Below are 72,089 nucleotides of genomic sequence, written 5' to 3'. Positions count from 1 at the left end.
AGACCCCTTAAACGCTTTGGTGCTGGTACAATTTCTTTAGTTTCATGACATAATAGAAATTATTAATAAACTTACCGAGCGACAGCGTGTTGTCAGGCCTAATCTCACAAGCCTCAGTCGCGACGCTAGGCTGCTGAGGTTGCGCTGTCTGTGAGAATAATAAAAAAAAGAAACGATCATAAACACAAGGACATTATGCACCGTTGTATGTATTTTCTTTTCCCAAATAAATAAATAAAGATAAAATAGATAATAATAATAATAATAATAATTCATTACATTTATATAGCGCTTTTCTAAGCACTCAAAGCGCTCTACATTGTGAGGGGTGGTGTCTCCTCATCCACCACCAGTGTGCAGCATCCACCTGGATGATGCGACGGCAGCCATAGTGCGCCAGAACGCCCACCACACACCAGCTTACTGGTGGAGAGGAGACAGAGTGATGAAGCCAATCAGTGTAAGGGGATGATTAGGAGGCCATGATGGTCAGAGACCAATGGGGAAATTTGGCCAGGATGCCGAGGTCACACCCCTACTCTTTTCGAAAGACATCCTGGGATTTTTAATGACCACAGAGAGTCAGGACCTCGGTTTAACGTCTCATCCGAAAGACGGTGCTTTTTGACAGTATAGTGTCCCCGTCACTATACTGGGGCGCTAGGACCCACACAGACCGCAGGGTGAGCACCCCCTGCTGGCCTCACTAACACCTCTTCCAACAGCAACCTAGTTTTCCCAGGAGGTCTCCCATCCAGGTACTGACCAGGCTCAACCCTGCTTAGCTTCAGTGGGCAACCGGTCTTGGGCTGCAGGGTGATATGGCTGTGGCACAGATGAATCATACCGCCCGTGTTCAATGCTATAATCTCATTCACAATTGAATCACATATGAACATCATATGACCTGTTAAGCAAGGAACTCGTACCATGATCACACATTAAACAAATTCGATTTAAACAAGGAATGTTAATTAAAATAGACTTACCATCGGGAGAGCCAGACATTTTTCCCCAAAAAATGTTGTCCTGATTTAAGTCGTAGAAATAGTTTAGCTGATGAAGAAAGCGTCAGGCCTGCGTGTGTGTTTTGGAACAAGCGTTGAAGTAAAAACTGACCCGCGTAGCATTTTTGTATTGCGAACTGTAGCCGCAAAAAAGGGGTGTGTCACGTGTAGCCACACCCTCCTCAAAGGAAACAACATTGGCGTGAAATATCATAAAAACCACCCTGGTATTAAAAAAAGGGTTTTTTTTTCTATATTTTTTATATAGAGATATTAGATAGTTTCATCTGTTTTTTTAAATATCAACAGTCACATCTGTTTTATTCTTTTTATTTTCGTGTTTAGAAAAAAAAAAAGATTTAAAGCTAGTTTAAAATGAATGAGAGATTTCAACTCTTTTTTTTACACAACACACAGGATCTAAAGGGTATAAATCACACTGTATATAGTACTTAACATTAATGATTCATTTTATTCATTTCAGATAACATTAAATTATTTGCTTCTGAAGCGGGGGGGGGGGGGGGTCTAGCGTCTTTCTACATTAGTTTGGTTACCTGTTGATCTGAATAAATGTCTCTCTTTGTCTTGTTTTAACAAAAGTCTACATATTAGGCAACATCAATGTTTCTAAGGTGTTAGGATAGGAACATCCTCAGACATGACACTTTTCTTTACCCTCACCTAAAAATGTAGACATCCAGACAGCCTTCCTTATTCAGTGGTGGATGTAGACTGGCCGGTAGGAACAAATTGGTGACTAGGCATTAACATATAACATACAGATCAAACAAACATTGATCCTCTTAAAGTGGCAATACGCACCCCTTTGCCCCCCACTATTTTTCCACAATCAGGAAGAACCCAACACCTGAACCGCTGGAAGCTAGCTACAGCTCAGGAAGGAACACCATAAAAGCACCATGGCACAGTGAGAGATAAAAACATCTTAAATCCATCAAAAGTCAAATCTAACATCTGTTTTGATCTTTGATTTACACACCCTACTGTCATGCCAGTCAGGGGTGACAGGACCCTGTGACGTGACAGTCAGGGTGACGGAAAGGGTCACATAGCTATAAATCAGGTCATAAAATCTACCCATGTACACATCTGACATATGATAAGCTGTCAATCAACGCTGACAGGGATCATAATTCAGGTCATAAATCATAATTTGGACATATGGTATAGGATACTACTACTTGCATCTTCTGGTGTAGCCTCTGTACTTTTGTTCATGAAGTCTTCTGCGAACAGTAGATTGTGATACTTTCACTTCTGCCCTCTGGAGGTTGTTGCTGATGTCACGGTTGTTTTAGGGTCTTTCTTTACAGCTGTCACAATGTTTCTGTCATGAACTGCAGATGTTTTCCTTGATCTACCCGTTTGAGGTGTTTTACTTAGTAAACCAGTGGTTTCTTTCTTCCTCAGGAGATTCCAAATGGCTGTACTTGCTATTGGCAGTGTTTGTGCAATGGTTTGATTGATTTTTCATCTTCTCTCAGCTTCACAATTGCTCTTTTTTCACTCATAGACACCTCTCTGGTTTTCATGTTGGTTACACGTCTAACTAACTATAAATGCAGTCTGCACGGATCTGAAACTGAGCGCAGACATTCAGTGCTATTTATTGTTTGAATAATCAATTAATAGGACACACCAGGGCAACAAAACACACCTGTCAGTCACATGTTCCAATACTTTTGGTAACATGAAAAATAGGTGGGTTCAAACAAAAGGTGCTATCTCCTAAGTTGTGTATCAGATCCAGATGAAAATACCTGTAAATAAAAGCTGAAATGTTAATCTCTCATCTCATATTCATCTTTTGATGTCAAACCCAAATGTTTACAGTCTACAGCAAAAATAAAGGAATTGGCCTCACAGTCCCAATACTTTTGGAGGGCACTGTATATATAAAAAACATTTTCATATAAATAAAATTGTTATTATTATTACTCATAAGTGGCCTTTGTCTTCTTTAAGTAAAGTAACATAAGTAACGTGACAAGATATGAGACTTATAATAGATTATAACTATGAGAAATATAATCAGAATCAGAATTAGCTTTATTGTTTGCACATACGAGGAATTTGTTTTAGTGACAGTAGCTACACAGTGCGACAGAATGACAGTGACAGGACAGGACACAGATAATAAAAAAAAAACAGAGTTCAGAGTGATTTTGCCAGCCCTTTTGCTCACTCGTGATAAGTATAGTTCTTGGACACTGGGGAGGGTTGTACCAATGATTCACTCAGCAGTAGTCTTCTGAGGTCAGATTTGGTAGCTGAACTGAACCAAACAGTTAATGAAGTGCAGAGAACGGATTCAATGATGGCAGAGTAGAACTGTTTCAGCAGCTCCTGTGGCAGGTTGAACTTCCTCAGCTGGCGAAGGAAGTACAACCTCTGCTGGGCCTTTTTGACAATAGATTCAATGTGAATGTCCCACTTCAGGTCCTGAGAGATGGTGCTGCCCAGGAATCTGAATGACTCCACTGTTGTTACAGTGCTGTTCATGATGGTGAATGGGGGGAGTGCAGGGGGGTTTCTCCTGAAGTCCATGATCATCTCCACAGTTTTGAGTGTGTTGAGCTCCAGGTTGTTAAGACTGCACCAGACAGCCAGCTCCTTAACCTCCTGTCTGTAAGCACACTCGTCACCGTCCTGGATGAGGCCGATCAGTGTGGTGTCATCTGCAAGCTTCAGGAGCTTGACAGAGGGGTTTTTAGATGTGCAGTCATTGGTGTAGAGGGAGAAGAGCAGTGGGGAGAGAACACCGCCCTGAGGAGCTCCAGTGCTGATGGTGCGGGTGTTGGATGTGAATTTTCCCAGCCTCACTAACTGCTGCCTGTCTGTCAGGAAGCTGTTGATCCACTGACAGACAGGTGGGGACAGAGAGCTAAGTTAGTTTGGGCAGGAGGAGGTTTGGAATGATGGTGTTAAAGGCCGAGCTGAAGTACACAAACAGTCTCCTCACATAAGTCCCTGGTCTGTCCAGGTTTTGCCGTATGTAATGCAGTCCCATGTTGACTGCATCACCCACAGACCTGTTTACTCTGTAAGCATACTGCAGGGGGTCCAGTGATGTCCTTCAGATAAGCCAAAACCAGTTTTTCAAATGACTTCATGACCACAGATGTTACAGCCACATGTCTGTAGTCGTTAAGTCCTGTTATCTTGGTTTTCTTTGGGACGGGGATGATGTTGGAGCATTTGAAGCATGAGGGGACTTCACACAGCTCCAGTGATCTGTTGAAGATCTGTGTGAAGATGGGGGCCAGATGGTCAGCACAGGATTTCAGACAGGCTGGTGTCACACCGTCAGGGCCTGGTGTCTTCCTTCTCTTGTTCTTTTTGAAGACCTGGCGCACGTCAAACCTGCAGTAGAACTCATTTAGATTGTCTGCCAGTTGTTGATTCTCCACAGTGCTGGGGGATGGTGTCTTGTAATTGGTGATGTCTTTCAGACCTTTCCACACTGCAGCCGTGTCACTGGAAGAGAAATGGATCCTTAGTTTATCGGAATAATTCATAATCCATTGTAATTTAAGCGGATGGATAGTGTTCCCTGTGTGTTATAAATCATCATACTCTTAAAAGCTATAACCACAAATAAGTAACTATTATAATACATTAAAACTGTCCTTATGAATACTCATGGGATGATACAACATATTATAAAGTTATTTATAATGCATCATGCATTCATTATAATTTACATTTATTAATTTAGCTGACGCTTTTATCCAAAGCGACTTACAATTGCTATATATGTCAGAGGTCACACGCCTCTGGAGCAACTAGGGGGTTAAGTGTCTTGCTCAGGGACACATTGGTGTCTCACAGTGGATTCGAACCCGGGTCTCTCACACCAAAGGCATGTGTCTTATCCACTGCGCCATCACCACCCACTATAATGCCTTAAGAACACCCATTATAATGCCTTAAGAGCTATGGGAACGGGATGCCCACGCCACTAGACTTACAAATCCCTGCCTAGTGTGGATGGAGCACAGCTAGGGCGAGAGAAAAAAGGGCCACGAGTGGCTAAAGTGGGTGGGGCCTGCGTCCCGAAGACCAACTTCTGAGAAGTGAGTCTTGATCCCCAAGAAGAGGGGAGAGCAGAGGACTCGAGGCTATGGAATCCTGATCCACCACTTTGCATAAGCTCTCTGGCCGGAGGCCTCAGCCTCTGAAGGAAACATGTAACTAGGGGGTGTCTACCTGCTGTTTGGCCACCAAGAGGGGCGCAGTGGGTCACGTAGACCTTCAGGGTGGAGTGGGTTAACCCTCCGGATGAACAGTCCTGCACGAACTCCAGAACTGTACCAAACGGGCAGTTGGCTGGGTCGAGCTGGCGACCTCCGCACCATGAAGTGACACTTCCACTTCAGGGCATACAGTTTCCTCGTACTCTGGCGAGTAGAGGCCTTTAACTCTCTGTAGCGAGAGGAGGCCTGACGACATTCGCCAAGACAGCCGAGCTCTTAGAGCAGAGGCCTCAGCATGAAGACTTTCTAGAATGAGAGGAGGCCTACTACGCTCTGTACACTGGGCATCCTGTGAGGAGGCTCATCTACCATTCACACAACTGCTCCAGCGGAGCTCCACTGTTGAGGAAATGTGTAACTAGGGGGTGTCTACCCACTGACTGGCCACCGAGATGGGCCGGTAAAGCAGCCACGTAGACCTTCAGGGTGGAGTGGGTTAACCCTCCGGAGGAACAGGTCTGCACAAACTCCAGAACTGTACCAATCGGGCAGTTGGCTGGGTCGAGCTGCCTCCCCGGGGGAAGAAACCGCAGGGCGGGCTTTCGATCCCAGAGAGCGGCCACTGGATCTGCGAACCCCACGAGTGCAGCCGTTGCTTTTCCTCGGCGGAAGCGGGACCAGCATCGCGTGGAACGTTGGCGAAGGGTCCCTCATGAAAGAGAGCCTTCCAGGAGCGAAGTGCACGCAGCAGGAGAGGTTCGCAATGCGGGCAGTCGACTCCCTCAAGAGCCAACTCTGCGTGACTTGCTCCCAAGCAGACCACACACAGTCTGTGTGTATCCCCAGCAGTGATATAGGTTTTAGACATAATGGAGCTTATTGTGATGTGGACAAACAACACTAAATAATACTCACAACAGAGTCGTATTTGCTGAATGACAAAAAGCTGATGCTGTTCCACCGCACGTGCTTTTAAGCTTCCTGGTCGATTACGTCACCCGCCCGTGACGTCTCAGCCATCCATTGGACAGATTACACACATGGTTCAGAGCGCGGTCACGCTGGAGGCGTTCCCATAGCGTTCTCCGATACAACTCGAGTTCCTGAAGGGGAACTATATGGGTGTGTTCGACTTGAAGCGGCACTGTGCAGAATGACATCAAAGTACCGCGAGAGCGATAAGTGAACAAAAGGATCCTTAAGCTTTCGAATCACTCTCGTGATACTTTAATGTCATACACTGATCATTCTGCATAGCACCGCTTCAAGTCGAACACACCTCATGCTTCTAACCACAAGTCGAGAGCTGTAGTTCCAACCACGTAAGTTTGCGACACTGTTTGCAAATGTTCGTTTGAGCTATGGTTTCGGGAAACACTGAATTGTTGAATTATGTAGGTAATGACGGAACTGGGGACCATAGTTGGCTAACGATGCTTTTGGGAAACACACCCCTTATTGTTCTTGTAGCGCTTGCCAATAATAGCTCACACACAGTACGTGATTAGATATCTCTTTGATGTGTGTGTTTTCATCTAGAAGTATTTGCTTTTGCTTATCTGCAATATGTTGCTATGTTTCCTCAATTCAAAAATCATTGCATTTAGTTATTTCAACTTAAATTACATTAAACTGACTGAAAAATCAAGTTGATTCTCGTATACCTCAAGTGATTCTCAAAGATGCTTATACCTTCATGTAGTTGGAGTGCAACTGTATGGTAACACTTTATTTTGATGGGTCCACAACATACAACATACTATGAGAAACTTTGTAAGTATATGTTATCTTATTCTACTAACCCTAAACCTAACCTAACAGTCTACTCTGAGAGTTAGTAGGCATGTTGTTGCAAATTAATGAGAATTAGTTGACATGTAGTTGCAAAGTTACTTATAGTTAGTAGAATGTCTAAAGTGGACTATTAAAATAAAGTGTAACCCACTGTTTTAGTGATTTATGTGTTGAATGTTAAGGACAACACACACTGAATCGTTCACTTTGGTTAATTTCCTTGTCAACAAATCATTGGGCTAAAACAACGGCGAGCATTTTCTGACTAGACATTGTGAGTTTTTCACAGTGTGAAATATGTGTGAGCAACATAAAGTGCTGCTGGGATCTGAGTGTTAATATATTACTGGGACTGTCCTGCTTACTCACTGAACTTCATCCAGCATGAGAGAAGTGCTCAGCATTGGACTAGAACTTATGTCACTATGAAATCAAAACAGACTACTCTTATATTTTATTGAATATTGCAGGGTCTAAAGAAATTAGCAAATGACAATGATCTAATCAATTCTCAAATGGACAAAATAAAGTCCTCTACATTTTTATTATTATTGTTCAAGAAGCCATTGCACTCGGATATATGTTACAATAGAGGAAAAAAATTATTACAGTTGCCGTTTCATGACAACTTTAAAGCCCTACACTTTTGTGGCATTTTAAGTTCACAAAATTTTAGTTAATGAGCTTTCTTATCATTTTGACTCCTTTAAAGTGTCCATGACATGGATTTTTCTTTCTTAATGACAGCGAACCCCTATAATCTGACGAGTTTGAGTTTTCACCGTCCCTTCATTTTCGTAATTTTTCATTTCGACCTTTTTCTTTTCTCTCCTCTCTGTCTGTTATGAAGTGAGGAGCTGTTTATTGGGTGAGGCGTTCGCTAGCAGGGGCTGATGGGTCCTGCCATCAGAGCGCCACCGTCCTGTGTGTGCGAGGGCAGCAGTGGGCGTGAGTGGGAGACTGAATCAAAGGTGAGCTCCTGCTCAGGCATCCAGCGCAACTCTTTTCTCTGGCATTCGCTTCCTTCAGCTTTATGTAACAGTTTACTGGGAGCAAACACAAAGAACTGACTTAATTCTCTCTCAGACGTTGATATGTCTGAATGTAAGCATAAGCCAGCTGTCTTTTCTCTTTTAGGTGTTCGGTTATATTACTGCTTAGTGCCTGAAACCTCTTTTCTATCTTGTTGAAGGTTTGAGTCAAGCTCTCCTGCACTTACTCCATTAGCTGTTTGCCAGTAACTCAGTGTAACACCAATATTTACACTAATGGCAGGTGATTTCGAGGGACCTCGGTTACCCCTTACAGGAAGCCAAACTCCTCTCTTCTGTGATATTTTTAGCAGCGCGACTCACGTGCCTGTGGATTGATGCATATTACTCTGCTCTCGTCTTCAGTGATCTTTTGTTTCGCTTGAGATTTGGTGTGGAGGTGGAAAGACTTGATAATGTTGAGTTATGCAACTGGCATTGGAGGAGATACAAGTGCAGCTTTCCTTAAGTAAATGCAGTTCATTTTCTGTCTCATCTGTAGGGTGCTTTGGTGAATTGCCGGGTCCTCCTGGGTCATTCCTGTTATTTAGTGCCTTTTGAACTCTGTAACTATTATCTAACTAACTAACTAACTAACTATATCTTATGATTTTAAGCTCAGAACAGTCTCCAAGTAAAAGTCTGATTTGTGCTGTGCTTTAAAATGTAATTATTATAATCTTAATTCAAGTGATGAAGGATTTTGAAAGTCTGACAGTAATCAGCGTTGAGTACTACTGTAAGTATAACCCTGCCTGGTTTAAATGTTTCAAAATGATTAACAGTTGAAAACATCAATTAGACAGAGAAATAGTTACACTACTTATTACATTTTAAATCGAGTAACTTGTAATATGTAACCTATTACATTTCTAAAGTAACCTTCCCAGCACTGTGTATAGCATTGTATTATCTTATTTAATACAGACATAATTCATAGAAAGAGAGAACTGTACCCAGAGGACTGTAGATTACATAACAGCCTGTATTAGTGTCAGTGTACTAAAATGTCTTCTTAAATGCCACGTTCTGTGACATCAGTGACGCATATTTTTTTTTGTTTCCTAGAATAACACAATTCAAAATATCTCTGGTTGCTCAGGTAGTGATCTCATTGTGCGTAATTGTGTGTCAGGAAGATACTAAACGTGAGACCACATGGTTATCTATCTTTGACTCATTTAGTTGCCAAGGCAACCACATGTTCTTTATCATTTTCTGTAGTGATGTGTTGTAAAAATAGAGAAACAGGAGAGGCAACGTTGGGAATGTTGCATATTTAAAACTCGCTGGGTTCATTTTGTGGATTCCGGTGGGCTGCTTTGACTTGAAGGCTCAATAATAATTTTACAGCAACATCCATTTACTTTACCCTGAAGTCATTGCGCTTATGAGCTCTTTATCACAGACATCAGGTATTCAGATCTGTATACAGATGTATAATTTGTAATAATTCTTGATTGAAATCCAGTGGCGGCTGCGAACAGCAGTCCTGCTGTGAATTAATGTCATCCTTGTGTAACAAACTCTGAAATCTGCTTTTCATGGTCAGAGTTCTCAGCAATGGTTACCATGACAACTCTGTGTTATATCTCATTCTCTTTGAAATACTGCAATGGATTATGGGCCCCCGGGCATTATGTAAGAGGAGATTTAACGCTAAAGGTGTTTCCTGCTCTGATTTCTCCTCTGGCATATTAGCATCTTTGCTTTAATTTGCCATTTGCTGATATTAAGCGGTTATCCCAGATGATGAGAAAACATGGTTTGGATGATGCTACATTAGACTGGCCGATTTTACTGTATATCTCTTACGCACTGAAAAAGAAAAATTACAAAATTAGACCATTTTAATATTGGCCTAATCAAAAACCATGGTGTTGTTGAGTTTGTCTAAAGCAAATTTGTAGGTCTAAAAAGTAATTGGTGGTTTTTGTTGCTTTAAATAAAATGAATGGGAAAAATATTTCCAGTGCCACTGAAAAAGTTGGTGGGCACTAATGCACTCTATAGACGATTTTGTCACACTGCTCGGGGAGCAAGGAGAGAGGAGTACAATCAAAACCTTCCCTTTATTGAAGTGATCACAGGAGTACATAGAGCACGGGGGGCTAAGACAAACAATACCAGACATGGGAGACAGGGAGACACAGGGCTTAAGAACACTAGGAAATCAAACGAGGAAGAACAGAAACAGGTGAGGAGTAATTAAACACAGACAGAGACTAATGACACCAAACGAGGACAGGAACAGGGAGACCAAATAAGGGCATGAGGAAACAAGATGGAGGAAAAACACAGGACACAAGTCAAACAGATTTAACTTTTGCTTGCTTAGAAATGAAGGTGTTTATACGGTTCCTTTTCAAAAAATTAGCATATTGTGATAAAGTTCATTATTTTCTGTAATGTACTGATAAACATTAGACTTTCATATATTTTAGATTCATTACTACACAACTGAAGTAGTTCAAGCCTTTTGTTGTTTTAATATTGATGATTTTGGCATACAGCTCATGAAAACCCAAAATTCCTATCTCAAAAAATTAGCATATTTCATCCGACCAATAAAAGAAAAGTGTTTTTAATACAAAAAAAAAGTCAACCTTCAAATAATTATGTTCAGTTATGCACTCAATACTTGGTCGGGAATCCTTTTGCAGAAATGACTGCTTCAATGCGGCGTGGCATGGAGGCAATCAGCCTGTGGCACTGCTGAGGTGTTATGGAGGCCCAGGATGCTTCGATAGCGGCCTTAAGCTCATCCAGAGTGTTGGGTCTTGCGTCTCTCAACTTTCTCTTCACAATATCCCACAGATTCTCTATGGGGTTCAGGTCAGGAGAGTTGGCAGGCCAATTGAGCACAGTAATATCATGGTCAGTAAACCATTTACCAGTGGTTTTGGCACTGTGAGCAGGTGCCAGGTCGTGCTGAAAAATGAAATCTTCATCTCCATAAAGCTTTTCAGCAGATGGAAGCATGAAGTGCTCCAAAATCTCCTGATAGCCAGCTGCATTGACCCTGCCCTTGATAAAACACAGTGGACCAACACCAGCATCACTGACTGTGGGTACTTGACACTGGACTTCAGGCATTTTGGCATTTCCCTCTCCCCAGTCTTCCTCCAGACTCTGGCACCTTGATTTCCGAATGACATGCAAAATTTGCTTTCATCCGAAAAAAGTACTTTGGACCACTGAGCAACAGTCCAGTGCTGCTTCTCTGTAGCCCAGGTCAGGCGCTTCTGCCGCTGTTTCTGGTTCAAAAGTGGCTTGACCTGGGGAATGCGGCACCTGTAGCCCATTTCCTGCACACGCCTGTACACGGTGGCTCTGGATGTTTCTACTCCAGACTCAGTCCACTGCTTCCGCAGGTCCCCCAAGGTCTGGAATCGGTCCTTCTCCACAATCTTCCTCAGGGTCCGGTCACCTCTTCTCGTTGTGCTGCGTTTTCTGCCACACTTTTTCCTTCCCACAGACTTCCCACTGAGGTGCCTTGATACAGCACTCTGGGAACAGCCTATTCGTTCAGAAATTTCTTTCTGTGTCTTACTCTCTTGCTTGAGGGTGTCAATGATGGCCTTCTGGACAGCAGTCAGGTCGGCAGTCTTACCCATGATTGCGGTTTTGAGTAATGAACCAGGCTGGGAGTTTTTAAAAGCCTCAGGAATCTTTTGCAGGTGTTTAGAGTTAATTAGTTGATTCAGATGATTAGGTTAATAGCTCGTTTAGAGAACCTTTTCATGATATGCTAATTTTTTGAGAGAGGAATTTTGGGTTTTCATGAGCTGTATGCCAAAATCATCAATATTAAAACAATAAAAGGCTTGAACTACTTCAGTTGTGTTGTAATGAATCTAAAATATATGAAAGTCTAATGTTTATCAGTACATTACAGAAAATAATGAACTTTATCACAATATGCTAATTTTTTGAAAAGGACCTGTACATATGTGACCCTGGAGCACAAAAGCAGTCATAAGTAGCACAAGTATATTTGTAGCAATAGCCAAAAATACATTGTATGGGTCAAAATTATAGATTTTTCTTTATGCCAAAAATCATTAGGATATTTAGTAAAGATCATGTTCCATGAAGATATTTTGTAAATTTTCTACCATAAATATAGAAAAACTTCATTTTTGATTAGTAATATGCATTGCTAAGAACTTAATTTGGACAACTTTAAAGGAGATTTTCTCAATATTTTTGCACCCTCAGATTCCAGATTAGTTGTATCTCAGCCAAAGATTGTCCTATACAAACAAACCATACATCGATGATGGAAAACTTATTTATTCAGCTTTCAGATGATGTATAAATCTCAATTTTGAAAAATGTAGCCTTATGACTGGTTTTGTGGTCCAGGGTCACAAATATAACAAATATGAGTATTTAAAGGGGTCATGAACTGAGAAATAAAATTTCCCTTGATCTTTTGAAATATACTGTAAGAGGTCACTGTACTATAAAAAACATCCTGTAAGTTTCAGAACTCAAAACTTTCTTGTTAGTCGAAAAACAGGTTATATTGAAGCCAGTCTGCCAAAACAACAGCTTGTGGAGGGTACCATTCTATGATGTAAGGGTGTGGATAACCAGCGCCTCCGCAGAAGATCAATGCCTGCTTCAACATCGCTGCCTGTTAAGCCCTGCCCACAGATTCACGCACATAGAAGGTAAATGACGAGAGTGGCAAACGCAGGTCTACTTAGAAACAAAATGATAAAGATGCCCCAAAGACAACAAGATACTGTATAGTGCCAAGTTGTGGAAGAACACTGTCATTGCATTGCCTTCCTTCTGATCCCAACATTAGGAAAGAATGGATGAACTTTATTTTTAATGAAGATCCAGACCTCGTCAGTAAGAACTAGATATTTTGTTTGCTTCATTTCAGGCACAATTCGATGCAGGATTTTCAGAAAAATTGAAACTAAAAGATAATGCTGTGCCGACTATATTGGATCCGGCTGTAATGTGGCAACACACAAGTGTGAGTAACTGTTTTTATTATGTGGTCACTGTTGCTTATTACGGTACGTTTATATGTACTGAGAATTTATGCTTTTTTAACCTAAATCACAGCAGCGCCCATCTAGGAAGGGTGTATGCTGTCAAATATACACAACTGTTAGCCAATCGTAGCAGTGGGCGTTTACTTCAGAGTCTACAATTTGACGTAAAAAATCATGATAACATTATAAGTGGACCTCAGAGAACAGTACAAAATAATAAAAAAGGCAGTTAATGACCCCTTTAACAATAAGAGTAAGTAACAAATGAGAGTATTTTATTTTTATGTTGGTGCAAAGTATCTTTTTTTCAGTGCATCCTGGCAGCTGTTCCTCACACAAAGCTTTCATATGGCTTTAGAAGTCTCCTGAAACAGACTTCAGTGCTACATTTTTTCTTTGAAAAGGAGCTGAAACAGACCAACAGAGTGGTTGGTTAAAATTGTACTGTTAGTCATAGGACTGCGGGTTTGAACCACGATCCACGTGAATCCATGTGAGCTATCGCCACTGTACACTTGAGCAAAGAAATTAACCTTCTGGTTGATCAAGGTGAATTTCAAGGTGTGTGCTGTAAGTTGCTTTGGATAAAAGCATCCATACTTATAACTAAACTACAGATTGGTGTTCTCTGGGGAGTTCAAGGCATATCTTTTTAATGTTTTATGCTTGTTTAATCCAATTCTATCAGGTTTCCCAAATGTTACATCATAAATATGCCAACCCTTTTTTCTCTTGTGGTCACAATTCTTTTGAAAGAATTGAAAGAAGATTCCTTTTCTGTCAACATTAGTTTAGCTCACAATCAAAGCTTATAAAATATAATTTATAGCAAAGAGAGAGAAGTTTCCTCCAGGATCCCATTAGTCAGAACAAGAGAGTCTATCTGAAAGACAGTTAAATTACCTTTTTTGTGATATATTTAGACATGGTTTCACAGTAGTATAAAGTAAGGAGCTCTTATAATACCTGGAGAGAGTTAACTATTAGCATTCCCATTCGTTTCAGTGTCAGTGGCCTGGATGGTGCATGCAGTCTCAGAAGTCCATGTTTGGTAATTGGGCATCTTTGCTCATGGCACTTAGGCATGGATACATGTGGCTCATCATTGTAAGTCTGCAGGAAAATTACACCCAATTCTGATTGGATGATGGTAACACAAGAAAGTGCACATTCCCAAACCATTTACTAACAACTTTCCTGTAGTGTGACAAAAGACCGTTATGACACTTTTAAGAACACTTAAATCATATGGACCACAAAACCAGTCATAAGGGTAATTTTTTCTAAATTGAGATTTATACATCATCTGAAAGCTGAATAAATAAAATTTCCATTGATGTATGGTTTGTTAGGATGGTTTGTTAGGACCTCCGTCTGTCAGTGGATCACCAGCTTCCTGACAGGCAGGCAGCAGCTAGTGAGGCTGGGAAAACTCACATCCAACACCTGCCCCATCAGCACTGGAGCTCCTCAGGGCTGCGTTCTCTCCCCACTGCTCTTCTCCCTCTACACGAACGACTGCACCGCTAAAGACCCCGCTGTCAAACTTCTGAAGTTTGCAGATGGCACTACATTCATCGGCCTCATCCAGGACGGTGACGAGTCTGCTTACAGGCAGGAGGTTGATCAGCTAGCTGTTTGGTGCAGTCACAACAACCTGGAGCTCAACACACTCAAAACTGTAAAGATGATAGTGGACCTCAGAAGAAACCCCCCTGCTCTCCTCCCACTCACCATCATGAACAGCACTGTGACTGCAGTGGAGTCCTTTAGGTTCCTGGGCACCACCATCTCCCAGGACCTGAAGTGCATACTCACATCGACTCCATCATGAAAAAGGCTCAGCAGAGATTGTACTTTCTTCGTCAAATGAAAAAGTTCAAACTGCCACAGGCGCACATGACACAGTTTTACTCTGCTGTTATTGAGTCGGTCCTGTGCTCTCTAACTGTATGGTTTGGGTCAGCCAACAAATCAGATATAAGAAGACTGCAGCAGACTGTTAGGTCAGCAGAAAGGATCATTGGTGTCCACCAGCCGAGCAGATAGAGGTCGCTGAAGGAGAAGATATCTGAGTTCCTATGGTGAAACGCCGCTTATATAGCCAGATGGCTCCACCCATTCTGGTGGGCTTTGGCGTGCTCCGTCACCATAGGCTCGTGCAGCTCTGCTGCCGAGCCATTGGTTTGTTTTTAACACACTGCACGAACCAATGGCCGTGCAGTTTCACTGCGTGATTGAATAAGGCTTCAGTCAGAAGGAAAAAAGGCTTTTCCCATAGCGTCTTTAGACAAGACGCAGTACGAAGTGGAGTATCGACAGGGAACAATAATTTTGACCCATGCAATGTATTTTTGGCTATTGCTACAAATATACCCCAGCAACTTAAGTTTTGTGGTCCAGGGTCACATATTGCAAATAAAACATTTTTGTAATTTTTGCCATTTCTAGATATTTGCCTCCAAATGCACTTTGCACGTTGATATTTGCACTGAATGTGCACTTACAGGGCCCTATTTTAACAATCTAAGCACATGGTGCAGGTGCACTTAGGGCATGTCCGAATCCACTTAGATTAACAATTAAAAAAAAAAAAAAAAAACGGTCGGGGCACCAGGCGCATGGTCCAAAAGGGTTGTACCTATTCTCTAAAAGAGTCACCGGCTAACGTCATTACATAGGAAACAGTATCAATGCCTCCTCACTATTGCAGGTGAGTGCTTTGACAACATGTAAAAAAGGTAATTTCCAGACGAAGCATTATGAAAATGTTTACTTACAGTTTGTGATGCAGCTGAAGTCAGATCTAGCACCACTTTATCTTTCAACACATTTCTTTGTGAACTCTCTGACACTGTGTCTCGTTTACAAAACAAAATACTCCGAACAATTCTCAGACACGATCCGGGATGCCATTTAAAAAAAACAAAAACAAAAAACTATCCACTTGTTCCTTACAGTGAGATCCTTCCGATATTTGTACAGAGACGAGCTGTTTAAACCAAACGCGTCAAAGCAAACAAATTTTCACTCCATTTGTCATCTTGACAACAAATTTAAGCACGTGGAATGTGTCAGAAAGCGAACGTGCATCTGTTTACTTTATCCATTGTAGACAAGATAACAGCAGTGATTGTAATTTCAATTTGCTTTTGACGTGAATCAACACTCACATTCAGCGAAATCAAGTTGTGTGTTAGCTGGGTCAAGCCATTAAGCAACTAAACACCAGTGGGCGGGGCCTATGCTGAGAAGAGACTATTCATTGATGTATTGCTCTGGAGGCAGTGTTTATGCAAATGTTTGTGCCCGGGATATGCCATCTTGCACCTCAGATCCAAAACGAGCTTGCTTAAATAAATGCTTTGTTTACAATGAGGAGGATGTTTTAAGCTATGAAACTCGCACGATGTTTTAATAGTACAAAGACCAAAAGATCAAGATCAAGGCAAGTTTGATTTCTCATGGCACGGCCCCTTTAATAAAACTTTAAACTATAAAACATTTTCATTTAATTGTAAATAAGATGCATGCAACTATTAAGTATCTGAAACCATTACATTTGTTTCATACTTAAGTATTTTCTTTTAAATTATATTATTTCTGTAATAAATAGCCTTTTGAAAGTATGCTAAATTGTACTTATTTTTTTTTTCACAAGGGTAGGCTTTAATAATTTAAAGCAAATAAAGATGTCTGGAGTTCTTTGGACTTTCAGACCTGACCTGATCAGTTGGTTGTATGGCTGATATTGTAGGTGGTGGGGTACCTCAGCATGGGAGATAAATGCATGTGGTGTGCAGTAGCAGCATTATCTCTGCTTCTCTGTGGTGTGTGTAGACAGATACACTTGAGACTGAGAAAGGCCGTAGGGTGACAACTTGAATCACTTATGTTAGCTGCTAGTTTAATACAGGGAAACATTACTTTTTATCCCACACCACCATAATGTCTCTCTTGTGACTTTCTCACCTCTAAGGACTTGGCAATCTCTGCACACTATCACATTTTTAATATCACAAAACACTGAAGTGGATCCAACTATAATAGGTTTGAATTCAATGTCAAATTATTAAAAATGTAATAATTCATGGACTTAATACATAGACATAATAATATTAAACAGTTCTGATCCTTTGATTGGTTGAGCAGTGTACCAAGAGTGCTGATATATTATGGTGATTTACATTTCACCATTTTTATCACTACTCATGTCTGTGTTCCAGACAGGCTGTCAGCTTGTGCATCAGTGTTGGTGATTCGTTCAGAACACTAATTCAGTCAGGAGCTAAATGAGTCATTGAACAATTCATTCATCCGTTTTGTAAAAATTAAAACAGGTGACTTCATTTATAGCTGAATCATTGAACCATTCATTCAAATGATTCTTTCAAAAATACTGATTCATTCAGAAATGAGACAAGTGACTGTCAGACTGAGTGAGTCATTGAACGATTCACTTAACTGATTTGTTCAAAAAAGTAATTCAGAAACCAAGTAATAAAATATGTTCTATATTAGGGGTGTCCAATCCTGCTTCTGAATGGCCAACATCCTGCAAATTTGAACTCTAACCGTTTCTAGCACACTTGCTTGGAAGTTCGAAGTAATTCTGAAGACCTTGATTAGCAGATTTAGGTGTGTTTTATTAGGATTGCAGCTAAACTCTACTGAAGGCCTGTTTCACAACGCAAGCTCTAGCTTTGCATCAGTTTTGCGTCAGCTTCATGTCAGTGTAACTACATCGTCACTGCAGCTGCAGACTCGCGAGAGTATTCACACTGGAAGTGTTTGTACAGATTCACAGCAGCGACTTCAAAGCTACATATGTCTTTACAAAGACAACTATGAATTTGTTTTTAGAAATTGGTCATTTATAAACTCGATAGTCTTGAAAGTTTGTTAACAGGGGGATTCACGTTAACATGTGGATTTGCATGTAAACGGTAAACGACAAACACAACCAAGAAAACAGCTCTGATCATGTAGTTTCAGCCATACTTCGATATAGAACGTGTGGTTTATAATGTTTTTTTTTTTATAATATACCATTTACATACACTTTCACACAAACTGAATAATTAAAAACAAGTTCAAAAGGGTAATTGTTCTATATATCATATTTGATTATTTTTTTCTGACATACTCATAAAATTCATGTTAAAACACACTAGACACGCTTATTCTTTGCATTTTTAACACTTTTGTGTGAAATCATATTTGTTTTGTTTATCAAAAGTGTGCTTTCATTTTAATTCAGCATGAGTAGTGCAGAAGAAATAGACTCCGCGTCAAAACATTCCTTCACTGATGCTCATGCAACGCTCCTGCTTGATGCTCTTACTTGTTAACATACACACTGAAAAAATATGCACTGCTCACATTTGCAGTGTGAAACCAGCTGAACAAACCAGAAACAGTTTTGAACACCCTTGTTCTATATATTATAAATGAGTGTAGTACAGTATGAATGTAATCAGACGTACCACTTTTTCCTGTTGTAATTGTCATGTGACTTACTACCATCAATTGTGTCACTTTACTTCTATTCACAGATCCAGATGATGTTTTTGCACTTCGAAATCTCAGTTGAAGCATAGCTCATAGCTTTTGCCTATGTTTTATACGAGTACTGTGAATTCAGACATAATATTCTCTTCACATAGTGTCAGCTGCCAGTAGGGAAGTATGTGTATCTAGCTACTGCATTCAACTGATTCATTGAAAAACTATGTCCTTCTTACATAAACAACTATTTATAATCTGCCTAAGCCATTGCTAGTTACGCAATGTTTTTTTAATTTGTAACAGAAGCTTGAATTCATCTACCAACTAGAGTTTATGAAAGGTTCAAATCACATTGTTCATATTCGCTAAGGCGAAATTTATTTTCTTTTCAAAATCAAAATGCAAATTATACAGGTTTTGAATGACTTGAGTGTAAGTAAATGTTGACAGAATTCTTATTTTAACCACCTTGTGTAAAGTAATGAAATCTCTGAAAAAAGAGTGAAGTTTTTTGTGCGAGATAAATGGCAAGTTCTGTCATGAAACACACATACATGACGCGCAAAACTCCGCATTTGAGCAAGTCGATATCAAATACTTAAACTTAAACTAAAGAAACGGTCGTCCATAAAATGTGTTGTGATAACATCTGGGTTGTGTTGTTCTGTTGTAAGTAATCTTAATGATTCCTAAATGCATCTACTTTCACAAGGCCAAATAAAGTGCTTTTGCGTTCGCATAGAAACACACAGTGTCTCCCTGACATGACTGCCTGCATCAACACTACTGCAGTTACTGAAATCACGGCTTCTTTCCTCCCGTGCACATTTGGGCGGCATTATGCAAATATTTCCACATCGTGACGTAGACATGTGGGGGCATGTTTGAATGAGCCGTTTTAGATCTGATTAATGTGAATCTTATCATTAGTCTTCTCTACTAGATGTTACCCTCTTATTTACCTTGCGGGATGTTACAACAGAAAGCCTGTCATTCATCCAGTGCTTATCATGGCGGATATACTGTTGACAAGAACCAAGAATAAAGCAATATGCGTGATATGCAATGCTCAGGTAAAATTCTATAGTAATACTACAAATCTGCGGAAGCATTTGATATCACGCATAAGGCGCCATGATTTCCGCAATGAATGAAAAGCGGATTTTGTTAACTAAAGCGCGGGCGATGCTTGCGGTGTTTACAGCTTCTGCCCTCTCACTATTTGACAATAAAACACAAGAATATCATCTCCAGCTGCTATGAGAGTCATTTCATTAGCATTGTACCGTTTAAGTTGAGAAAACTACCGTCATATCACATACACAGCTGCTGCAAGTTCCTCACGGCTACCCGTCAAAATAAAAGTTTAGTTTAACGTGCAGAAATTTTGTCAGAAATATTACTATTTAGCAGTCTTAAGACTCAATGTAACAACAATGCTACTACTACTACTAATATATATTAATAAATCTTTATTTTTAAAATAATAATCACATTTGTTTTGTTTTTTTAACAGTAAACATTTGTTGTGCAGCACTTTGTTTGCCAAAAAATAAAGGGGTTTAATTTTCATTTTATTAGGATAAATTAAATTAATGTTTTATGCCTTCATCTGATTACCAGAAAAATGAAGAAGAACATTTTATAGGGCCCTATTTTTGTTTAAAAATGGACCCTATACAAAAAAAGAATAGGTTTAAAATACAAGCCTGTGGCTCTTAATTTTTTTTTATTAATTCACCAATTGTAAACTTATGTTTACTGTTATTTTTTTTTTAGAAATATCAATAGCATTTGTATTAAAACTATATTTACTGAATGTAATCAAAAAATCGAGAATCGAATCAATAATCAAATCGAATCAAATCGAGAACTTGCGAATCGAAATCGAATCAGGACATCTGAATCGATACCCACCGCTACTCACAGCCCTGTATTTATTTCCAGGAGAAAGTTCCTGTACTTGCTTTGCAACAGCAGCAATAATCTACAACAACAGCAATAACCAACAGCAGCAGCATAGTAGATCTATTACGACAAGACCAAATAGATTAACATTGGCATATCCATTACCATGCTGAAATATTTTGAGAGTTGTAATGATAGAAATTAAATTGAGACTAATCTAGTAAAACTGCTCATCTTTAATGTCCTTCTCTTTATTCCAGACCAGCAGTATTCCCCCTGGTCACCATCCCGAGATTTCAATGAGGATAGTAGCCTCACTCCACCCAGGAACATGAAGGGCTTATCAGGTGGTCGTGTACCGCACCACATTCCCACACTGCCCCCGTGTGGACTGGCGGAGTGCGAGCATCTCCATGACCTGCATGGCATGCATGTGTCCGATCTGCGCTATTCCTACCTGCTCAGCCCCACGGAGACCTGCGCCATGGACTTCCATCACCGTCTTTCCCCCCGCAGCTCCATTCACTCCGACTGCATGATCATGTCACCCGTGGCGCTAACTTCCACTGCCCCCGCCGACTACGTCTCCAGCAGCACCTTTCCCAGAATGCACTACAGTTCTCAGTACTACGACCCAGCTGCCCGGGAAGACTGTGCAGCCATCACCTCGTCAGCCACATCCGCCGCCGTCACTGCTGCAACATCTGCCTCTCACCACGTCAGCAGCAAGAGCAACCGCATCCCCGCAAACCTGCTGGACCAGTTCGAAAAACAGATTCCACTTCATCGTGATGGCTTCCACACACTCCAGTACCAACGCACATCTGCCGCCACTGGTGGGGAGCAGCGCAGCGAGAGCCCCGGTCGTATCCGGCACCTGGTACACTCCGTCCAGAAGCTCTTCACCAAGTCTCACTCACTGGAGGGATCGTCCAAGATGAATGGCACCAAAGGTGACAGTGGAGGTGGAGGAAGCCATCACCATCACCACAGCAATCATCACTCCTCCAAGCATGGCAGCAAGCGCAGTAAAAGCAAGGAGCGCAGGCACCGGTCGGGGACGGGGGGCTGGTGGAGCTCGGATGACAACCTAGACAGCGACAGCACCTACCGCACAGCCAGCGCCTTGAGCCGCCACCATCATGAGCATGTCGGCCACAGTTTCCCAGAATCCATGCACACTCACTTTGGAGACCACTCTCTCAAAACCTCCAAAAGCAACAATGACGTCAAGTGTTCGGCCTGCGAGGGCCTGTCCATGGCATCTGAGGGGAAGTTCATGAAGAGGAGTTCCTGGTCAACGCTCACCGTCAGCCAGGCCAAAGAGGCCTACCGAAAGTCCTCCCTAAACCTAGAGAAACCCATGATGCATCAGGACCTTAAACCATCATTCCGGTCCTCACACTACCTACAGGTGAGTCATGGCTTTATTAAACATATCCACTTCCATCCTTGAGAAGATGATATGATGGTGCCCCAAATGCCTTTCAGAAATGAACCAGTAGTTATATGATGGGAAAGATGAACAGTTGGTTTAATGGTTTCCTTTTATATGACAGTCTCTTCATGGAGGAAATTAATAATTTTATTGCAGGTGTTCAATGTACGTATATCTGCTTGATCTTGGGGTAGATTTTGACAAAACATTCCCTTAGACATTGAATAATTGACAAGATGACAAGATGTGCATTTTATTAATATGTAATGGAAAATCATTTTGTGATTTCCTTCCTGTAGCTCAAAGAGTAGAGCATGGTGCAAGCAATGCCAAGGTCATGATTTCAGTTCTGAGGAAAAGTAAGAACTGATAAAAACCTACCCCGAAATACTGAATTTTGGACCATGCGGCTACCCATAAACTTAATGCATACTCTATGCAAGTAACTAAATGCTACTGAAGTGTAATTTCATGTATTTTCATTGCATTTTAGCATTGTTACAAGAGGTTATTAGTGGTTATTAGTGTAAAATCTTACATTATTAGTGTTTTATTTTAGGGTCAATTTTCTCTATCAGGTGAACCACTGTCCTGGTAGAGCAACAGCTTGATGAGAATCCAGACTAGTTAGTTAAAGTCAATTTGGTTATGGCAAATTGCCTGAATAACAACATATTTTGTATAATGGCACATGTATTTGAAAGTAACTCCATTGAGTACCGTGGTTGGTTACCAATGGTCAGACCAATTCAAGGCCTTTGACATGCAGACCGTTTTGTCACTAGTTTAAAACCAAGAAGGGGTGATTCGTGAACTGGAGAATTACAGGGATTTCCAATCATGATGGTGCCCTTGAGCAAAGGACTTTACGCCAGGTTACTCCGTGGTGATTGTTCTTATAATAAAAGTAGTCTTGAAAAAAACACATGAACGTTTAATTTATACTGGCCCATTAGATGATATATTTATTGGTTTTGAGTATCTGTTTTTTTTGTTAACAACTGTTTATTTAATTTTATTCTGTGGAACAGTAGTACAAAACAAAAAGCAGCTGTACAAATTTAGAACCCACCCCAAACCATCTCACCCCCTGGTAGACTTAAAAAATAAATAAAATAAAATAAATAAAATAAATAATAATAATAAAAATATATTAATTAATATTAATAGATAAATAACAATAAAATAATTTTTACAAAGATTTTTAGAAAAGAAGACACAACATTAAAAGCTGAATGCTTTTTAACAGTTTTCATGTTAGATCCATGGATACGAGAAGTAGAAGTTCTATCGAGATAATGTCCAACAAATACACAGTCCAGGTTCATCTGTCCATTGTGTGAGGAGGATTCCAACGGTTGACCAGCAATTTTGTTGCTGCTGTGAGAGCAGCTAACAGTAAAGATCTTTGTTGGATGGACAAGGTGAAGTCCCAAAAGTCATTCATGAAAAAATGGCGCGGAGTCAAACATATCTCAGTACTCAACAAATATGATAGGTCCTGTGAGAGCTGAGTCCAAAAAGGTGAGAGAGAGGGGCACTCCCCCAAAAAGTTCAAAAACGTGCCTAAAACTCCTTGGGAACAGAGATTACACTGAGGAGAAGACGACAGATTCATATAAAAACGTTTCACTGTAGTCAAGTAAACCCTATGCAGCAATTTCCAATGAATCATTTGGTGATTAGGGTTTTTAGAAGACAATTTAAACATACCCCATACCTGATCGGAAAATAAAACATGCACATCCTCATTAAGATCCTTAGCCCAAACAGTAGTAACAGATAAAGGTTTGTATGAATGCTCAAGAAGAAAGAGATAGATGACTGAAGAAGAGGAGGGAGATTCCTCAGAAGGAAGGATTAGTTTGTGTAAAGGGTGAACAGGCAGTTGAGAGTTCCAAGGCACCCCATATGCCTGTAGAGCCAATCTAATACGCAAATACATAAAAAAGGAGGTCCCTGGCAGATTATATTGAGTTTTAAGATTCTGGAAGGATTTTAAACCACTATCATCACAGATATAATTCTTGAAAAAGTAAGTTATTATTATTTTGCCAATACAACAGGGAGCCACTGCAGAGAGGAGAGTGAGGAGGTTGAGACACAAGCGGGAGCGCAAGCTGCAGGCCACTGAGCACTTGTAGCACTGTAGCAGTCTAAAATTAGGGAAAGAAAGACCTCCATGTAATCTACATCGTTGTAAGGTAGTCGGTTTAATACGAGGACGTTTCCCATCCCATATATATCGTGAAACACATGCATCTAGTTTGTTCCAGTAGCCAACCAGTGGAGCGAGAGGAATCATGGAAGAAAATAAATGAATGCGTGGGAGAACATTCATTTTAATCACCGATATATGGGCCTGAAAAGAAATAGGAAGACAAGACCAATTTTCCAAATCTGAAGATACTTTGGCTAGAATACATTATACTTTTTTGAGACGATTTCCTGCAGGGAAGGAAAAACATCTATCCCCAAGTACTTAAAGTTTTGAACCAATGGAATAGATATAGGAAGGGACATGGAATCAATTTTAAAATTGACGGGAAGTAAACAACACTTACTCCAATTAATTTTAAACCCTGAGAGAGATCCAAAATGGTCAAATAAAATCAGCACACGAGGAATGCAATGTGACGGCTTCTCCAAAAACAATAAGATATCATCAGCAAAAAAAGAAATATGATGATGAATATTCCGTATATTTATGGGAGAAATAGTTTCAAATTTTCGGACCGCTTGAGCTAAGGGTTGCAAGGATAGACAGCGGGCTGACTCCAGCTCCTGAAGAGAAATCGGTTCAGCCAGGTATTCAGAATCTGAATCTGACAGCCTAGGTAAATCAAGGTTGGACAGAAAAGATGCAAAAGAGCCAGGGTCACCATCAGCGGAAGAAGTATAGAGGTTAGACTAAAAAGAGTGAAAGGCGATATTAATGTATTTTGGGTCTGTCATAATGAGCCCAGACTGGGATTCCACTGCTGAAATATTAGCAAACTTTTCATTGTTGCGTAATCTTAGGGATAAAAGGTGACTTCGTATACTCCCTTGAAAATAATAATTCTGCCTGGATCTTTGAATCTGGAATTCTGCCCTGAATCTCAGTAATGAATTGAGCCTAACTGTCGTGTATTGTCTGAGAAACAACGCTGATTATCTCTAGTCAGATTCTGGAGCTGATTCCAGTTCAACTATCTTTTTGTGTCGGTTTTTCTGAAGGAAAGAGGCATATGCAATTGAGTTATTCTTTATAAATCCTTTAACTGCATTCCAAAGTGTTTGAGGATCATCCACTGAACCTTGGTTAATTTCAATAAACTCAGCAAATTTATTTCTGAATTGACTGCAAAAGTTTTCATCCTGTAACAATTTAGGGCACGAGATGGCCGAGGGATCAAAGATAATCTGCACAAATTTCCATCACGATCTGACAGCGATAAGGAACAGATATCGGCATCACGAACAGCTGAAGATAAAGAAGTAGAAATGAAAATATAGTCAATTCACGAATAGGATTTATGAGTAGCAGAAAAGAAAGTGAAAGATTTAGCAGAAGGGTTTAATAAATGCCAACTGTCCACCAACGAGGATGAGGTTACACATTGCCGAAGTTTGTTAGAACACAAAGCTTGAGAGTGTGATTCCTTTGGTCCAGATCTATCTAGTATATGCAACATTTCAGAATTCATATCTGCACCCAATACAATTTCAAAATCTGAAAACTTTAAGAGATAGGTTGACAAAACAGAGGAAAAAGTAGGGTCAGGAGTATAAACTGAGAGAAATACAATATTCCTATTCTCCAATATTGTTTTTATATGTGTTATTCTACCATCTGTATCACAACCACTTCATAAAACTTATTATTACACCTGTGTATATCCTCCTTTTTCAAATGGGATTCTTGAACTAACACTATATCAATCTTTCTTCTTCGCAAAAAATCCAGAAAACCTGTACGTTTGTGAGGGCCATTTAGCCCATTAATATTACAACTCAGAATATTAAGTTCAGTCATAGGTATCAAACATAATTACTGCATAATAAGACAAAATACAAGTTTGAAAATAAAACCAGTTGAGTCTACCATTAACCTGTTAACTGGCACCCCACCCCCCGCACCCCTTTTTGAAAATAGACTTGAAAGTGCACTATTTAAAGTTAAATTGTTATAATTCATGAACACTTTGGAATATAAACCTAAGGTCGGTCTCTTTTTAAAGAAGACAATCAGCAGATTATTGCAGAAGTGAAATCAATTAAAATTAAAGTAACAAAAAGTTATAAAAGTTTAAATTTACTGTAAATAAAATGTACTATTTTTATTTTATATTAAATAAATATTTTACAAAATAGGTTTAATCCAAATTTGGCAGAAAATTAAAGCCATATGTCTAAAAAAGTTGTGTTCCAAATTTGAAATTGATATGAAAAAAATCGAGGTTACTGTCCAATTTTGTTTAGGCGTTATACCACAAACAGCCACCGGGTGCCATTCAAACCCATTGAATTTTTATAATGCATTTTTCTGTCACAAATGTATAAATATCTCTCTCAGTTTTACTCCTAGCACAAAATATGGAATCTTGAGACTCAGACATTTCCGATGATATGTATTTTGTCAAGATTATAAAAAGTTTTGATTCTACAAGACCGTAATACATTTGGAATATGACACCTCCCACCACGGGGGAGGAGCCCGCTAAAAGATTTTAAATGACAATTTCTATGGTAACGCAATATCCTATTTCAAAACGAAATTTGAGGTTTTTATCTTTCAAATGATATATAATATATGATGATTACTAAAACGTGATAGGAAAAAAGGAAACGAATAGAATTTGTGTGCCAAAGGTCAGAACTCCTGTTATGGTGTATATGTTTTGTTTATTGTTCATTGTTTATTTATATAGTGCTTTTTATGATACAAATTGTTGCAAAGCAGCTCTACAGGAAATTAAGTTTCCACAATATATTTATATATTGCAGAACCTTAATATATTTAACTTATGGCAAAATTAGGTAATTCTGTATGTTGTCTGAGCGTTGGCATCCTCTGAGGTCCTCTGAGGGGTTGGCATTATCTTTTCTCAGGTGTTCGGTCATCTCAGATCATTTAAGGGTTGGATCCAGACTGAAGCTTCTGTAATTTCTAGTTACCATGGGATGTTAATCCCGTGGCAGAAACAGAGAAACAAATAGAGACATAATTAGTTTAGCTGCTGTTCCATCTAAGTAAAAATTATTTGTTCAACCCAAGCTAAAGAATAATAATAATGTACATTTGATCAGATATAACTGCAGTACAAGATTATAAGATGCATTATGTGAATGCTTGGCTAAAGAGATGTGTCTTTAATCTAGATTTAAACAGAGAGAGTGTGTCTGAACCCCGAATATTATCAGGAAGGCTATTCCAGAATTTGGGAGCCAAATGTGAAAAAGCTCTACCTCCTTTAGTGGACTTTGCTATCCTAGGTACTACCAAAAGTCCAGAGTTTTGCGACCTTAGGGAGCGGGTTGGATTGTAGCATGGTAGAAGACGAGTTAGGTACGCAGGAGCTAAACCATTTAGGGCCTTATAGGCAAGCAATAATATTTTGTAAATGATACGGAACTTAATAGGTAGCCAGTGCAGAGACTGTAAAATTGGGGTAATATGATCATATTTTCTTGACCTGGTAAGAACTCTAGCCGCTGCATTTTGGACTATCTGTAGCTTGTTTATTGAAGATGCAGAACAACCAGCTAGCAGTGCATTACAATAGTCCAGTCTAGAGGTCATGAATGCATGAACTAGCTTTTCTGCATCAGAAACAGGTAGCATGTTTCGAAGCTTGGCAATGTTTCTAAGATGGAAGAATGCTGTTTTTGTAACATGGGAAATATGATTTTGAAGTTTTTTGAAGATTGACGAAGTTGCTGTCTAATATAACACCCAGATTTTTTACTTTTTGAGGACGTAACAGTACATCCATCTAGTTGCAAATTGTAATCCAAGAGATTTTGTGTATTGTTTTTTGGTCCAATAAGTAATATCTCTGTCTTATCTGAATTTAATAGGAGGAAATTATTGGTCATCCAATCTTTTAATTTTTTTTACACAATCTATTAGCTTAGATAGTTTAGAAGTTTCATCTGGACTTGTTGAGATATATAGTTGAGTATCATCAGCATAATAATGAAAACTAATCCCGTATTTTCTAATAATATTACCAAGGGGCAACATGTATATTGAAAATAGCAGAGGACCTAGGACAGATCCTTGTGGCACTCCATACTTTACTGGTGATAACTGAGATGACTCCCCATTTAAATGAACAAAGTGGTAGCGATCGGACAGGTAGGATCTAAACCATCTTAAAGCCTGCCCTTGAATACCAGTATAGTTTTGTAATCGATCTTTGAGTTTGTCATGGTCTATAGTGTCGAACACAGCACTAAGATCAAGTAATACTAGCAATGAGAAGCAGCCTTGGTCTGAAGCAAGAAGCAAGTCATTTGTAATTTTAACAAGTGCAGTTTCTGTGCTATGGTAAGGCCTGAAACCTGACTGAAATTCTTCATAGAGATCTTTTTTTGCAAGTAGGAACACAATTGATCAGACACAACTTTTTCAAAAAATTTAGACATAAACTGAAGATTTGAAATGGGTCTTGGATTTGAAATTTCTGATGTTATCTATTTTATCAGTAAAGAAATTCATAAAGTCATTACTATTAAACTGTGAGGGAATATTTAGATAGGGTGGCGTGTGTTTATTTGTTAATCTAGCCACTGTGCTAAATAAGAACCTTGGATTGTTTTGGTTATTATCTATGAGTTTGTGGATATGCTCTGCCCTGGCAGCTTTTAGAGCCTGTCTATAACTGGACATACTGTTTTTCCACGCAATTCTAAAAACTTCTAAGTTAGTTTTTCTCCATTTGCGCTCAAGATACGAGTTTCTTTCTTGAGAGAATGGGTATAACTGTTGTATCATGGCACAGTACGTTTTTCTCTAAACTTTTTCAATTTGAGGGGGGCAACAACTTCTAATATATTAGAGAAGATAGTGCCCATGTTGCTAGTCATTTCGTCTAGTTCATGTGTATTTATGGGTACACAGAGCAGTTGAGATAAATCAGGCAGGTTAATTGTGAATCTGTCTTTGGTGGCTGGAACAATAGTTCTGCCTGGACGATAACGCGGAGCCATATAACTAATATCAGTAATACGCAGCATGCACGATACAAGGAAATGATCAGTAACATCATCACTTTGAGGTACGATATCTATATCGGTAAGATCAATGTCATGCGATATAATTAAATCTAGCGTATGATTAAAACGATGAGTGGGCCCGGTGATGTTTTGCTTGACTCTAAAAGAGTTTATTAGGTCAGTAAATGCAAGTCCTAACGCATCATTTGTATTATCAACGTGAATGTTAAAATCTCCAACAATTAGCACTTTATCAACATTGACCAATAGATCTGAGAGGAAATCTGCTAATTATTTTAGGAAATCTGTATATGGCCCAGGCGGTCTATACACAGTAGCCAGAGCAAGAGACAGGAGAGATTTCTTTTGCATATCTAACAGTGTAACATTAAGCAGAAGTATTTTGAATGAGTTAAACCTCCTGTATCCTGTTTTCTGAGTAACATTGAGAATATCACTATATATTGTTGCAACACCGCCGCCACGACCAGTTTGACGGGGCTCATGTTTATAACAGTAGCTTGGTGGAGTAGACTCATTTAGACCAAAATATTAATTTGACCTCAAAACACTTGTCATAAATTAATATATTACTGCTCCTACATAATTTTTAACAACAAACAGTGGTAAAATATCTATTTAGGAGTCTTGGACATTTCCAACGATATATAGTTTGTCATGATTAGATTAGGATTTAATTGTAATATATTGAAGTAAAGTTAGGCGTCCCGTGTACGGGACGGTGACAGTTAAGGGGTTTTTAAACCACCTCCCACCCTCCCCGTTACCATTCAAAAAAACATAAACACATTCCCATGAACTATGGCAGATCAAACCAAGAACAAACCTTGATCTGCCAGTACCCCTTAATATGGTCTGTGGCATCAACAAAAACCTGCACATTACTGTAGCACCACACCAACATTTGGCCACATATCGACTAGGTAGTATTTCTATTGAAACAAAAATATTTAAAAAAGAGAAGAGCGATAAAGAATACAACTAAAACAAATAAAATATCATAATCAGTAAGCGATACTGTATGCACAATGAACTATGAATTAAGAAGTGAACATTAAAGTGAACAGTGAAAGACAGTCACCTAACCATTTAGAGCATCTCTTCTCCGATTAGACAGCAAATGTCTAGCTGAAGTTCACTGAGAGTTGGTGGATGAATGGGATCTCCTTCCTAATTGGTGCAAATACACTTCTTCTTTTTGCGGTGACCGGAGAAAAATCTGGAAAGAAAGACAGCGTTGCTCCGTCAGAAGTTTTCACCGGGGCATGAAGTCTGGCAGCCCGCAGAATGAGCTCCCTGTCCGTGTACCACAGCAGTTTAAAGATGAAAACCCGTGGTTTAGCGCGATCTGAGGAGAGCCTTGTGTACACAAGATGCGCTCGCTCCACTTCTATCTCTTTGCCCACCAGAGACAGGAGCCACGTCGGTAGCGATCTTTTCAAAAAGCCCATAGGGTCGTCCTTTTCGGAACCTTCAGGCAATCCAACCAGACGCAGATTGCTGCGCCTATTGAAATCCTGTAAGTCCACAACCTGTTGTTCGATCATGATCTGTGACAACTTTCTTTTGTTCTCTCATCTCCCCTGTAAGAAGATCCAGTTTAGAGCATAGCGACTGAACAACTGACATGTGAGAAGCGAACTCGTTCCGCATCGCCGTCAACTCAGTTCTTAGAATGTCCTCAAAGTGTGTAACAGTGTTCGCCATCTTGTCCATCATATCGCTCGCGGTCGGTGGCTTGGATTTCTTCTTAATCGGAGAAGCCGATGGAGACAACTCCTGCTGTTTACAACTGCATGCCATCAGGTAAAGCACCACCAATGAATAAAACTTAAAACCATACGAAAAAATCAGCAAAAAGAGGCCAAACATACGGAGCTCTACTCGAGTGTGATTAGGTCCATAAGCACGTCACATGATTCCTTGGTCTGTTTCGTTCACTTTCTTTTACTGAAACAGATGTGTGTGGGGCAAAATGCAGTTGAATCCAGTAATTGATTATCTAGTGTTATTGTTTAAGGCCTGTGGGAACCATTGAGGCCTAAGAAGAAGGGATCAATACAATACAATACAATACTGTGCCGTCAAATCATGTGGTAGTGAGAAACTTTTATTTGATAGATGGCTAGATATTTGAAGTATTTTTTATCAAACAAATGCTATGATATAAATTTCATGAGTTTTGTTTTGTGGAATAATGTCAGAGGAAATAATTAGAGGAAATAGTTAACTGCATTGGCGTATAAGTTTTTCTGTTTTGCTGGTAAGTGTCAGAAGAGGGACTTTTATGTTGACAGTGCAGGAGCTTTTATTTTGACAGTGCAGCAGAAAATGCCAGCATGTTTTAACAGTCAAAAATATCCATATTATTACACCACTTATTTCATTTAGGAGATTTTAACATATCTGTCAAAACAGATCTGAATAAAATCAGTTGTCATTCTGGAATGTAAGGACAATTTAAGTGAATTGCATTGTGGTATATATTATTTCACACATTGTGCTTTGTTGTATAGATTACTGCCTCAGATTCTCATTCTGAATTATGGTATGAAGCACATATAGGTCATGCCGACTGCTACACAGTTATTCAACTAATAAGTTCCTGACATCTTCCTCCTTGAAGGTTAATTAGGGGGAATTCGTGGCCTAATGGTTAGAGAGTCGGACTCGTAATCCAAAGGTTCGGTTGGCACCGAACCCCCAACTGCTTCCCGGGCGCCGCAGCATAAATGGCTGCCCACTGCTCCAGGTGTGTGTTCACGGTGTGTGTGTGTTCATGGTGTGTGTGTGCACTTTGGATGGGATAAATGCAGAGCACGAATTCCGAGTATGGGTCACCATACTTGGCCGTATGTCATGTCACTTTCACTTTTATGGCATAAGTACCAGTGGTCTCCTTGTTCTGAGAAGCTAAGGACTACTTTGTACAAATCATCAGCACATACTGTACAGCATTGTCATGTTTGCATAGGAAGAAATGAAGCCTGTCTTCTTGCTGACCTTATTAGAGACTGTCAGTGCTCAAGAGAAATGACAGACTGGCTGAGTTGTATGTGACATTAAACTGGATACACTCACTAATTAACCATTCAGGAATAACCGTGAACTTCAAATTTGATTTCATTATAAGTCAGCTGTGTTCCAGTGTGCTTAACCAGATAGATGTGTCTCACATGCATGGTTTGTAACAGTGTAATATGAAGACCTGTAAAGGTTAGGCTTTGTGGGAATTTAAATTAAGCTAACGAGTAAGAAATGTCCAGGCAAGCGGTCTCAGATGTTTCTTCTAAAATCCCTCTTTCCATTGTCTAGCCTTGTAGGATGTATATGAATAAATATTTTATAGCTCATACATTATCTACCGACTACTTGTCCAAAATTGTCTAAGTAAATTTATAAGCTATGAAATAAATGCATATACGCAATATAAGCCATATTGTGTTTTTAAAACACATTCAGTTTATTAGTATCACAAAAGTCTTACCTGTTTCATTTATGTATGACTGACAAAGATAAATCACAAACAGATAAACTAATAAATCAAGTTTATTAGTTTATTTGGTTACACTTTATTTTGATAGTCCACTTTAGACATTCTACTAACAATAAGTAACTTTGTAACTACATGTAAACTAATTATCATTAGTTTGCAACTACATGTGTACTAACTCTCAGAGTATACTGTTAGTTTAGGTTTAGGGTTAGTAGAATAAGTTGACATATACTTGTAAAGTTTCTCATAATTAGTATTGTTACGATGGTGCTTGCTAATACGCACGACGGAAATGAGTAATCAAAATAAAGTCTTTTAATGAAAAAATCCAAAGAAGAACAGAGGTAGTCCAGGAGCGAGGAGTAGCAAAACACATGGGTTAAACAGATAGCAGACAAAGGACTTGGTGAGAAAACAGGCTTTAAGGACTGAAAATAATAACGGGGAAACAGAAACAAGTGAGGAGCTAATTAACTAATCAGGGCAACTAAGGAAAACTAGGTCAACGGAAGACATCGCAAAACACAACTAAAACAGATTAACATGTAACAAGTATGTTGTATGTTGTGGACCCATCAAAATAAAGTGTTAGAAGATATTAAGCAGACTAATACTAATACTCTAATGACTGCTAGTTGACATGTAGTTGCAAAGTTACTTACTGTTAGTAGATTGTCTAAAGTGGACTATCGAAATAAAATGTTACCGTTTATTTTAAAACCGTGTAATCAAATAGATTTCTGGAACTAGCAATTAGATTAGATTAGATTAGATTCAACTTTATTGTCATTTATGCAGAGTACAAGTACAGAGCTAATGAAATGCAGTTAGCATCTAACCAGAAGTGCAAGAATATAGTGTTTTATATACATATAAGTGCAGAGTAAGTGAAGATATGATTTACAGAATATACAGTGGAATTGCTATATACAGTATTGAGCAGAGTATATACAGAATATAAAATAGGAATGCAATGTAGGGATTGTATGTACATTATGAACAGAGCAATGTAGATTATATAGATTACAGATTATATATACACATTATGAACAGCAGAAACGTGAGAACAGTGGTAATAAATAAATACAGCTGGATGAGTGTGCAAAGTATTGATAGAACAATGTATTCTATGCAAAATAGCAGTAGTGCAATATTTTATAGAAATAGTTTACTGTGCTTGTACAGTAACAACTTTAAACAGTTTATAGTGTAATGACTTTAACAATGTGCAGTCTGTGCAAAATATGAGTAGTGCAAATGCATGTGTGTAAAGTACTGTGACCAGTGCAGTAATAAGCAGGTGCAGGTTAGATTGGTGGTGTGGCGTTCAGAAGTGTCACAGCTTCGGGGAAGAAGCTCTTCCTGAGCCTACTGGTGCGAGAGCGTAGGCACCTGTAACGCCTGCCGGATGGAAGGAGGGTGAAAAGTCCATGGTTAGGGTGAGAGGCATCCTTGATGATGTTTCTTGCCCTGCCCAGACAGCGCTTATAATAAATGTTCTCAATGGAAGTTAACTGGGTGCCGGTGATCCGTTGAGCAGTTTTCACCACCCGCTGGAGTGCTTTGCGGTCAGATGCGGAGCAATTGCTGTACCATACTGAGATGCAGTTCGTGAGTATGCTCTCAATGGTACAGCGGTAGAATTCCACAAGGATCCTGGGATTCAGGTGAACTTTCTTAAGGCTCCTTAAGAAGTAAAGGCGCTGCTGTGCCTTTTTGACCAGAGTAGAGGTGTTATGGGACCAGGTGAGGTCATCAGAGATGTGGATGCCAAGGAACTTGAAACTCGACACACGCTCCACTTCAGCTCCGTTGATGTAGATGGGTGTGTGTGCATGACTCCTAGTCCGCCTGAAGTCCACAATGATCTCCTTTGTCTTCTGGGTGTTTAGCTGTAGATTATTGGTGGCACACCATACAGCCAGGTGCTGCACCTCATCCCTGTAGGCTGATTCATCGTCATCCTTGATCAGACCTACCACCGTGGTGTCATCTGCAAATTTGATTATGGTGTTGGAGCCATAAACAGGAACACAGTCATGGGTGAAGAGGGAGTACAGGAGAGGGCTCAGTACGCAGCCCTGTGGCACGCCGGTGTTCAGGGTGATGATGGAGGAGGAGAGGTTATCTAACTTGACGGACTGAGGTCTGTTAGTCAGAAAATCTAGAATCCAATTACAGATGGGTGTGCTGATTCCAAGCTGGCTGAGCTTGGAGATCAGCTTGGAGGGGACTAAATGCAGAACTGAAGTCCATGAACAGCATTCTCACATGTGTGTTTTGACTGTCCAGGTGGGTGAGGGCAGAGTGAAGCGCTGTTGAGATGGCGTCCTCTGTTGACCTATTGTGGCGATAGGCAAATTGGAATGGGTCCAGTGTAGCAGGGAGACAGGATTTTAGGTGGGATGCAACCAGTTTCTCAAAACACTTGGCAATGATGGGGGTGAGTGCAACAGGACGGAAGTCGTTAGGGACCGAGGCAGTGGAATGTTTCGGTACTGGTACGATGGTGGAGGTTTTGAAGATAGTGGGGACAGTTGTTTGGGCCAGGGACAGATTGAAAATGTCCGTGAAGACCTCAGCTAGCTGCTCCGCACAGGCTTTAAGCACACGACCAGGTATTCCGTCAGGGCCAGCTGCCTTCCGTGCATTCACCTTACGCAAAGTGGAGTAAACGTCTGCCCAAAAAATCCACTGCCCAATTAAGTTATCAAGACAGTTTCATTAAGTTACTAGAACTTTTTTATTATTATTACACTTTAAAATAACTTTCAATCATTAACAAACATTATATAATGTTTAACAGATCATGTGATAATATACAGTATATTCAAATAGCTAGAAACGTGAGAATTTGCTTGACAAATGTTTACTAATAAACTTATTAAACATCACCTAAAACAGATCATTGTTCCAAGTTGAAATGCTTACAAGCGTACTTAAGCTTTCAACTTCATATGATCATGCACTTCTTGAAAATCTACATATGATTTTAACAGATGTTATACAATGATTGAAAGCTTTTGTTAACGTGCAACACTTTTGTTGCGATTTAGGTGTGATGCGGGTTATGTTAAATAGGGAGAATTCAGGTCATTTGGGACACATTTTGTCATTGAGATTAATAATGATTAGTAAATGTTTATAAACATTTACAGTTGATGAGCAGGTTCCACTTTAGACTGAGTACTGCAAAAACATGATAATTAGTTGATTATTTAAGATTTGTAAATAGTAGAAGTCTACACAACAAATGTGACCCTGGACCACAAACCCAGTCTTAAGTCGCTGTTTGTAGCAATAGCCAACAATACATTGTATGGGTCAAAATGATACATTTTTCTTTTATGCCAAAAATCATTGGGATATTAAGTAAAGATCATGTTCCATGAAGATATTTTATACATTTCCTACTGTAAATATAACAAAACTTAATTTCTGATTAGTAATATGCATTGCTAAGGACTTCATTTGGACAACTTTAAAGGCAATTTTCTCAATATTTAGATTTTTTTGCATCCTCAGATTGAATATTTTCAAATAGTTGTATCTCGGACAAATATTGTCCTATCCTAACAAACCATACATCAATGGACAGCTTATTTATTCAGCTTTTATATGGTGTATAAATCTCAGTTTTGGAAAATTGACACTTAAGACTGGTTTTGTGGTCCAGGGTCACAAATTAAGGCCAAACATATGACCTTTACAGACTGTGATTATGAGTTCATGAATAATATGTTAACATGAAGAGTTTGTAAAGTGACTACAAATGACTAATTAAGCTGTTTTTTCACAACATTTTTAAATTTAAAAAGAACATTAGGTAATCTATGCACTAAAGTTTAATGATATGTGTTAATACATTAACAAATGCTTTTAATCATTATATAATTTCTGTTAAAAGCACTTGTTGATTTTTTTTAATTGTATGATTGTATAATCTTGAAGTAAAGTGACAATACTGTGTGTAATTTTACACTCAAAATGTCTAAGTTAATTTGATGATCAACATGATTATATCAATAGAACACATCAATAATATTTGAAACTTCAAAGGTTTGATTAAATCAATCAATTAGAATTGTTAGCTTGCAACCATGCATTTATTTAAGTGTATCATTCTTTAGACTAGAGTGTGGATGAGAAGGCAATTCAAATACATACATCTTCAAATCAGGCCTAAATATATTTGAGTGTGATTTGATCTTGGAAGCATATTTTATTTAATTGTTTTGCATATTTTGGTACCTTGGCAAACCTGAGCAAAGTTTGGGACATTATTGAAATCTGTTTTGAAACTCAAGATTACCAGGGCCTTCCTCTCAGCTGTACTGAAAAGACCAGTTTGGCATGAATTTCCATGCTGGTTTGCTGGTGGAGCAGCACAGCCATGTTATTCGCCACCAAATATAGTCTGTTTTTGGTAAAGCTGATTTACCAAGGAAATCTAGGAAAGAGGAGTTCAAATGTCTTTGGCTAAACAGCCCCCTGATTAATCAGCTAGGTTTCACAATGTTTTGGTACCTTGGCAGCTCTGAAGCGGCACTCATTCATTTGAAACTTTATTTTGCAGTATTTGAAGATCTTAACTCCCTTATCAACTCTAACACCTGGAGACATTTCTATCTCCCAGCAAATAGAATAAGCGAAATGTTGTGAAAGGACTGAACTCAATCTGAATTTTCAATGATAGCATGCTATCTCACACTGAGTGGAAACTCTAAAAGTATTCTGCAGTCATTGTTTCAACATCTGGTGGTTTTATCTAATTTAGATTCCTCTAATCCTGCTCTTGAGTGGAGTTATATCTCGATCTGCACTTCCTCACTGTCAGTGAATAATAAATGTTCATTTACAGTTTATGAGTGTGTTGTCTGTAGTGCCTCCTTGTGTTAGAATAATGTACTGAAACCCGGCTAACGCTCCTCTGGAAGAAGATAAGAAGAAAATGAATGATATAAATGTCCAGTTAGAGATGTTCCTGTTTGTTCCTGTTTTACCAGATTTAAGGTTGATTTGGAGATTCTGCTAATTGACTCATCAAAGCAGGTTTCTGTAGAGAGAATTGTGCCAATCTTGAAATGATGAAACACTGTAAAAAAAAAAAAAAAGTTGAGCCAACTTAAAATTTTAAGGCAACGAGCTTCGGCAGATTTTTGAGTTCTCTCAACTTATTTTTATAGGAGATTCTCAACTTTTTGTTGTATAAACTTAAAACAACAAGTTGAGAAAACTCAAAAATCTGCTGAAGCTGGTTGCCTTAAAATTTTAAGTTTTTTTTTTTTTACAGTGAATAAAACAAGAGCACGTAGTGTACTTCAGTTCTTAAAAACACATATAAAAATGTACTTGCAGGTGATATTATATTAATTAAATAAAAGGTCATGAAGGGATAGTTCACGCAAAAATTCATTCTAATGTGCTCAACAGAAAAAAATAAATAAAAAATGATTAAATGATGACAGAATTTTAGTTTTTTGGGTGAACTATCCCTTTAAGTGGCATTAAAGAGTAAAATTGTGTGACTATGCTTTATTTATTTATTGACTTAAGTATAATTGCACTTTGTAATAATGTCACTTGTTTTGATTTGTTTACTAAACTAAAACACATAATATAATATACTGCATTTTATCATAAATGTCATCAATATACTGTACTAAGTTTAAATGCATGACATACAAATTACATCAAAGTATATTTTAATTCACCATAAATGCTTGTCAGTACATTTGAACAATATTCCAAAGACAGCAGAAGTAAATATGCAATTACCTATGAATACGTGCTGAAGTCCTTCGTAGGTATAGGTCACAAAAGCACTCTTATGTTTAACTATTTACATTTAATATACATTTAAACTATAATACACTTTTTATTTAATTGTAAATAACATGCATATACGTGTCCAAAAACATTAAATTCAGTTCGTACTTAAAGTATTATTTCCCTAATAAGTATTCTTTTTAAACATGTGATAAATTGTACTTATTTTTCACAAGGTATGGCAACCCTGTGGATTACGACTAATCTAATACATTCCCTTTCTTTGTAGTTCAATGTTAAAAGTGTAACGTTTCATGCTGACATTTTAAGAACTTAAAATGTAAAAGGCTCATATCATGAGTAATCGAATTTTCATTCATCTTTTGAAATTAAAAAGCTTATTATGATAATATACTGTAATTTTCAGAACTTCCTCCCTAGTTTATTGGAACTAAACTGCAAAAATGACTGTGAACTTCACACACAGACATCACACAGATAAATGCATCAACACATCGTTGTCCAAAAAGTGACCAGTAGGAGAGGGTGGGGAATTGTAATGGTAAAAATCAAAAATGCAAATATTATAAATTGATAAACTGTATTAAAAGTATGATATGGCACTGTTGAAAGTGAAATGAAGCAGAGACTTATGAAAATAGATATTATACAACAATTTGAGGAAGTACAAGGAATCTGTTGTCTGTCACACTCTGCTGAAGAGATGAATTGATGCTTTTCTCATGACGCTGTCTAGACATTGTCTTTGATTTTATCACAGTGATGTGCTTCAGAAACCAGTCAAGACACAGAGATCATTAAACTGCCAGCTGAATTAGTCAGACTCTGTTTAAAGGAACATTCTGGGTTCAATATCAGCCGGCCGCATTTGTGGCATTTTGTTGATTACTACAAAAATAATTTTTGACTCGTCTGTTCAAACCTTTGATAGAGCTCTTGTTTTTAAGAACAACAAATTGAGGTTACGGTGAGTCACTCACAATGAAAGTGAATTGGACCTATTTTTTGTGAAGCCTTTAATATTATTTAAGTACAATTAATTATTCTGTTAAAAACTTCTGTATTATTTGATCTGTATAGCTGTAATCGTTTTTTCAGTTGACGTTTTTACTCTAGGCCTGTAGTTTGGCCTCTAGGGCTGTAGTTGTAAAATTGGATATAAAAGGTTTTTATTTTTCACGCTAAAATCAATTTAGCCACATATTGTTTACATCTTATGTATGTACTGCTGTGTTGGAACAGTCAAACCATCTAGTTCATTTAGATTAAAAAAGTGACCAAAATGTCCAAATGGATGAATTGTTTATTCCACCCATTTCAACCAATTTGACCCATTTAGGCTGATTTGCGACCCGATTGTGAACATGATAGGTTAGCATTATAACATTGACAGGCTGATCAGCCAAACTCGAGAGCACTGCCTTCTCTTGTGTGATTTTTGTTTGTATTGTGCGGTTACAGTGTTCACAGTCATGCTGAAACACCACCCTTTGACACTTTATCTGCTGGTGGCACTGCTGGAAAATGAAGGAAAAATTTATTCACATCTATTTAAAGGGGTCAAGTTTTCCTTTCTCTTTGGAGTATTTCAAGCTGTTTGTGCATAGATAAGATCCTTGAAGTTGCAAAGACTGAAGTCTCAAAACCAAAGAGATATTCTTTATAAAAGTTAAGACTCGACCACGCCCCCCCCCAAAACGGGTCATTCAAACACGCCCCCACATGTCTACATCACGTTGTGGGAAGATTTGCATATGTATATGCAAAGAATGAAAACGTAACTTTTATTCTCGCTGTAGTATTGTTGCTGCCACCAGCGCCATGTCGTGGAGACGCTGTGTTTCATTGTGACAGTCTGGCGCTTCTGACTCACAGCCTGTAAGTACGTTTTCTTATTTAAAGAATTTGCCACTGACGATTCAAACACGTGTTTTGAGCAGTGTAGAGTAGTGCTTGTTGTTTGTCGTTCCTCTGATCACAAATGCAGACATGGTAATGTTGCATCGCGCCGCGTAAAAAGACAGTATAAGTTATTATAATCAGTAATTATGTCCTCACTGGATGCAACAAGTGCCTCTTTTATAATGGGTTTTATTGTTTTTGTGTCGTCGCGCCGGGACACGGTATCACAATACGGTAAGGGGCGTAACATTTCCGTCTCACGCTTGAGGTATTCGGCCAATCACAATGCACTGAATAGCTGGCAAATCAGAGCACGCCTTGCTTCTCAGAACGATGAGCTTTGTAAAAATTTCAGAAAGGCGGAGCATAGAGGAGCAAGAATAATGCACAGTATGTGGAAAATAACGTGTTTTTTGAACCTTAAACCACGTAAACACATTGCATTACATCAAATAAACTAAATAATGTTCTTTTTAGCAACGTCATATTACCCCTTTAATATTTTTTTATTTGTTTTGTAATACATATGAACTCTTTTTCATTTATCTGATATGCACATTTATTTATATTCATTGTGTCATCTTGTTGCAGTTCTGTATTTGTGTCACTGTGTCTTGTCTTATGCAATATGTTGTAATCTACATCATGTTGATCAAAAATATAAACATTAGCATAATGCATAGTGTAATGACTGATGTGTCTGATGTCTTAACTGCAAGGTGAAATGTTTACTTGGATGCATCCCTTGTTGAATGGCATTTTATGGAGTTCTCGCAAAAATGTTTCCTCTTAATAAATTGCCCTGACTACCTCCGGTATAAACAATATCTATTTCTCATCTGAAGTCGTAGCTGCACTGCATATGCATGCTGTGTTCATATTTATTCATGTGTGGTTGCTATGGCTACATCCTACACAAATTTCTTCTGTTATCCCTTGAAAACAAAACTGGAGGTGTTAACAAATGCTGTGTTCAGATGTAAGAGAATTTTTAAGGTTAAGAGGTCTTTAGGTTGCCTGACCCATTTTTTTCTCACTGCAGATTTACTGCCAATAAGCTTGAGCACAGTGGTTTATTATAGCCGTGTTCTGCTAGGGAACTGTCTATGGCCAGAATATGACATTTAGAAAGAGCCATGAGCTGCATTCGACAGAATATTGTAACCATATTTCAAAGACAATAGAAGTAATTATGAAATTACATATGGAGATGTACTTAATGAGGCAAGAAAGCACTCTAAAGATCAGCTATTATACATTTTAAAAAACTATTTTTTTTAATTGCACTTAAGCATCTGAAAATACTACATTCAGTTCACACTTGCATAGATTATTTTAAAGTTTATTATTTCCATAAGTAAACTTTTTATATTGCTAAAATGTATTTCTTTTGATTCTGTATCAATTAATGGAGTCAAACATCGATAACAATAGCAATGCTTCGGCATCTCATAACTGTAAATGACAAACATGAAAGGCAACAATTAAACGTGTTTAGTGTTAGATGTTTTTAGCCATTTCTTGTAAAGCGCTGTTGTTTTTGAAGTGAATTCCATGGTATAATGCGTACCTCTCACAAAGAACCACGTTATGTATACAGAATAACGTGCTCCGGGTGTGTGATCACGGTGTGTGTGTTAACTGCTGTGTGTGTGCACGTTGGATGGGTTAAATGCAGAGCACAAATTCCGAGTATGGGTCACCATACTTGGCCGTATGTCACGTCACTCACTTTTTTAAATGAATTATGCTCTTAGATAACGAGTGACAACCTTCCGCAGTGTGTTTATGTGCTATTGCTAAAATTAATAAAATTACATAGCAACTCGAGCATCCCTCTATGAAATAATTGGCTTCCGAGAGCTGAGATTCATCACGGGCAAATGTTCTCTTTCTGACATCACCCTGAGAAACGATTACCGCCCTAATAGAGCTTCAGAGTATTTGAGAGTAGCTTCCGCTAGTCATTTATATCACTTTATATTCTCTTTGAACCTGCATAATACAACCATGCTAAATCCCGGTCCCTTTTCTGACCTGAACACTTTTTGATTGCTTCACAAAACAAATATATAATTTCTTTTAGGATATGTAGGTCGTGACGTGTTGAAATGTTAGTTAAATAAATAAATGAGACTACATAATTACTATCAAGAGACTGAAAGATAAGCTTTTATGTGATCCAGGTCTTCTGTGGGAATCTGATCCAGCTTTGGGTCCAAAGCTCTCTGACTCAGCTCTTCATGTCCTCTTGCTAATTGGTCTCTGTTTTTAGAGGGCTATGAATGCCACTTAAAAAATAAAATGACTTAATTATCATTGTTTATTTATTTGATCTATCTGTCTGTCTGTCTGTCTGTCTGTCGCGTGTGTTCATTTGAAAAGTACTTTAATTAAAAAAAAAAAAAAAATGTATTATTGTTTTTGGTAACACTTTATTTGAACCCTTTAAATACCCTTTAAATACCCTTTATTGTGTATTATATAAAAAGTTATTTCATGCGTTAATGCTCCAATCTATCTATCTATCTATCCGTCCGTCCGTCCGTCCGTCCGTCCGTCTGTCTGTCTGTCGGTCTGTCTGTCTGTCTGTAAGCATTTTATGATCTCATGAACAATTGTAACCACAGTTATAATACTTATATATTCTACTTATATATGTATTACAATTAAAATTATAATACTTATATATTCATTGTTACGCTTTTAGTATAATGCTTTGAAACATATGACAAGCAAACAAATCTAGCAAGAAATTTGCAAAGTAATTAAAGAAGTAACAAGACATTTGCAAATTTTATAATGCATTTTAAATTTTAAATTGGGTCATTTTAAAATTTGGTTAAATTTAATTTATGAAAAGATACTGTATACGCATTAAAACATACATTATAAATACCTTTATAATGCATTATACATGAGTAAAGTGTTGCCCAGTTTTGTTTTTTAAATCATGTTTAATTTTAGTTAAACAATAAAATAACACATTAAATAATTTTAATTGCTTTTTTAACCCATTTGACAACTTTTCTTTAGCTTCTTATTTTTAAAATCACTTTGTTACATTTAGCTACTTTTGTTTTTACATTTTTACATCAATTTATTTATTTTATTTCAACTTTTTTTTATAACTGTATCCGCTTATTTTTTTTATAATCAATTTATTGTTACATTTAGCTACATTGTTTTTTTTTGTTTTTTTTTTACATCAATTTATTTATTTTATTTAAACTTGTTTAATTATAACTATATTATCTTATTTTTTAAAATCAATTTATTGTTACATTTAATTACATTTAAAAAAATTCAATACACAAAAAAATCCTTTTATATATTTATTTACATTTTTATACTTGCTAATAATAAAGCCACAAGGAGTTCCTGGAATTCCTGGCTAAATGTGATGGATATATTGGCGGAAAGTCAGCTGCATATGGTAGGTTTAACAAACAGCTTGATGTGATGTGTGATGAAAGGTGCAGTATTCTCTCGCTCCGCGTGCGAGAACAGGCTTTGATGCTGTGTGTTTGTATCCCTGCAGGTGCCTCAGGATGAGTGGGGGGGTTATCCAGGGATTGAGAAGGACGAGGAGATCCCATGCCGCCGGATGCGTAGCAGTAGTTACGTCAAAGCCATGGGAGATGATGATAGTGGTGAGTCTGATACCAGCCCCAAGACGTCGCCTCAGAAGACTGTGCGGTCCGATGCCCTTGTCCTTAAATCAGCCATGCAGAGGCCACATATAGACACCCAAAGGTAAGTCTCAATAGATCTTTATTGTTCTCATTTTCAACGCTGAGTTGCCCACAGACTCTCTGGCCGTTATTTATCCTCCTGCCTTATCAAACTGTTTCTTCTCAATTCAAAAGCTTGAGCTGTTTCCAGGGCTTTTGCAGTAACGCTCATTAGAATCAGCTGTTTTCTTGTTTGTTTTTCTAGTTGTGAAGTGTTTCTGTGGTGTTTGAGTGGCTCACAGCATCGCTGACAATATTAATGTGCAGAGAAATTGTGTACTGTATGTTGCCTTAATAGTCTTATTATCTTGTGTGTTTTAGACCATATTCAGTGCAGTCAACAGCTTATGAGGCCTGGCTACAGTGGTGTAAAAACATATTGTAAGGTTGTAAATCGTGTAAAAGAGAAATTATAGTTATAGTTTAACTCTAACCCTGTGTGACTTTCTTTCACAAAACAAGATACAAGATACAAAAAAATTAGTTTTTTTTTTGGTCCTTGCAATGAAATTCAGTGTGGTCCAGTTTTGTTTTATACTCCATTAACTTTCATTGTACGAACATAAAAAGTGTTACAACATAACTTAGTTTGTGTTTTACAGAAGAATAAACTTGTACAGATTTGGGTGGACATAAGGGGGTGTGATAAAATTGTCATTTTTTCACATTTTTGTCAAATCTTTAAGCATTTATATATTTTTAGTTCCTCAGAAATAGTCTAGCTGAATCAACAGAAAATTTCCTGATAATGTAACTCTGATGAACAAATCGGTTTAATCACAAATTTGCCAAAGTTCTGAAATTCTATGTTCAAATCTATTTAAAATAATTCCGATTTATCAAAAATTATTAAAATGGATCATGGTTTATATTATAGAGTAATGTTATACATTCATCTTTTCACTCTTACTCTAAATACATATATGGAAATGTAACGGAGTAGAAAAGTAAGTTCTGAAACAGGACGAACGAGACGTGAGACGTGCAGGTCCATTTGCAAGTGAAAAACACAGGCAGGGTCAAAACATCAGCAAACAGGTATAACACAGGCAAGACAAAGAGTAATCCTAGGGCAAGCGTGGGTCTTTGACCGGCAAACAATATCCAGAGGGCTTGAGAAGAAGGGTAGTCCAATAACATGAGCAATAGGCCAAACGAGGTACAAACAGAGTCCGAACGGCAAGACAAGGGTTAATCCAAGATACACAGGCAGGAATCAGGAAACAGGAAAAAAGGCAACACGAAATGACAAGACTAACTAGAACTGGAAACTAGACTCAGTAAAGCAGCTATCACTAGGTGAGTGATAAACGCAGAACAATACTTGAGACTAAACAGAAACACAGACTGTCTCGGTAAGGCAGCTAACACTAGGAGAGTGCTAAACGCTAGAACAATCTTCGGCGATCTGACTGAGAAAGTCTGCAGATTAAATAAGGCGTGTGATGGGAATCAGCTGTGTAATCAGTGCAATCAGCTGTGTGTGTGTCATCAGTGCAATGGATGATGGGAACTGTAGTGAAGGTGAAGTGGGTGAAGTGCCTACCAGGGCAGAGCAGATGGAACTGGAGCACACCAGGGTGGAGCAGGCGTAAATGTAGCCCACCAGGGCAGAGCAGACAGAAGTGGAGCCTACCGGGGCGGAACAGACGGAACTGGAGCTCACCAGGGCGGAGCAGACGACCACCAGAGCCAGACAGAAGACCACAATGCAGAGCAGACGACCACCGGAGCTAGACAGAAGACCACCACGGTGGAGCAGATGGAACAGGCGGAGCAGAAGACCACCACGGCAGAGCAGACAGAGCAGAAGGAACTGATGACCACAGCAAGAACTGGCACCTAGGGAACACTGAGACACACAAGACAGACAGAGTATTTATGGCCGCAAGGGCCAAGGCAGGGAACTCAACAAGTTCATCAGCAATTTCCCTGATGACAACTGAGCGGGCAAACAGTTCATAATCAGGCTCATTGACTGTTACTGGACTGACAGATAGCTCAAAATAGCTAGAATAGGTGTGCTCGGGAATAGCTCGGGTGCATTGACAGAAACTGAAGCAGACAGTTTAGTGACAGAACAGGACAAAAGTTCATAAGTGGCCGCTGTAGCCGCGACAGGATGGGACGAGGATTCACAGATGGCCTCCTTAGCCATGACAGGACGAGGATTCGCAGACGGCCTCCATAGCCGTGACAGGACAGGACAAGAGTTCAGGGACAGCCCTTCTGGCTGCGACAGGAGAGGCAAAGAGTTCACAGACGGCCTCCATAGCCGTGACAGGACGGAACCAGGATTCGCAGACGGCCTCCATAGCCATGACAGGACAGGACGAGAGTTCAGGGACAGCCCTTCTGGCTGCGACAGGACAGGCAAAGAGTTGGTGAGTGGACACCACTGACATCTCTGAAGGTTCTACAGCTGTTGCTGCCACCTCTGGAGGTTCTACAGCAGTAACAGTCTCTTTGACCGCAACACGACAGGCTGAGAGTACATTGCTGGGCGCCACCACCATACAAGGAGCTGAAGCGAGCACCGCCGCTTTGGGAGGTTCTGCAGCATGTGCTGCCACCTTTGGAGAAGCTGTAGTGGGTGCCATCGCCTGGGGTAGTTATATGGTGGTGTACACAGCCCAAACGCAACATAAAGCGATCCCCATCATGGGAAGCGCTTCAGACAGGGGAATTAGTTCAGGAACAGGAGGGTTAAAGTGAGTGGGTTTGGGGATACCAGCTGTGCGTGCAGACACCAGTGGTGCATCCCTCACACTGGAAACTAGACTGGGATAATGAAGAATTGACCTTGATGATCTGGGTGCAACAGACAGGATGTGACAGGACGATCAGCTGTGACGTGACATGACTCCGGACGAACAGCTGAGACATGACTTGACACTGGAAGATCAGCTGTGACATGACTGGATTCTGGAAGATCAGCTGTGACGTGACTGGAATCATGACGATCTGTTGTGACTTGACTTGACTCACAAAGATCAACTGTGACGTGACTGGACTCATGACGGTCAGCTGAGAAATGATGGTGTTTATGAGTGCGCTCTGGTGCGTCCGCCATTTCAGTCACAGACGCGGTGTCGTGTTCCTCCTCCGCGACACCCACAGTGAATGGAGAGCCAACATAGTCCATATACTGACAGAGTGATGAATGCGGACCCTCACGTCTAAGTTTAGATATCAGCGGTTGATTAATGCCTTCGCAAAAAAACTCTATCAGTAAACAGTCCGATAAATCAGAGTAATAGTCAATGGACAAATACTCTTGAATTTAGTCCTCGAGCGATCCATTTGCAAGCTTTTATTCCAAGACGAGTTCAAAAACACAGGCAGGGTCAAAACATCAGCAAACAGGTATAACATAGGCAAGACAAAGAGTAATCCTAGGGCAAGCGTGGGTCTTTGATCGGCGAACAATATCCAGAGGGCTTGAGAAGAGGGGTAGTCCAATAACATGAGCAATAGCCTAAACGAGGTACAAACAGAGTCCGAATGGCAAAACAAGTGTTAATCCAAGATGCACAGGCAGGAATCAGGAAACAGGAAACAAGGCAACACGAAATTACAAGACTAACTATAACTGGAAACTAGACTCAGTAAAGCAGCTATCACCAGAACAATAATTGAGACTAAACAGAAACACAGAATGGCTCGGTAAGGCAGCTAACACTAGGAGATTGCTAAAAGCTAGAACAATACTCTGCAATACTTTTTTGCTTAGTTGTTATTAGACCAAAGATCAAAGGAAATCTGCAGTGACACCAGTAACTCATATTGAAGGGGACATGAAGCAAAACAACATCTTGTCCAGGTTTTCCAGAGAGCTTTATAGACTCTGAGCAACTGTCATCCACAGATCTGTCTGTCTGCTGTTCAAATATACAACAGTCTACAAAAGTAACAGTGATCACAAGCACTGAGGAAATTTCCCAAGCTGCAAGCTGCTGATCATTTAGTTAATCTACAGTTAAGATAAGTATTATTTAAAAAAATTGTAAATTACACAAAAAAAAAACAACAACAATAAAATAACAGTGCCCTCCAAAAGTATTGGAACAGTGAGGCCAATTCCTTTATTTTTTTGCTGTAGACTGTAAACATTTGGGTTTGACATCAAAAGATGAATATGAGATGAGAGATTAACATTTCAGCTTTTATTTACAGGTATTTTCATCTGGATCTGATACACAACTTAGAAGATAGCACCTTTTGTTTGAACACACCCATTTTTTATGTTACCAAAAGTATTGGAACATGTGACTGACAGGTGTGTTTTGTTGCCATGGTGTGTCCTATTAATTGATTATTCAAACAATAAATAGCACTGAATGTCTGCGCTCAGTTTCAGATCCGTGCAGACTGCATTTATAGTTAGACGTGTAACCAACATGAAAACCAGAGAGGTGTCTATGGGTGAAAAACGAGCAATTGTGAAGCTGAGAGAAGATGAAAAATCAATCAAACCATTGCACAAACACTGGCAATAGCAAGTACAACCATTTGGAATCTCCTGAGGAAGAAAGAAACCACTGGTGTACTAAGTAACACAACTCAAACGGGTAGATCAAGGAAAACATCTGCAGTTGACGACAGAAACATTGTGACAGCTGTAAAGAAAGACCCTAAAACAACTGTTAGTGACATCAGCAACAACCTCCAGAGGGCAGGAGTGAAGGTATCACAATCTACTGTTCGCAGAAGACTTCATGAACAAAAGTACAGAGGCTACACCAGAAGATGCAAACCACTCATTAGCAAGAAGAATAGGAGACGAGCCTCAAAAATTTTATCCACGTTACCTTTTCCACGTAATTGCGTATTACGTGACGTCACGAACGCGCATCACAGAACAGAGCAAGGCGAGCATTTGTGCTTATAAAACGTAAACTTTTTTGTTTATTTTTTAAATGACCGATCGTTTCGCTAGATAAGACCCTTATTCATCGTCTGGTATCGTTTAAAGCCCTTTGAAGCTGCACTGAAACTGTCATTTGGACCTTGAACCGTTTGGGTCCCAATGAAGTCCATTATATGGAGAAATGTTTTCATCAAAAACCTTAATTTCTTTTCGACTGAAGAAAGAAAGACATGGACATCTTGGATGACATGGGGGTGAGTAAATTATCAGCAAAAGTTTTTTTAAAAGTGAACTAATCCTTTAATTCTATCTGTTCCAATACTTTTGGTAACATGAAAAATAGATGGGTTCAAACAAAAGGTGCTATCTTCTAAGTTGTGTATCAGATCCAGATGAAAATACCTGTAAATACAAGCTGAAATGTTAATCTCTCATTTTATATTCATCTTTCATCTTTCAGTCTATAGCAAAAATAAAGGAATTGGCTTTACTGTTCCAATACTTTTAGAGGGCACTGTATATCTTTCTAAATATTCAACTCAGTGTCTAAGTTATAACTAACTCAATATCTCAATAAAATACTTAATTAAATGTTATCATCATTTTTATGCACAGTAACTGCAGCTGGAGAAAAACCACTCAGAACGTTGTAAGAAATGTAATAACAACTCTCTGGCAACCACCCAAAAGCAGCACCAACATCAAACAACATCTTCTCTAGGTTTTCCAGAGAGCTTCACAGAGCAGCTGTCATTCACAGCTTTGCTTTTCAAATATACATCAGCCACGATTCTGGGCACTTTAAAACTAGAAAAGTGACAGAACACACTCATGCCATCTCAGTATTCATGAACAACAGCATTCTTTAAAGCCATGACTCCTGACGATAGCAGTGATGCAGATGTTGGGTTTGTAGATTTGGCCCCATACAGGTGTGTTCCAGGAGCTGGAGAGTTGCTGAGATCATGATTTATCACCTGAAAGACGCTTAACCCACATTGCCCCAGAGATAAGTGCTTATAATAAGTGCACTATGAGATGTTGTGGGCAAGAGACGTCACTAAATAACAATAGGGACACTTAATTAGGACATCTCAGCGCTTAACTATCATCAACTCTTCTCTTATAATGCACTTGCTGGTATGAAATTATCTTTAGTATGCAGAAGAATATTGGATTTTGATGCTAGGAGCGTATCAAATATTACAGAGCTAAATTATTTTAATGTTGCAATCCACATAAGAATATTAAGGACAACATGATCAAATCAGAGTTTGTTGATTGTATTTTAGTGAATGTCATATCAACGTTGTCTCCCTGGTTTTATAAACACTGACAATAAAACAGGCCTGCAGTTTTGAGTGTAGCGTATTATAAAGTTTATAATGCTGTACTGTACTCAGAAAATTTGTTTTTCTTGTACACTGACAGAAAAAAAGTCAGTTTTACAATTAATTTCAAAGAAACAGCAAAGTAAAGTTAAATTTGAAGTTTTGAAGTGATCAAAATTGTGCAGTGACCACATAAAGACAGAAATAAACATAATCTATTTTATCTACAACTTCGAAAAAATTGTTTACAGTGTACTGAGGTGATTTGGCTACTCTATTTATTTTCCATATTCAACCTGAATGATGTTTCAATAAAAACCTAGATTTAATGGCAGATAATTTCAAAATTTCTATTTATTTAAATTAATTTCTTTATTTTTTTTTTTTTTAAATTAAATTTAATTAAATTTAATTTAGATTGACAGACTGAGAATGGCAGTACTTGCAATAAAAAAATAAAATAAAATAATAATAATAATAATAATAAAGAAAGAAATTCTGCCACTTGATATTGCGACATGGGCACGTAAAATACGTAAAATGTACCGACAGAGTAAATAAGGTCATTAAGTAATCTAGAAAAAGTTATTGGCAATTGACTACTTCAAGTAACTTTCCCAATGTTAGCCTACAGCGTAAAGTTTTGGATTTTGTGAAGACACTGTCCAGACAGTCATTTTTATTTGCTGTCAAACTGATGATAAGAAGGGCATCTGTTTGGGCGTGAGGCGACATTGCTGAAAATGGAAAACAACATGAGGCACAATGTGTCTAGGTTGCTCTAGAGACACCATCAAACTCTATATTTCCCAAAATAGTTGCTCTGTGTGTGACTATGCCTACAAATCCTGCACACTCAGAAACCTGTGAGCTGGGTTCATATAGCTGCTGATGATGCAGTAAAATACATAAATTTTTACATTTGTGTTCTAAGTGAGCACTTTCTTAGCAAGGAAATGTATCAGTTACCATGCTAATTACCCATTCTGACTTACCCACAATTCTATGCTGTACCTTTTTGAACTTAAAATAATGCCGATTGGATAAACTTAAAGTAAACAAATCTTTTATGTACAGTAGGTAATAGATTGTTTTAAAGAATCATTTAACCCAAAAATGAATAGTTCACTGTTTTTTGTTTTCTTTCTCTCTCTGATGTTGTTCCAAACATGTTTGACTTTTTATTGACTTTTTTATTCTGTATAACAGAAGTTTGAAATAAATTATTGGTCTATATTAAGAAAGTAAGTGGGAAATGACAAAATGACCAAATTGTTGGGTATAATAATTTGATATCCATTAGGGGATATAATTTAAATCATCAGCTATATTCATTTAGTTATGTGTCATTTAGCAGATGTTTTACATCTATAGTACTTCTGTTGATGAATGGCAGTCCTAGAAAAACCTGGTATCTTGCTCAAGGGCAATAGGAAAAGGGGATCTTAGTAACTTTCCAGTTCACAGGCCACACTAATCTGACATTTTATAGACTCTGTCGAGTCTGTCGGTCGTAGCTCCTCATTTTATCATTTAGGTGCATGAAAGAAAAGCACCAACATCATGTTACTTTTGCACCTAATTTCAGTCTAATCAATCAGCTAACAACTAGGGAATTAATGTCTATTATTACAGATAATTACAGACTTAAATCACAGCTTCTGTTTTATTACATTCTCGTGCCGTACCATGATCTCCATTCAGTACACATTATTACAATAGGGCATGCACCCACACAATTTCATTCACTGCATTTATTTATTTATTTTATTTATTTTTTATAATTTATAATTTGCTTACATATCAATAATAGTTGATTTTTAACATTACACATACAGTTAATTTTTTAAACCTACATGTCCAGTTTTCATTTCTGAGTCTTTCCTTCATGAGTAATTCATAGTAATTCTGATATCTCAGAATAACTTGTGCAATAAGTGGACTGATTTTGACTCTAGATTAATGTAGTTAAATTGGCTTGTACTGTATTATGATGGCTGAGATGAGTTTGCATAATACAGAAAACACTGTGACCATTAAGTTCATCAAATTCCTTCCTTTTTTCATTCTTTGATTAAAGGATAGGGGCTCACAGGAATGAATTCACTGTCAGGATATTTCATAAACATTTAAATGAGAGGTACAAAGTCTTGGCTGCTGTGTATGGTGATAAATTAAATAGTGAGACAAAGTTTGCGATTATGCTGCGTCTTTTGGATTATGTGCATTTTAAAGGTGAAGTGTATAATGTTCTGAATGCCTTAATTTGCAATGACTATTTGTTAACCATTTAAAAGTTGATTACTCTGAAAAGTTTGTTTGAGCATCCCAGACAGACAGGCACAGCAACATTGGGTCAATCAGTGTTAGTTTGGGTATCAATGGTACAGTATCTTTTTTGCCAAGTAAAGTCGTTATTTTTATAATTATGTCTCAGAAATCACACACTTCACTTTTAAGGATAAAGAACCAAGGTTATTATTTTTCTTGTCGTGCTTATGTGAAAGTAGTTGAGAATTCACACATTAGCTGCTGATGAGAGAACTGAGGATGAAGGGAATGCTGTTGATGTTTGAGACGTCTTGGCAGTGAGGAAGTGTTAGAGGCTTCAAAAATGTCATCCGATTTCTCTTTTGCTCCCTACACACTTTCTCTCCTATCCATATGCTTGTCTGTTTTTTCTGCTGACAGATAGTTGCTGTCTATGGTTTTGGATTAAGACTAGAAGCACTGATAATGTGTGTTCTGAGTCCTCGCTGTAACATGTCACATGATTTGACGGTTTTTCTTTGTTAGGCCATCATACCATAAAAAATCCCAAGCAATAACCAATTTGGAAAAATAGTAAAAATAAGATGGTTAATGCTCATTAGTGTCCAAAAACAACCATAAGGTATGATGTTTCCTTCGCACCTCTGGGAAAATAGTTTGCTTGCTGCATCTTCATCTTGGTGTGTATATCTGTCTTCATATGTGGAAAATAAATTTGCACTTTCATGACAGCAAAGCTGATAAAGTCACTTTATCTTAAGTCTCAGAGTTTGCCAAAAGTTCACCATTGTTGGTTAATGCAGAGTGACCCTTCAATCTAATTCTGAATAGGTTACTCTTTAGCTACATTAGTTTTTGGTTGTTCCCTCCATTTAGCTCTGGCTACCACTTGCAAACAACGAGAGAAATGCGCCCTCACCCCAGCATGTCTCTGGACCCAGCAACCAACTTCAACACTCAACAGTTTCGCTCCAGAAACCAGAGCTACATGCGTGCAGTCAGTACCTTCAGTCAGGCAAGCTGTGTCAGCCAGGTGAGTCCAACCACTCGCAACACCACATGGCACTGACACACAGATACAAGCAAGGGCAATCTACATACAGTAAGTGGTTTCAATCAGAGGGCTTTGGATATCTGAGATGCTCTACTCTTTTCTTAGACTGTGTCTTGAGCTGATTTGGAGACTTTTGAAGACGTTATGCTACCTTAAGTCGAATGATCTATGATTCATTAAGGGGCGTTGACTGATCATTAGATGATCCAAATTTGTCCAAGTTGGTTTAGGTGGAAAAGTTGAATACTTCTTCTGTGGTCTTGTAGCCTGGTTGGAGTTGATATATGACCTAGGCTAAGCTATTGCAGAATAGGTTGGCCTGATTAACTATGTCCCAAAGCCTAGTTTGATTTAGGTGGTTTCGGTGGTTGACCACTGTAACTACCAGCTGGTCGGGTAGAGAAAGACATTAATCTTGGTCAACCTGAATAGAATTGGTAGACATCTTTGGCTAAACTGCTGGAGATATTAAGCTGATAAACTACATTCCAAAAGCCAGCTTGATTTGGTTGGCTAACCAGCAGAACTAAAAGTAGGGTGGACCAAGGACAACTTTGGAGAATTGACAACTTCATCAACTGGATTAGAATTGGTAGACCGCCTTGGCTAAGCAAGTGGGGGATATGTTGAGCTCATTAACTATTTAGGAGGTTTAGGTGGTTGGTCCCCCATATTACCAACTGACAGGGCCAGTGAGACCTAGTACCTGCCTGGTAAAATCTGGTAGACCATCTTTGTTAAGCTAGTGGGGAATGGATTGGCCTTTGACCAGCTGGTCGTTCTTCGCTCAAAGACAAATTGGGATGCCATTTTGGTCAACCGGATTGGAATTTGTAGCTTGCCTTGGCTAAGCAAGTGGGGAATATGTTGAGCTGATTAATTATGTTCCAAAACTCAGCTTGATTTAGGTGGTTGACCCCCCAAAATATCATTTTACAGGGCTGATGAGCCCCAGTACCTGATCAGCCTGGTTATAGCTGGCAGACCATCTTGGCTAAGCTGGTTTAGCTACTTGACAGTGTTCCAAAAACATTTTGAGCTAGTTGACCAGCTTGACCACCTTAAACTGGAATGTTTGTTTGTTTGTCCCAACAAAGTTGTGGAGATATTTATATAAGAACATAATGTTTTATCATGTTTGGTTAGAGAGACAATAACTTGATGTGATGTTACCTTTGCTAAAGTCTGTTCATACAAGCAATTGTTAAAACAGGATGTCAGAAAGCTGTGGTAGTGTTAGTTCATGTGGGCTTTAGGTAGGTGGCTTTTTACAGAATTTTATTGATGGAGTAGGTTACAATTGAGACGTTTTATGGAGGTTTTATAGAACATGCAAACTATCAAACACATTGGAAAATGTTTTAATTAGGGTAGGGAAAGTGTTCAAATTTGTGTTGTAGTTCTAGGAAGACTTTAAAGCAGTAGTTTAAGTTACATAGACTATATATCTTTTAGCTTAATATTGAAGTTTATTTTTGGAAAGTTAGCCGTCGTCTTCTTATGCTTGGTTTATGAAAATCTCAGTTTTCTTGCTTTCTGCTGCTGTTGACTGTTTGTGTCATTTTCCCTCCGAAAGTTCTTCAAACAATCTGCTTTTCTTCATTTACCTATTATGAGATTATATTCCAGTCTGAAATGTTTTCTCTTATCTTGTTGCTTTTTGACATAATTCTACTGAGATGCTCAAGGTCGGAAATTGCCAGTGGTATATTCCTCCTGCTAACACTCCTTCATATTTACTGTGCAAAGGGGAAGAATCAAAGTGAGAAAGAGAAAGGAAGAGGAAAAATTAAGGACTGCTATTCCTGTTTTTGTCTCTCAGGTGAGTGAGACTGAGGTCAATGGCCAGTTTGAATCAGTTTGCGAGTCCGTTTTTAGCGAAGTAGAATCCCAGGCCGTGGAGGCCTTGGACCTGCCCGGCTCTTTCCGCACTCGAAGCCACAGTTACCTCCGTGCAATTCAGGCTGGGTATTCCCAAGATGATGACTGCTTGCCTTCAATGACATCTTCTACTGTCACTTCAACTCTCAGATCCACAACAGGTAACCGTATGCCTCAAATCCCACCTGAGAGAGAGAGAAAAGGCTTAGAGCACATACCCGCCATACATTCAGCACATGCTGAACTACATACTCTGGCATACCTACATATGTACAGTGGGATTCCCTTGTGCTTGAGAGATGACTGACTTGAATGTCGTTTCCGTCGACTCCTGTCTGTTGTGTGTGTTTGCTTTTCTGCGTCTGTGCTCCCCGAGTGTTGAGAGATGGTTGCCTGCAATTCCCTATGCACGAGTCATGCGTCCTTTTCTGGGCTTCTGATTGGTTTGGTCCGGTGGTAATGAGAGGCTAGACAGGGGGTCAGAAGGACTTAGGTAGATACACAACTCAGCATGCTTTTAACTAGTACAGCTGTCCAGAGCATGCAACACTCCATGGGCAGGTGTTTTCACTTAGCATAGAAAGTCAGGTTAAGGTTGGGCAGGAAGGCCGGCTTTAGACGTGTTCACAGTCCTTTAATTTAAAAACTTGTGTCTTCTAAATATTGAAATTATAAATTTAAAAAAATACATATTTTGGTTTGGTTTGGTAAACTTTAAAAGCTGTTTCAGTCCTGAATGCACAAAGCAATGACTGTGAACTATGTAATCAATTTTATTTGATATTATGTGTTGCATAAAACATCTACATTAGTCTAAAGAAATTCACAATGCTTCAGAAGTCAAATTAAGATACTTGCTTGAAAAACTAGTGAAATTTTTCAACTAAATGAATTAGAGCAATATGCACTTGTTTTTGAGTTCTCTCAGAGTGAAATTTTAAAAACTAAATGTTAATGCTAATTCCTAGTGTTCAAGGCATAATATTTAGTGAATATTAGATTATTTTAGATAAGTTTATTGTATATATAATATATAGTTACTTCTGTATGCCAAGCCAACCTCTCCACATGGTTAAATGCTTTATTTTATAGAAAATATTAGTTTATTTTAAAAAAACATCTAACGTCTAATGTCTGTTTTAGTAGAATATTTTTGCATTGAAAAAAAGTTAAACAAGTTTCATCATAATATTGCATTTGAGCAATTTTTCTGTCACTGAGGTGAAATTTTGGTAGGTTTGTTAATGCGCTAATTGAATTATGATTTAATAATCTCTGTATGAATTCAAAAACTGGAGGTGAAATCTAATCCTATTATGCTAATCCAGTTTTAACATTAATCTTAACTAATGAGTAATTTTCACAACCTAAATGGGTTTAGGAAGACCTGACAGAGCAAGTGTGGAGGTTTTGTGCAGCACATACTCATGAGAAAGTGTGCATCACGTGTCACAGTTTCTTTGTGCAAGCAGAATGCCGCCTCCGCACCCTGTCCCAACACCCCTGCTGTGTTTGGTGTACACATGGAGTAAAGCTATGAACCCTATTGAAATGCCACAAATTGATGTCAAATGATACTAAAAAAAAATTTTTTTTCAGTTGTTTACATTTGAAAACCAAAATGCTAATTTGTTTTGTATGATTTGTTTGGTCGCTCCAGTCAAACTTTGTTTCTTTCATTTAATGTGGGCTTCTTTGTGTTTGTTATTCAAACTGGAGTTTGATTTGATTGGACCTTCATACTGTCAAAAACTCTACTCAAATACTGACAACACACCGAGGACTCTAAGGAGAAAGGAGAGCTCTCCAATCCCACCGTCTCACTCTGCTGAAGTGCTTTCACCACATATGGCTCTGTATGCAATCCCTGTCAGCTCAAGTCAACCGGCTGTAGGACAAAACCATTTTCTCAAAAGGATTTCATCCACTCTGTTTCACTCTGGAGGACTTCTTGTTTCAGCAGTCCTGTACTGCTTTGGATTTACAAAGAGAATCATAATTTGTGTATGTGTAGATCCTAAATTAGATGCTGTCTTCCCTTAAAGACTTTTAAGAAAGTTCAAATAATTGCTTAAGCTCTGGTATCGATGCTCTGTGGTTCTATAGTTAATTCAAAAGCACCGATCAATCAGAGTAATGTTACCAAGCATATCCCATAAATTTACGAGTAGATGAAGCTAAATTTAGTTGCCGCTAAAATCATTGAGTAAGGTGTTGGGTGTTCTGTGATGGTGGAGAGGGAGGGTGGGCAACATGGCCCCTCGTTGGCCATCACAGGAAGGAGATCCAGGGGAAAAAAGCAGCTGGAGAGATGCCTGTCACAGGTATTATAATGTCAACACGCATACATCTTTCAATGGATATGTGTGTTTTTGCACTGCCTTCTCAACTAAATCAGGATTAGACCTTTGAAAAAAACATCACTAAAGGTCAGATCCAGTGTTCATTTGCCAAAGTAGAAATGCTTTTCTATAAAAGGCATTTCAAAAATATTTTTTCATTTTATTTTATTTCAGAATTAAATGTTGTTGATTACCACAGAAAATCATTTTGATTATATAACCAACAACAAGAAAAAAGACATGCACTTACAATGAAAATCTATGGGGCGAGACATTCTGGAGAGTTTAAAAGAACAATTGTGAAACTCAAACTTTTTAGCGATGTTTTCACACTAGTCTCATGTTGACGTGTAATGTTAAGTATTGTGGTGATATTTTTGCAATACTTTGTATTTATTCTGGTGCAATGCCTTGCCCCATAGAAATCCATTGTAAGCGTAATAATGTACCTATAAGTGCATTATTTGTTTATTTTTACAAACTGAGGGATGAGTTTAAATTTTGTGGTAATTGACATCATGTCACAGATAATTCTTATTAATTTTTATTTATCTTTTTTTGTTAGTATGTTAAAATGGTTGGGTCACTTTTAACGTTTCTCTTAATTTTTATACTAACCTTGGCATCCATGGAGGACAAACGTGGCCAGCAAAATGCGGTTGGAAGTAAGAGCTGGTGTGGAAGATTTCAGCTGTGATGGACAGTGGGATTGCAGCCTCTGCCTGGTGCAGCCCTCACAAAGGACTTTATTGGATCGTGTTTCTTCTTAATCCTGCCCCTATAATCTCCACATGGTCCAATCAGCTCGATAGATGGGCTTTTTAACATATTCAATAGGGTTCATATCTCCTTGCCTGAATGATTGCGTGACATTTTATTGCCTTTTCATCTTTTCTGTTGCACAAAAACAAGACAATCCTTAAACTTAGCCTCCACATTTGCCACAATGCTCTGTGATTTGATAAAAGGATAAAAGGGGTTAATAGCATTGAGATATTGTTTTGTATTGGTTATGCTGTGAAGAGATGGAAAGGCTTAACAGATTAGATGTTCTTTGACGTGAGTGAGAAGGCAGTGTAAACACATATCTGAAAGCTAAATGTATGTGAGTAAAAGAAAGTGAAAGACCCTGACAACACAATCTGCAATGAATTTCATTTAGTCAATATTTAACATGAACACTTTCATTAAACCAGGGGCGCTTCTAGCCTTTCATCTTTTTTTTGATACAAATGGATAACAATTGTCTTTCCCTGCAGCACAATGTAATTCACAAGTTGCACATGCAGTAAAGATCTGCTTTGTTGTTGACAAATGATACAGTGGAGGTAAATATCCACCTCATCCAGTCTTATGAAATATCCCTTTCAGGGGCATAGCTACCAGGGGAAAAGGGGGACAAAGTGCATAGGGACCAGAGATTGAGAGGGGCCCCAGAACGATGTTCTCTGGGGGGCCCCCAAATGAATGTGATTTTGAGTGGGCCCCATAGCAAAATTAGTGCAAGGGGCCAGAATTCCTAGCGACACCACTGATCCCGCTATTATTTTGGTGTGACAAACTTCTGCACACGACTCCAACCCAGGCTCATTGAAAATACATGCTTGTAGCACAGTTTCTGCAACCCCAATATTACAGTACCTTGCATGTTTTGTGGCAGTTTTAAAAGTGAAATGTCCAGTGAGTAGCGCTAAAAAGCATGTTCAATGACCAGAGCCATGTTTTTATCACATTGTTACAGGCACGTATTGCAGCATATTTATTACATTGTTAATGCTCTAGTAAAGTTAATGCTCTATATAACATACACCCTACACCAAACTCAACCCTAAACCTACTAGATAGCGTATTAAAATGGTTTTGAAGTCATAACATAATATTGCGCAAGGAACAACGCAAAAAAATGTGCTTTCTTAATTGAAACTCTGGCCCTGCAAATCATACTTTGTCTGAAAAGGTATACAAATTGTCAGAGAAAAACTGGAAACTGCAGAGATTCATACGTATAGATAATTTTTTTTGAGTTGCGCGGGAAACGTAGGTAGGTACATGTATTTTCAATGAGCCTGGGTAGAACGATTCAGTGCGTTAGTGAACTGTCCAAATGAATCAAACTAAATCACAAACAATTTCAGACTTTTTTGCAAATCCGTTTGACAAGTTGGTTCAAAACAAATTAGTAAATCTGGCAACACAGATACTAAACAGCTGATATAAAACACATGACTTAATTTCTGAAATATTATCAGTGAAAATTATTCTCAAGCTGATATATAATCAATCCCATGAACACATAAAAATGTATCAATAATATTTTATTTGGACATAGTGGTATTTAACTTGGTCTCATGCCTCAGTAATAAAGGTCTAGCAACGCCCCTGCATTAAACCTATAGTTGGAAACAGATATTTGCTTACTTCCTATAAAAATCAAATAGAAAAAAATCACTAGCCAGCAATTAAGCATTAGGTGCAAAACGGAATTGCTTCCTCATCAATCTAATGTACAGTCTTGTTCTTCAGTCTCTCTTCATACACTGTCAGAGAAAAAAAATGTTGAAAAGTTGTACCTTTAGGGGAACAGCCCTCAAAAGGACACATCTGTACCTTCTATCCCTAAAGGGTTTATAGTAGTACCTTAGAGTATGAATATGTACCCTTAGAAATATGTACTCTTATGGTACTATTATGAACTGTTCAGGGGTAAAGAAGGTACAAGGGTGTCCCTTTAAGTCTACTACCCTAGTGACAAGCTGTTGTACTCCTAAAGGTACGATTTTGGATTTTTTTATTTTTATTTTTTCTGGGAGTGTACTTGATACATATGAAAGTTCCTGAATTTACTCCCAGTAACAAATGGAGTGTGCAATTGAAAATTGTGTGTACAGGGCATTTACTCACATACTGCAAATATGACACTCAAGTGTTGACATTAGATAAAGTGAGAGGCTTCGCCGAATTCCACAGCTGTTCATCCCTTTGAATTTCCCTATCTCCATATTCAAATTTGTCTTCCAGAAGGGTATGATGCAATGGAGGGCATCTCATTGCTAAATGAGGATATGATTGAGGACGATGATGGCGCCAGCTCCTCAGCTTATCAGGACATCGAGCGGTTTGAAAGAGAAAACGCTGCACGTAGTCAACACAGCACCAGTTCCACGGTCACGGCTATCTCCATTCCTCCTACCTCCAAGCATGCCTACCGAGTCCCGTGTCCGCCCCCATCCCAGCCCCCACCGGATCCTCCTGTCCCGCAGGCTATTCAGGCTTTCAAGGAGTCCGCAAACATGGTGGCTGCCTTCAACATGCAGTGGAAGGAGGAGATATCGGCGATGCGCTACGAGCTAGCGGAGCTACGCAGGGATGTCTGCGGAGAGCTCAAGACTTTCAACAGCAACTTCTTTAATTTCACCCAGTGCTATAACATGTGGACCATGTGCCGAGAAGCTGCCACTGGCACCAGTTCCAGCACCAGCGAGAGGGTTTCCGTTGGTGTCCAGACCGGCGCTAATGGTCTGGTGAGACAAAACACTGCAGATGCCTCAGTAATGTGTCAGCCAGAAGCGGCTGCCTTCAACATTTTCGACCTGATGGAGCCTCCGCACATCGAGATCACTGAGGGAACTCCTGAAGGAACCACGGCCACCAACAGCCCAACCAGTCCAGATAGACCCACCACCGGCCCACCGCTGTCTAAGCCGTTGGGACGGTCCAAACTGGACACTGGCAAGAAGAAGAAGAACTGCAGTCGAGCGGACGGTCAAAGAAGTGCCAGCCTTGAACTCTGGTGCAGAAAGTACACTAGTGGACCAATGTCCTACTTATCTCTATCCTTCTGATCATTCTCATCACTGGAACAGACATTGACTTTGTTTCTGAATCAACACTATACGCCTGCATCCACAGAAGAGCTTGTCCCTTTTCTCTTGGCAAAAAAAGATGATAGCTTTGCTCAAAAGCCGAAAGAAGAAGGTGCCATTTTGGCATAACGGGGATAGTGTAGCTATTCTTGATGGAACCATTTGCTGTGCCGGATCATAAAATCTGTTTACATCACCACGGAAATTAATCATGAATGTTATTTGCTTTGTAAGGAATGTCACAATTTTTCTGACTGTCACCATCAGTGTTTTGTCCATGGCTAAAGCATTTTTTGTGCCAGTGGTGAATCATCTCACCGCTCAGTCTGACCAAAAGAGGTTATGAATATAGTTGAAAGATGCACATTTTTTGGCTTATACTTTTAATGTTCATCAAATAAATCTAAATAATTTAAATTTGGCAGATTCTTTAAATATACTTCTTTGCATTGTTTTTAAGTTAGTTATTTAACTTTTTTGTAGACGGTTGAAAATATGGAATACCGTTAACTTTAGTGACTGAGGATTTCAGTCATGAGTTCAGTTTGTATAATAACTTCTATGGTTAAGATTAATATTAACGGTTGTGCTACAACATAAATGGTCAAATCTAATGTGAACTTTGAAACCATTGTGTGCTTGCTATCAAGTTGCTACTTGGGAACTATAACAATGATCTGTATACATGCTATATTAACTACTATGCACTAACATTTACTACATTTATAATTTTATACAATGCACTTTCAATTACATTGACAAAATTACCTGCATGTAATTACATCTGTAATTACACTGTTGTAACAGTGTAACTGCTACACTTACACAAGAGCAGCGAAACAGTTTTGCAACACAACATGAACACAATAAGTGCATTATTGAAAATAAAATGTGAAATAAATTGTACCTTTAGGGGTACAACAGCTTTTCACTGGGGCAGTAGCCTTTGTACCTTCTTTACCGTTTCTTTACCGTACCATAAAAGTACATATTACTACCTTAAGGGCACATATTACTGCTCTAAGGTACTAATATGCACCATTTAGAGGGTAAAGAAGGTACAAAGTTGTGCCTTTGAGGTTACTGCCCCAGTGACAAGCTGTTGTACCCATACATGTACTATTTATGTTCTTATGTAGCAACTTTTTTTTAAAGTTTAAAAATTCACATTTGAACTATGACTCTCTAATTTATGTTGTAGAACAACATATTTGAACTTATTTAACAACAAAATAATCTATTCCAAAAGCCTTTTAGAGGAAACCCATTATATTGGTCTGAACAACAAACAGCTCTAGAGCTGTCACACAACACTTTTGCTTTCAATGCCAAATGAATATGATTGATCATGCTCAGCAATCATGTTGAGCTTTTTGTTCTCAGTTTCCTAGGAGAGTCCCATATAGATGGATATAAGAAGTTGAGAAATTTAAACAAATTTAAAGAAATTGTATTTTAACTCAAACTTACCATATTTACTGTAACTCTACATTTGCGGTGTAATTACTAGCTAGCATATATCGAAAGCATCTGTGGACTATTTACAAAGTAGTGCTGAGTGGTACATCTTTTTATTATTGAAATATTTTATTCAAGGATGGAAAAGGAAGCCATTTATTTCACCGAACAATACAAAAATGGGTGTCCCTCTCAATTTCAGATTTCTCTATAACTGCTTTTTGATTCCCACAATCCTAAAGTTGTAGTTACATCTGTTTCAAAATATCAATAGTTAATCATTACAGATGCTAAAACACTATTATTTTAACACGTTAGACTAGATGACGGAGTAAACATTTGTTGTGCCTTGTACTAAATCATAAATCATAACCAATAACATATCTCTTTAAAAGTATATCTGATTAAGACTGTAATTGTATCAGTCTAGAAATATGATGTCCCTTTCATAAATGTGATATGTATATATGTGGGGAAAAATAATATTTAAAACATTTTTAATTGTCTTAGTAATAATTCATGGAGACCCACATAACTCTCATAATTTCCTGTATATGACCCGCTTGACACAACTGCCCCCTGCTCAGTAAATACATCTTTTGTATACTGAATAGACTTAAAATATCTAAAACTTGTTTTATGAAAAACAGCGTATGTGAAAATGTACAATTCTCAATTACAATACCGATAAGTCCTAACTAAAATTATTGACTAATTTTATATGATTTGACTGACTGTTATTTAGTATTAAATATCAAATCAGGTAATGCTTTTCTGAAACTATGAATTTCTTTTTTGATTAAATTGCATTTATATTATTTTATATTAATTAATTCATTACAACTTATGTGTCATGATTACATGGACAGCCTTCTTATGTATACTGGAAATACAATCATTTTATTTCGGTATTTCACTGCATTTGATAGTGCATACTATCAAAGCTTTTGTGTAATTCTGCTGCTCCTCTGCACTCTAATTAAATATATAATGTATATGTTATGTAATAAAGATATTATTTATTTATTAATATAAATTTCCCAACGCATATATTTTTTATTACTTAGGTATTTATTCAACAATTGCAATCTGAATTACAGAAATGAAAATCTATCGCTCAGCACTACTGTAGTTCCTCATACAGTTTTTCTCATAAATGTTCTATAACTGTGACCCTGACTCCCACACACTCACAAACTTATTGATTTATTTAAATTAAGAATATAAAATGCAAAACAGATGCTGAATCTCCCTTTCCATGATGTTTAATTTTTTGGGATTTGTCGTAATCATCTTGTCCAACACCCTGGATATTAATTATCCTTTAAACGTTTTCCATTTCAAGTCACTTGTTCTGTATTTAAGGGACCATCTGAATTTGTCTCCACAGGACACACACAGCATGTGGAATTTTAATGAAATCGTGTAATTAAATCTATCTATCTATCTATCTATCTATCTATCTATCTATCTATCTATCTATCTATCTATCTATCTATCTATCTATCTATCTATCTATCTATCTATCTATCTATCTATCTATCTGCTGATCTGTTTATTTATTTAATGGGTTTGCTTTCAGGACATTCAATCTCCATGTGCCACCGTTATTAAAGAAAATGAGACACTGTGACACTTAAGGAAAATTACATTTATGCTCCATATATTTAGCATAGAAAAATAGTTATCATGTTAAAAAAATATATAAGATGAACATTCCTTAACACAATATATTTTTATGTACTAGGTTTAAGTAGTTTATTTAGAACAGAGGCTATATGAAACTATTTTGTTTACTAAAAATAAATATCATCATGCTAAATTTTAATTTTAAAGTTCATTTTAAGCCACTGAAGAGAAGAGGATTAAAAATCCCTTCTGAACTAGTGTGATTTTAAGAAAAGTTGGTCAAAAGTTGTTAAATTCCATTTGTTTTTGCAGGACCACTTTTTTATATATAAAACCATAAAACTATGATACACCATTATATCAGTACAATTATTAAAGAGTGTACAAGATCAGTTTAATATACAATATTACAATAAAATTATTTATTGAGATTTGCCAGTGTTTTGGCAAGTTCCCATTCAGTGGTAACACATGTTTTCATTCTTAAAGGCAGGGTAAGCAATTTCTGGAAAACAATGTTGATACTTAAAATCACCAAAACAAACACGCCCCTACCCCAAAAGGGTCTCGCCCCTATTTTGATACATATATGTAGCGTACGCAATCCAGGCAACGATTAGTTCTGTGAAACATAAGCCGCTTTTCTACCGAAATTACCTGGAACAATATGTCCCAGGAACTTTTTTCCCCCAGACCTGTTGCTGTCTGCATTTCCATCGCGGTCTAAAGTACCAAGAAGATTAGGCAAATAGTCTGGTGACGTAACGTTAGGTCTGCATGCGTTTCTTAATACCAAGTAAATACGCAAATTTTTAATTGCATCATCGGTAGTTTGGACTTAACGAGTTAGACTGAGGAGTGTGAGCTCCTGCGGATGGAACGACGCAAGTCCAGTAATTCTGCAAAGAGCAGCGTACTTGATAACGTCAGTCAGCTTGCCTTGGCTGCTGCAGTCTTCCTCACTGTATTTACAGATGAAATATATCAAAAACCACTTCCTCTTTTCGTTTTCATTTAAACATATTAATAGAACAATAGAATAAAGACCAAAGATTACCTGTTAGATTTACCCAAAACTAATTATATCTTATGTTTATCCACTACAGAGACATCAGAGCCAGCGGTAAATGTCAGAAGAACTAGCCGAAGTTATGCTTCTCTCTTCGGGATACATGAGCACTGTGCGCTTGGTGATCGCGTGGAGCTCACGACTCCAAAATCGGCGAAGCACATTTTCAAATAGGTGCTGTTTTTATAAATAAACCGCATATTTGAGTTTTAAACAACTACATTCTCGGCTGAAATACACGCGTCCAGTGTAGGCAGACTTTAGCTGTTGTCCGGTGTAGACACGGTGTTACTCAGCTATCGAGAAGAAACAAAGCAACCTCGGCGTCCGATCGCAGGCCTCCCGCTCCTTGAGTTCTCTCCAGCGCTGGAAAGCTGATTCGACATTTACACGGGTCCTACTTCTTGCCTTATCGTTCCGCAGACGTTTTCCTCTTTTGTTCTTTATCCACCATCTCTATCTTTCTGTCGCTCGGCTCGACCGATCACTGAACGCTCTCTCCTCCACATCATGAGTAGACACGCCCCTTACTGCTGATTGGCTACAAGTTTGTTTTGGGACTCGGCCCCAACTCAGTTTTCTAAAACGTTTTTGAAAAATTGCATACCCTGCCTTTAAATATCAAGAGTAATTTCACAAATATTCAAGCAGCAAGACATATCTTCATTTACATTGAGTAAATTATGAAATTCACTGTTTATGATCATTATATTTTATAGCTGGATTATGTCTGTGCATTTGCATTTTTAACTTTAGTTTCATACTTAAAAAATACCAGTTAAAAAAATGGTTACACTTTATTTTAATAGTCCACTTTAGACATTCTACTAACTATAAGTAACTTTGTAACTACATGTCAACTAATTCTCATTAATTTGCAACTACATGTGTACTAACTCTCAGAGTAGACTGTTAGGGTAGGTTTAGGGTTAGTAGAATAAGTTGACATATACTTGTAAAGTTTCTCATAGTCAGTATGTTGTATGTTGTGAACTCGTCAAAATAAAATGTTAGAAGATATTAAGCAGACAGTCTATTTATACTCATCGACATGCAGTTGCAAAGTTACTTACTGTTAGGAGAATGTCTAAAGTGGACTATCGAAATAAAGTGTTACCAAAAAAATTCACAACATAGAGCATCCATTAAAACAGCTATCCATTGAAACCATCTTAAATCCATTAACTCTAAGCCTAGCCAGTGATTTGGCATTAAAGACACTGTCAACTGCCCTTGCTCCTTTTGTGGCGCACAGAGTGGCACGGTTTGAATGTACTGACACCGTCATCACTAGTGATGTAATTTTGAACTCATCAATCTCTTGCTGATGTGTGTCCTGTTGCACATGGGAGATATTGATTTAAATAGTTTAACTGATCTAACAGCTGACATAATTAGAGAGTTTGAGATAGCCTTGAAATATTAAAATTATTTTATGAGTGCTTAATGAATGGACACTTTTGTTTGTTTGTTTGTTTTGCTACATTAAAGGGATAGTTCACTCAAACCTGAAAATTAATTTACTCAACCTTACTTTGTACAAACATAGTAAGACCAAAAGAATATATATATATATAAAAAAAAATGTTTAAAAACTGTTTTGCCCATATATTGAAAATCAGATCCAAACAGTATTTTACCCTATTAATATCTTATTTTGTGATGAAAGAAATATGTAGGAATGACATGAGGCTGAACGAATAATGACAGAATATTCATTTTTGGGTGACCTATCCCTTAAAGTAGTGAAGATATATTGTTTGGGCTTCTTAACTTGCTTTGTGTATATAGAATATTTTGCCTCATCTTTTTATTCTGTCAGAAATAAGAGAATCACATTGAAAAAACAGTGACAGAATGTCTGGGGGGGAAAAATGTATGGATTTTAAATGTATAAATTGATATTCTGTTATTATATTCTAAATGTCCATGGTGTGGAAATCTATGATATTCTCTTTCATGGTGAGCTTTATCCAAGGAAGGGGTTTTAGCCATAAGAAAACAGCTAAAAGGGAACCATGTAATGTTAAAGAAATGATGCATTATGTTTTTGTGGTGCAAGAAGAACCTAGGAACTGTAATTCAACATTCAGACAAAATTATTGGTTTGTTACTCAAGTTTTCTATATATTGCATTGTCAAGAGCTTATACATTCTTCTGTTAAACAATTGATCCATACTAAGTAAAGTAATGTTTTGTTCCCTCAGAGGTGCAATAGTTTTTGATTTGCTAAGAGACATGTTCAGGGAATGGAAAGATGTTTTTTTAAAGGTGCTGAAGATATCGCAGATGTTCTCACGATCTTCATTCATTCTATGCAAGTCCTGTGTTTATCTGTACCTGTCACTGGCATGTGTCAATTTCATTTGAAACAGCACTTAAAGGGCCATGAAAATGAAGTCCTTGGATATTTTTTAACAAACCTTGCATGAATCTCAGGCATTTATAGTGACCCTTTGCCTCTTTTGTTGCTGTTACTATACTGTTGTTATAAGTATTTGCATTTGTTTGTTATGCTAATTCATACTGTTTCAAAGTAGCAGCTAAAAAAAATGTACCATTGTCAATACAGTAAGTAAAGAAAATGATGTAAAGTATGGTTATAAACAAATAAGGCAATGTGTCCTCTGTAGCTGTGAAATGTAGATGCCATGATGATGATTTATTGGGATAATGGGATTTAATGGGATCACCAAAAACCACAAATGTAGCTTGATTTTAATTTAATGCCAAAACTACCATGACATCACACTTCCCCTCTATTAACATATGTTATATTTGTCCAAACAATATTATTTATATGAGTATAGTTCTAGCAATATGGCTATCAAGATTAGGAGGATTAAATGCTCTTAATTTTCACCCCAAAATGAAACTTCTGTCATCATTTACTCACCCTTGTCTCATCCCAAACCTGTATGACTTTCATGTTCCCCATAAACCAAGTGTTTGGAATGACTTGAAAGTGAATAAATGATGACATTTTTTTTTTTTTTTTTCATTTTTGAAGATGTTTCAAAACGTGTTATATGTGCTTCTCTTTCCAAATTAACTGTGATTTGTTTTGATTTTTTTCTCAGTGTATACATGCCTTATGTACTATTTTTCTTTTCAGAGATAAATATAAAAAAATGAAATGATTATCAGATATGACATGGATTGTGCAGGTGTTTTCAATCATTTGACATCATAATTTCATGTGGGATCATAACTACACTGCTGTGCTCAAAGAAGTGTCTAAAAGAAGAAAACAAGTGAATCATTTTGAAAGTATGTTTCTTCTATAAGCAAACATAGTAACATGATAAAAATAAATACAAATAAAAAATAATATTACAAATGCATACACCTCTTGGACCCTTTGATTGACAATTATTTAACCATATACATAAAGTCACTTGCAAACATATCATTAACATGGACATCAACTCTAGCTTGGCATTTTAGAATTAATAAAAGGAAAATCCCTTACAATGCCCATAATGATATGCTACAATTTTTAATCATACTTCTGTGAAATCCTGTGAAATTCTGAAAAACTTATGAATGAATATATTTGTGACAGAAGCAAATTTTTCTGGATAATAATTAAGTTTAAGTTGTGAATGTTGTCAGTATATTTTAGTTGTTGCATATTTTAGGTAGGCTACTGTTGATGACGTTTAGCTAAATAGCTTTCCAGAAAATGCAACTCGAGTTTATGTGGGGACAGGATTTTGCTATAAAACTGTTTCCCATCAATGTTAGAATGGTAATGGTGTAACATTTCTAGACAAAGCATTAGTTACAGACTTACTTCACATCCACTGACTGAAAATTTGCTGAAAATGTACTCACCCTCAGGTCATCCAAGATATAGAAGATATAGATATGTTTTTTTTTTATTCATTTTTTTTTTTTTTTTATCAGAGCAGATCTCAAGAAATTTAACATTACATCACTTGCTCACCAATGGATCCTTTGCGGTGAATGGGTGCCGTCAGAATGAGAGTCCAAACAGCTGATAAAAACATCACAATAATCCACACGACTCCAGTCCATCAATTAAATGCTATTCCTTTAAAGCTTTGCATTTTGGCAGTAAAACTGAGAGAAATTATTTGCCAAGTGCACCCAAAATCGAGAATTTATAAATTTTTGTGTTTATTTTTTGTTACTTTTTTTTCTTCTTGTTAAATTTGTGCGTTTTATACATGTTTAGGCAGAATTTCACAGAATAAATACATGATGACAGATCCAACATTTAATTTGCCATTTGCCAAAATTATTCAAATATGATTAAAACAGTGGAATCATTTACATCTTAATCACTTTGTTAGTATGCAATTCTAATAAAAAAAAAATGCATATCCATATCACTTACAGCAACTAATGATCAATAAATTAAACATCCAATTTTATTTACTTTATTTATAAAAAATGTAGACCCTTTTTGTTATTTTATTTATACCACTTGTCATCACTTATAAAGCATTACATTTTAAATTAATTAGTATAAGGTTTTTATGTTTTGTTTTTTTTTGGCCAAATACTACATTCTAGCTTCTTGCTGTAGTTTAGTACACTAAAAGCACCTGCACGAAATTCTTTGTGAATTCGCCTAATTGTGTTTGTTTGTTTCTTTGTTGTTTCTTTGTTTATTACAAATAAAGACACATACATATCATCATTGCAGAGAGCGCATGACACAATGCATGAGTCAGGGATAGTGTTTAGGTGTTTGTTTTGTAGTGTTGAATTATTTGGCCCGGTGTTTTTTTCTATGTTTATTTATTTAAAATTTACTTCTTACTAAGCTATCCCTATTTTTTTTTTCTTTTCATTTTAGGGGCCCGTAGCTTAGCTGGGGGGCGTAGAATGTACGGTAGGTCTGACAGGGCTCCTTTGTAATATACCTGTTGTACTTCATTTCACATCATTGTTTTGTCTACTTTCATATTATCTAGCGAAACTGAATCTTTATATAAAAAAAAAAATTTTATTTGAGGCAAATATTTACATTTACATTTACAAATATATTACATAAAGTTAAAAGACTTAATTTCCATTTTTTATTTTCATTTTAGGAGGATTTCTTTGTCTGTTTTTAAACACATTTTTATGCTATTATTATTACACTTGATTTTTTGTGTTGAAGTGTTTGATTTGTTATTTGAATTCACAGGGGATCGTGCATGATTACAGCATCAATAGCATAAATTAAACCGAATAACTTTTTAATAATTATGTGATATAACTGTAGTGGTCCTAAGTAAAAGTCTTAACATATTTAATAAGCACATTCAGCCAATAAGAATATGTTATTTAAAAAGGAACAAAATAAATAAAATAAATAATATTTAATTGAAACAATACAATATTTAAATGAAAATGTTGTAAAGTGGGATTGTAATCATTTAAAATCTTATGTTACCTCAATACCACATGACAGCAGCTTTTTAGAGTCACTAATTACAGTAGGACAGGGTAGCTGTATTTGGGAATGCACTGATATACATTTATAATGATATCAATTATATAAACTGAACAAAGTGAGATTTAAAGTAAAGTAAAGTGTAAAGTAAAGTCGTGACGTATTGTCAAGTATGGTGACCCATACTCGAAATTGGTGCTCTGCGTTTAACCCATCCAAGTGCACACACACAGCAGTGAGTAGTGAACAAATGCACACACACACACACACACACACCGTGAACACACACCCGGAGCAGTGGGCAGCCATGCTGCAGCGCCCGGGGAGCAATTGGGGGTTCGGTGCCTTGCTCAAGGGCACCTCAGTCGTGGTATTGAGGGTGGAGAGAGCGCTGGACATTCCCTCCCCCCACCTACAATTCCTGCCGGCCGGGGGCTCGAACTCGCAACCTTTCGATTACGAGTCCGACTCTCTAACCATTAGGCCACGACTTCCCCCATTTACTGAGTTTTCACTAGAATGTTGTGTGGAATAATTTTAGTTGATTGTAGTTCCCTATTAAAATGGTCTCTCACATTGTGTTAATGACTTGTGGGGGAAACTCAGTTTTCCTCAGAATACTGAAGCCTGATTTGTTAACATTTGTGCAGCTGCAAAAGGCTATGGCATTTTAGCCCACCAAAATGGGCGGAGCCAACTGCCTATATAAAGTGGTGCTAATGGCTATTTAATCAGAATCTTTCTCCTTCAGCGTGAAGGTCATCTCCTCGCTGAGCTCTTAAGACAAAGAATGAAGAAGCCTGCTACTCGCTGTAGAAGAGCCCTTGCTGAGGAAAG

General features: G+C 37.9%; 1 protein-coding gene across 1 annotated transcript; it reads left to right on the top strand.

Annotated features, from left to right (window-relative positions):
- Window positions 1–20,817: 20,817 nt before the first annotated feature.
- Window positions 20,818–61,661, top strand: LOC306880431 (disks large-associated protein 2-like; the record flags this gene model as incomplete). Its single annotated transcript, XM_079433927.1, has 5 exons — window positions 20,818–21,900; window positions 43,878–44,092; window positions 53,419–53,575; window positions 55,419–55,638; window positions 60,838–61,661. The coding sequence occupies 5 exons, from the start codon at window positions 20,818–20,820 to the stop codon at window positions 61,659–61,661; spliced, it is 2,499 nt and encodes an 832-aa protein (XP_079290053.1).
- Window positions 61,662–72,089: the final 10,428 nt, after the last annotated feature.

Source organism: Barbus barbus (genome assembly GCF_936440315.1).
Source record: "Barbus barbus genome assembly, chromosome: 14".
NCBI classification, from domain to species: domain Eukaryota; kingdom Metazoa; phylum Chordata; class Actinopteri; order Cypriniformes; family Cyprinidae; genus Barbus; species Barbus barbus.
The sequence above is the reverse complement of the archived record's forward strand: the minus strand, read 5'-3'. Positions and strand labels throughout refer to the sequence as shown.